Here is a 72089-nt window from a genome sequence, read left to right as displayed (position 1 = left end):
TGATTTTTGCACATTGATTTTGCATCTGAAGACTTTGTTGAAGTTGCTTATCAGCTTAAGGAGTATTTGGACTGAGACGATGGGGTTTTCTAAATATACAATCAAGTCGTCCACAAACAGAGACAATTTGATTTTCTCTCCTGCTATTTGAATACCCTTTATTTCTTTTTTTAAATTATACTTTATGTTCTAGGGTACATGTGCACAACGTGCAGGTTTGTTACATACGTATACATGTGCCATGTTGGTGTGCTGTACCTATTAACTTGTCATTTACATTAGGTATATCTCCTAATGCTATCCCTCCACACTTCCCCCACCCCATGACAGGCCCCAGTGTGTGATGTTCCCTTTCCTGGGTCCAAGTGTTCTCATTGTTCAATTGCCACCTATGAGTGAGAACATGTGGTGTTTGGTTTTCGGTTCTTGTGATAGTTTGCTGAGAATGATGGTTTCCAGCTGCATACATGTCCCTACAAAGGACACAAACTCGTCATTTTTTATGGCTGCATAGTATTCCATGGTGTATATGTGCCACATTTTCTTAATCCGGTCTGTCATTGATGGACATTTGGGTTGGTTCCAAGTCTTTGCTGTTGTGAGTAGTGCCACAATAAACATACGTGTGCATGTGTCTTTATAGCAGCATGATTTATAATCCTTTCAGTATATACTCAGTAACGGGATGGCTGGGTCAAATGGTATTTCTAGTTCTAGATCCCTGAGGAATCACCACATTGTCTTCCACAATGGCTGAACTAGTTTACAGTCCCACCAACAGTGTAAAAGTGTTCCTATTTCTCCACATCCTTTCCAGCCCTGTTGTTTCCTGACTTTTTAATGATCACCATTCTAACTGGTGTGAGATGGTATCTCATTGTGGTTTTGATTTGCATTTCTCTGATGGCTAGTGATGTCTGTTCATATCCTTTGCCCACTTTTTGATGGGGTTGTTTGTTTTTTTCTTGTAAATTTGAGTTCTTTGTAGGTTCTGGATATTAGCCCTTTGTCAGATGAGTAGATTGCAAAAATTTTCTCCCATTCTGTAGGTTGCCTGTTCACTCTGATGGTAGTTTCTTTTGCTGTGCAGAAGCTCTTTAGTTTAATGAGATCCCATTTGTCAATTTTGGCTTTTGTTGCCGTTGCTTTTGGTGTTTTAGACGTGAAGTCCTTGCCCATGCCTATGTCCTGCCTGAATGGTATTACCTAGGTTTTCTTCTAGGGTTTTTATGGTCTCAGGTCTAAGATTTAAGTCTCTAATCCATTTTGAATTAATTTTCGTATAAGGAGTAAGGAAAGGATCCAGTTTCAGCTTTCTACTTATGGCTAGCCAATTTTCCTAGCACCATTTATTAAATAGGGAATCCTTTCCCCATTTCTTGTTTCTCTCAGGTTTGTCAAAGATCAGATGGCTGTAGATGTGTGGTATTATTTCTGAGGACTCGGTTCTGTTCCATTGGTCTATATCTCTGTTTTGGTACCAGTACCATGCTGTTTTGGTTACTGTAGCCTTGTAGTATAGTTTGAAGTCAGGTAGCGTGATGCCTCCAGCTTTGTTCTTTTGACTTAGGATTGTCTTGGAGATGCGGGCTCTTTTTTGGTTCCATATGAACTTTAAAGCAGTTTTTTCCAATTCTGTGAAGAAACTCATTGGTAGCTTCATGGGGATGGCATTGAATCTATAAATAACCTTGGGCAGTATGGCCATTTTCACGATATTGATTCTTCCTATCCATGAGCATGGTATGTTCTTCCATTTGTTTGTGTCCTCTTTTATTTCACTGAGCAGTGGTTTGTAGTTCTCCTTGAAGAGGTCCTTTACATCCCTTGTAAGTTGGATTCCTAGGTATTTTATTCTCTTTGAAGCAATTGTGAATGGAAGTTCATTCATGATTTGGCTCTCTGTTTGTCTGTTACTGGTGTATAAGAATGCTTGTGATTTTTGCACATTGATTTTGTATCCTGAGACTTTGCTGAAGTTGCTTATCAGCTTAAGGAGATTTTGGGCTGAGACAATGGGGTTTTCTAAATATACAATCATGTCATCTGCAAACAGGGACAATTTGACTTCTTCTTTTCCTAACTGAATACCCCTGATTTCTTTCTCTTGCCTAATTGCCCTAGCCAGAACTTCCAACACTATGTTGAATAGGAGTGGTGAGAGAGGCCATCCCTGTCTTGTGCCAGTTTTCAAAGGGAATTTTTCCAGTTTTTGCCCATTCAGTATGATATTGGCTGTGGGTTTGTCATAAATAGCTCTTATTATTTTGAGGTACGTTCCATCAATACCGAATTTATTGAGCGTTTTTAGCATGAAGGGCTGTTGAATTTTGTCAAAAGCCTTTTCTGCATCTATTGAGATAATCATGTGGTTCTTGTCTTTGGTTCTGTTTATATGCTGGATTATGTTTATTGATTTGCGAATGTTGAACCAGCCTTGCATCTCAGGGATGAAGCCCACTTGATCATGGTGGATAAGCTTTTTGATGTGTTGCTGAATCCAGTTTGCCAGTATTTTATTGAGGATTTTTGCATCGATGTTCATCAGGGATATTGGTCTAAAATTCTCTTTTTTTGTTGTGTCTCTGCCAGGCTTTGGTATCAGGATGATGTTGGCCTCATAAAATGAGTTAGGGAGGACTCTCTCTTTTTCTATTGATTGGAATAGTTTCAGAAGGAATGGTACCAGCTCCTCCTTGTACCTCTGGTAGAATTCGGCTGTGAATCCGTCTGGTCCTGGACTTTTTTCCGTTGGTAGGCTATGAATTATTGCCTCAATTTCAGAGCCTGCTGTTGGTCTATTCAGGGATTCAACTTCTTCCTGGTTTAGTCTTGGGAGAGTGTATGTGTCCAGGAATTTATCAATATCTTCTAGGTTTTCTAGTTTATTTGTGTAGAGGTGTTTGTAGTATTCTCTGATGGTAGTTTGTATTTCTCTGGGGTCGGTGGTAGTATCCCATTTATCATTTTTTATTGCATCTATTTGATTCTTCTCTCTTTTCTTCTTCACTAGTTTTTCTAGTGGTCTACCAATTTTGTTGATCTTTTCAAAAAACAAGCTCCTGGATTCACTGATTTTTTTGAAGGTTTTTTGTGTCTGTATCTCCTTCAGTTCTGCTCTGATCTTAGTTATTTCTTGCCTTTTGCTAGCTTTTGAATGTGTTTGTTGTTGCTTCTGTAGTTCTTTTAATTGTGATGTTAGGGTATCAATTTTAGATATTTCCTGCTTTCTCTTGTGGGCATTTAGTGTTATACATTTCCCTCTACACACTGCTTTAAATGTGTCCCAGAGATTTTTGTATGTTGTGGCTTTGTTCTCATTGGTTTCAAAGAACATCTTTATTTCTACCTTCATTTCATTATCTACCCAGTAGTCATTCAGGAGCAGGTTGTTCAGTTTCCATGTAGTTGAGTGGTTTTGAATGAGTTTCTTAATCCTGAGTTCTAGCTTGATTGCACTGTGGTCTGAGAGACAGTTTGCTGTAAGTTCTGTTCTTTTACATTTGCTGAGGAGTGCTTTACTTCCAACTATGTGGTCAATTTTGGAATAAGTGCGATGTGGTGCTGAGAAGAATGTATATTCTGTTGACTTGGGGTGGAGAGTTCTGTAGATGTCTATTAGGTCTGCTTGGTGCAGAGTTGAGTTCAATTCCTGGATTTCCTTGTTAATTTTCGGTCTCATTGATCTGTCTAATGTTGACAATGGGGTGTTACAGTCTCCCATTATTACTGTGTGGGAGTCTAAGTCTCTTTGTAAGTCTCTAAGGACTTGCTTTATGAATCTGGGTCCTCCTGTATTGGGTGCATATATATTTAGGATAGTTAGCTCTTGTTGAATTGATCCCTTTACCATTATGTAAGGGCCTTCTTTGTCTCTTTTGATCTTTGATGGTTTAAAGTTTGTTTTATCAGAGACTAGGATTGCAACCCCTGCCTTTTTTTGTTTTCCATTTGCTTGGTAGATCTTCCTCCATCCCTTTATTTTGAGCCTATGTGTGTCTCTGCACATGAGATGGGTCTCCTGAATACAGCAAACTGATGGGTCTTGACTCTTTATCCAATTTGCCAGTTTGTGTCTTTTAATTGGAGCATTTAGCCCATTTACATTTAAGGTTAATATTGTTATGTGTGAACTTGGTCCTGTCATTAGGATGTTAGCTGGTTATTTTGTTCGTTAGCTGATGCAGTTTCTTCCTAGCATCGATGGTCTTTACATTTTGGCATGTTTTTGCAGTGGCTGGTAGTGGTTGTTCCTTTCCGTGTTTAGTGCTTCCTTCAGGAACTCCTGTAGGGCAGGCCTGGTGGTGACAGAATTTCTCAGCATTTGCTTGTCTGTAAAGCATTTTATTTCTCCTTCACTTATGAAACTTAGTTTGGGTGGATATGAAATTCTGGGTTGAAAATCCTTTTCTTTGAGAAGTTGAATATTGGCCCCCACTCTTTTCTGGCTTGTAGAGTTTCTGCCGAGAGATCTGCTGTTAGTCTGATGGGCTTCCCTTTGTGGGTAACCCGACCTTTCTCTCTGGCTTCCCTTAACAGTTTTTCCTTCATTTCAACTTTGGTGAATCTGACAATTATATGTCTTGGAGTTGCTCTTTTCGAGGAGTATCTTTGTGGCATTCTCTGTATTTCCTGAATTTGAATGTTGGCCTGCCTTCCTGGGTTGGGGAAGTTCTCCTGGATGATATCCTGCAGAGTGTTTTCCAACTTGATTCAATTCTCCCCATCACTTTCAGGTACATCAATCAGATGTAGATTTGGTCTTTTCACATAGTCGCATACTTCTTGAAGGCTTTGTTCATTTCTTTTTCCTCTTTTTTCTTTAGACTTCTCTTCTCACTTCATTTCATTCATTTGATCCTCAATCACTGATACTCTTTCTTCCAGTTGATCGAGTCAGTTACTGAAGCTTGTGCATTTGTCACATATTTCTCGTGTCATGGTTTTTATCTCTGTCAGTTCATTTATGGCCTTCTGTGCATTGATTATTCTAGTTATCCATTCTTCCATTCTTTTTTCAAGATTTTTAGTTTCTTTGCGCTGGGTATGTAATTCCTCCTTTAGCTCTGAGAAGTTTGATGGACTGAAGCCGTCTTCTCTCAACTCGTCAAAGTCATTCTCCGTCCAACTTTGGTCCGTTGCTGGTGATGAGCTGCATTTCTTTGGAGGGGGAGATGCACTCTTATTTTTTGAATTTCCAGCTTTTCTGCCCTGCTTTTCCCCCAACTTTGTGGTTTTATCTGCCTTTGGTCTTTGATGATGGTGATGTACTGATGGGGTTTTGTTGTGGGTGTCCTTTCTGTTTGTTAGTTTTCCTTCTAACAGTCAGGACCCTCAGCTGTAAGTCTGTTGGAGATTGCTCGAGGTCCACTCCAGACCCTGTTTGCCTGGGTATCAGTAGCGGAGGCTGCAGAAGATAGAATATTGCTGAACAGCGAGTGTTCCTGTCTGATTCTTGCTCTGGAAGCTTCGTCTCAGGGGTGTACCCTGCTGTGTGAGGTGTGAGATGTCATTCTGCACCTAGTGGGAGATGTCTCCCAGTTAGGCTACTCAGGAGTCAGGGACCCACTTGAGCAGGCAGTCTGTCCCTTCTCAGATCTCAACCTCCATGCTGGGAGATCCACTGCTCTCTTCAAAGCTGTCAGACAGGGACATTTTCCTCTGCCGAGGTTTCTGCTGCTTTTTGTTTAGCTATGCCCTGTCCCCAGAGGTGGAGTCTATGGAGACAGGCAGGCCTCCTTGAGCTGCTGGGGGCTCCACCCAGTTCGAGCTTCCCAGCGGCTTTGTTTACCTACTTAAGCCTCAGCAATGGTGGGTGCCCCTCCCCCAGCCTCGCTGCTGCCTTGCAGTTAGATCTCAGACTGCTGTGCTAGCAATGAGGGAGGCTCCGTGGGCGTGGGACCCTCCCAGCCAGGGTTGGGATATAATCTCCTGATGTGCCCTTTGCTAAGACCCTTGGTAAAGCACAGTATTGGGGTGGGAGTTACCCAATTTTCCAGGTGTTGTGTGTCTTAGTTCCCCTGGCTAGGAAAAGGGGTTCCCTTCCCCCTTGTGCTTCCCAGGTGAGGCAATGCCTCGCCCTGCTTCAGCTCTCGCTGGTCGGGCTGCACCAGCTGACCAGCACTGATTGTCTGGCACTCCCCAGTGAGGTGAACCCAGTACCTCAGTTGAAAATCCAGAAATCACCCATCTTCTGTGTTGCTCATGCTGGGAGCTAGAGACTGGAGCTGCTCCTATTCGGCCATCTTGCTCTGGGGACAAAATAATTTTTAAGACAAAAAGTACAAGGAGAGATGAAGAAGGTTACTATATAATGATAAAGGGGTCAATTCAGTAAGAAGACATAACAATTTTAAATATATATGCACCCAACACTAGAGCACCCAGATATATAAAGTAAATATTAGAGCTAAAGAAAAAGATAAGCTTCAATACAATAATAACTAAAGACTTCAACATTCCACTTTCAACATTGGATAGATCTTCCAGACAGAGAGTCAACAAAGAAAGAGCAGACTTAATATGCATTAGAGATAAAATGGACCTAAGAGATATTTACTGAACTTTTTATCCAATGGCTGCAGAATACAGAATGTTTTCCTCAGCACATGGATCATTCTTAAGGATAGACCATATGTTAGGTCACAAAAAAACTCTTAAAACTGAGAAAAATGAAATAATATCAAGAATCCTCTCTGACCACAATGGAATAAAACTAGAAATCAATAACAAGAGGAATTTTGGAAAGTATACAAATACATGGAAATTAAATAATATGCTCCAGAATAACCCGTAGTTCAATGAAGAAATTAAGAAGGATATTGAAAAATTTCTCAAAACAAATGATAATGCAAACAAAACATGCCAAAGCCTATGGAATACAGCAAAAGCAGTATTCAAGGGAAGTATATAGCTTCATCAAAAAAAGAGGAAATACTTCAAAAAAGAGGAAAAACCTCAAATAAACAATCTAGTGATACATCTTAAAGAGCTAGAAAAGAAAGAGCAAAGCAAACCCCAAATTAGTAGAACAAAAGAAAAATAAATATTAGAGAAGAAATAAATAAAATTGAAATAAAAAATAAAAATAAATGAGACAAAGTTGGTGTTTTGAAAAGTTAAACCAAAATGACACACCTTTAGCAAGACTAACAGAAAAAAGAGAGAATATCCAAATATATAAAATCAGGAATAAAAAAAGGAGACATTACAACTGATACTGCAGAAATTCAAAGGATCAGTAGTGGCTACTATGGGCAACTATATGCTAATAAATTGGAAAATCTAGAAGAAACTGACAAACTTCTAGACACATACAACCTACAAAGATTGAATCAGGAAGAAATAAAAAACCTGAACAGAACAATATTAATAAGTAATGAGATTGAGGACGTAATAATATGTCTCCCAAAAAAGAAAAGGCTGAGACCTGATGACTTTACTGCTGAGTTCTACCAAACGTTTAAAGAATGAATAACAATCCTACACAAGCTACTCTGAAAAATAAAGAAGGTAATACTTCCAAACACATTCTACAAGGCCATATCACCCTGATACCAAACTCAGACAAAGACACAACAAAAAAAGAAAACTATAGACCAATATCTCTGATGAATATTGATGCCAAAATCCTCAACGAAATACTAGCAAACTCAATTCAACGACACTTTAGAAGATCATTCATAATGACCAAGTGGGATTTATCCCTGGTATGCAAAGATATAGCATATGCAAATCAATCAATGTGATACATCATATTAACAGAATGAAGGATAAAAATCATGTAATTATTTCAATTGATGTTGAAAAGCCATTTTGATAAAATTCAGCATCCCTTTATGATAAAAATCTTCCAAATACTGGGTATAGAGGGAACGTACCTCAACATAATAAAAACCTTATATGACAGACCCACCACAAGTATCATACTGAAAGATCTTTCCTCTAAGATGTGGAACACAGCAAGGATTCCCAGCGTCAATGCTGTTATTCAACATAGTACCTGAAGTCCTAGCTAGAGCAACCAGACAATTATAAAGGGCATCCAAATTGGAAAGGAAGAAGTCAGATTATCTTTTTTTTGGGGGGGGGGGGTGGGGGCTATATTATTTATTTATTTATGTATTTGTTTATTTATTTTTTCTTCATTTCTTCTAAACACAAAAGGGATACATGTGCAGAGCGTGCAGGTTTGTTACATAGGTATACGTGTGCCATGGTGGTTTGCTGATGCTATTGACTTATCCTCTAACTTCCCTCCCCTCAACCCCCAACCCCAAAAAGGTCCTGGTGTGTATTGTTCTCCTGTCTGTGTCCACGTGTTCTCAACGTTCAACTCCCACTTATGATTGAGAACATTTGGTGTTTGGTTTTCTTTCCCTGTGTTAGTTTGCTGAGGATAATGGCTTCCAGCTTCATCCATGTCCCTGCAAAGGACATGATCTCCTTCCTTTTTATGGCTGGATAGAATTCCATAGTGTACATGTACCACATATTCTTTATTCAGTCTATCAGTGATGGGCATTTGGGTTGGTTCCATGTCTTTGCTATTGTAAATAGTGCTGCAATAAACATACATGTGCATGTGTCTTTACAGTTCCTTGGGTATATACCCAGTAATCGGATTTCTGGGTCAAATGGTATTTCTGGTTCTAGATCCTTGAGGAATCGCCACACTGTCTTCCACAATGGTTGAACCAGTTTATACTCCCACCAACAGTGTAAAAGCATTCCTATTTCTCTCCAGCCTCGCCAGCATCTATTGCTTCCTGACTTTAATAATCGCCATTCTGACTGGCATGAGATGGTATCTCATTGTGGTTTTGATTTGCATTACTCTGATGGTCAGTGATATTGAGCCCTTTTTCATATGTTTCTTGGCCGTGTAAATGTCTTCTTTTGAGAAGTGTCTGTTCATATACTTTACCCACTTTTTGACGTCTTTTTTTTTTCTTGTAAATTATGTATATTAGACTTTTGTCAGATGGGTAAATTGCAAAAATTTTCTCCGATTCTGTAGGTTGCCTGTTCACTCCGATGATAGTTTCTTTTGCTATGCAGAAGCTCTTTAGTTTAATTAGATTCCATTTGCCAATTTTGGCTTTTGTTGCAATTGCTTTTGGAGTTTTTGTCATGAAGTCTTTGCCCATGCCTATGGCCTGAATGGTACTGCGTAGGTTTTAGGAAGAAGTCAAATTATCTTTGTTTGCAGATGACATGGTCTTATATTTGGAAAAACTGAAAGATTCCACAACAAAACTATTAGAACTGATAAACAAATCTGGTAAAGTTTCAAGATACAAAATCAACATACAAAAATCAGTATCATGTCTATATGCCAACAGTGAATGATCTGAAAAAGAAATTTAAAAAGTAATCCATCCCATCAAGCTACCAATGACTTTCTTCACAGAATTGGAAAAACTACTTTAAAGTTCATATGGGACCAAAAAAGAGCCTGCATTGCCAAGACAATCCTAAGCCAAGACAACAAAGCTGGAGGCATCACGTTAGCTGACTTCAAACTATACCACAAGGCTACAAACCAAAACAGCATGGCACTGGTACCAAAACAGAGATACAGACCAATGGAACAGAACAGAGCCCTCAGAAATAATACCACACATCTACAACTATCTGATCTTTGACAAACCTGACAAAAACAAGATATGGGGAATTGATTCTCTATTTAATAAATGGTGCTGGGAAAAACGGCTAGCTGTATGTAGAAAGCTGAAACTGGATTCCTTCCTTACACCTTATACAAAAATTAATTCAAGATGGATTAAAGACTTAAATGTCAGACCTAAAACCATAAAAACCCTAGAAGAAAACCTAGGCAATGTCATTCAGGACATAGGCATGGGCAAAGACTTCATGTCTAAAACACCAAAAACAATGGCAGCAAAAGCCAAAATTGACAAATGTGATCTAATTAAACTAAAGAGCTTCTGCACAGCAAAAGAAACTACCAGCACAGTGAATAGGCAACCTACAGAATGGGAGAAAATTTTTGCAATCTACTAATCTGCAAAGGGCTAATATCCAGAATCTACAAAGAACTTAAACAAATTTACAAGAAAAAAATCAAACAACCCCATCAAAAAGTGGGCAAAAGATATGAACAGACACTTCTCAAAAGAAGACATTTATGCAGCCAACAGACACATGAAAAAATGCTTGCCATCACTGGCCACCAGAGAAATGCAAATCAAAACCACAATGAGATACCATCTCACACCAGTTAGAATAGTGATCATTAAAAAGTCAGGAAACATCAGGTGCTGGAGAGGATGTGGAAAAATAGGAACACTTTTACACTGTTGGTGGGACTGTAAACTAGTTCAACCATTGTGGAAGACAGTGTGGCAATTCCTCAAGGTTCTAGAACTAGAAATACCATTTGACCCAGCCATCCCATTACTGGGTATACACCCAAAGGATTATAAATCATGCTGCTATAAAGACACATACACACGTATGTTTATTGTGGCACTATTCACAATAGCAAAGACTTGGGACCAACCCAAATGTCCATCAATGATAGACTGGATTAAGAAAATGTGGCACATATGCACCATGGAATACTGTGCAACCATAAAAAAGGATGAGTTCATGTCCTTTGTAGGGACATGGATGCAGCTGGAAACCATCATTCTGAGCAAACTATCGCAAGGACAGAAAACCAAACACCTCATGTTCTCACTAATAGGTGGGAGTTGAACAATGAGAACACTTGGACACAGGATGGGGAACATCACACACTGGGGCCTGTCATGGGGTGGGGGAAGGGGGAAGGGATAGCATTAGGAGATATACCTAATGTAAATGACGAGTTAATGGGTGCAGCACACCAACATGGCACATGTATACATATGCAACAAACCTGCACATTGTGCACATGTACCCTAGAACTCAAAGTATAATAATAAAAAAAAGAAAAAAAGTAATCTCATTTACAACAGCCACACATAAAATTAAATACCTGGAAATTAACTTAACCAAAGAAGAAAAAGATCTCTATAATGAAAACTATAAAACACTGATGGAAGACATTGAAGAGGACACTACAAAATGAAACAAAATTTCCATGTTCATGAATTGGAGGAATCAATATTGTAAAAATGTCCATACCACCCAAAGCAATCTAGAGATTCAATGCAATCCCTATCAAAACACCGATGACATTCTTCACAGAAATAGAAATTCCTAAAATTCATGTGAACCCACGAAGTATATAGAGTATCTGAAACTATTCTAAGCAAAAGAATAAAACTGGAAGAATCACATTACCTAACTTCAAATTATCCGACAGAGCTGTAGTAACCCAAATAGCATGGTACCGGCATAAAACCAGACACACGGATCAATGGAACGGAATAGAGAACCCATAAATAAATCCACACACCTATGGTGAACTCATTTTTGACAAAGGTGACCAGGACATACTCTGAGGATAAGACTGTCTCTTCAATAAACAGTGCTGGGAAAACAGGATATCCATATACAGAAGAAAAAACTAGATCCCCATACACATATCTTTCCATATACAAAAATCAAATCAAAATGGATTAAACACATAAATGTAAGACCTCAAACTCTGAAACTACTACAAGAAAACATTGGGGAAAATCTCCAGGACATTGGTCTTGGCAAAAATTTCTTGAGTAATACCCCAAAAACATAGGCAACCAGAGCATAAATGGACAAATGGGATCAAATCAAGTTAAAAAGCTTCTATACAGCAAAGGAAATAGTCCACAAAGTGAGGAAACAATACACAGAATGGGAGAAAATATTTGCAAACTACCCATCTGACAAGGGATCAATCACCAGAAGATATAAGAAGCTCAAACAACTCTGTAGGAAAAAACTAATAATCCAATTAAAAATGGGCACAAGATTTGAATAGACATTTTTCTAAAGACATGTAAGTGGCAAACATGCATACGAAAAGGTGCTGAACAGCACTGATCATCAGATAATTCAAATAAAAACTGCAATGAGGTATCATCTTACCTCAGTTAAAATGGCTTATATCCAAAAGACAAGCAATAACAAATGCTGGTGAAGATGTGGAGAAAAGGAAACCCTGTACAATGCTTGTGGGAATTTAAATTAGTACAGCCACTATCGAGGACAATTTAGAGGTTCCTCAAAAAACTTAAAATTGAGTTTCCATATGACCCAGCAATCTCACTGCTGGGTATGTACCACAAAGAAAGGAAATCAGTATATCGAAGAGATATTCCTGTTTGTCCGCAGCACTGTTTACAACAGCTAAGATTTGGAAGCAACCTAACTGTCCATCAACAGATGAATAGATAAATAAAATGTAGTACATATACACAATGGAATACTATTAAGCCATAAAAAGTATGAAAATCCGTCATTTGCAACAACATAGGTGGAAGTGGACATTGTTATGTTAAGTGAAATAAGCCAAACATCACATGTTCTCACTGATCTAAAAGTTAACACAATTGAACTCATGAACATAGAAAGTAGAAGGATGGTTACCAGTGGCTGGGAAGGGCTATGGGGGGTGCTGAGGAGGGGCAGGAATTGTTAGTAAGTTAAAAAAAAAAGTAGTTAGAAAGAATGAATATAAGACCTAGTATTCGATAGCACAACAGGGTGACTACAGTAAATAATAACTTAATTGTACATTTGTAAATAACTTAAAGAGTATAATTTCACTGTCTGTAACTCAAAGGATAAATGCTTTCACTTTTGTGAAAGTTCCCTCCTAAATATTGCAAGTCTGTACCTAAGAATTGTATCAATATACTCATAAAAAATAGAGATTGAAATATAAATGGGCCAAACCTTTAGTGAGTCTGTGCTAATGATTTTGTTTATAGAATAGCAGATCTGTGGGGAATCATTTTTGACCTTTCCAGAGTATGATTAGTCATTCCTACTCCCAAACATGTTTTTCAAGTGCCTAACTTAAATTGAAGCTCAGAGTGAAACTTTATTGTCCCCAGGTTCTATAGGTCAATTATTAAATACTTACAGTTCTCTGATGGCCAGTGATGATGAGCATTTTTTCATGTGTCTGTTGGCTGTATGAATGTCTTCTTTTGAGAACTGTCTGTTCATATCCTTTGCCCACTTTTTGATGCGATTGTTTGTTTTTTTCTAGTAAATTTGTTTGAGTTCTTTGTAGGTTCTGGATATTAGCCCTTTGTCAGATGAGTAGATTGCAAAAATTTTCTCCCATTCTGTAGGTTGCCTGTTCACTCTGATGGTAGTTTCTTTTGCTGTGCAGAAGCTCTTTAGTTTAATTAGATCCCATTTGTCAATTTTGGCTTTTGTTGCCGTTGCTTTTGGTGTTTTAGACATGAAGTCCTTGCCCATGCCTATGTCCTGAATGGTATTACCTAGGTTTTCCTCTAGGGTTTTTATGGTATTAGGTCTAAAATTTAAGTCTCTAATCCATCTTGAATTAATTTTCGTATAAGGAGTAAGGAAAGGATCCAGTTTCAGCTTTCTACTTATGGCTAGCCAATTTTCCCAGCACCATTTATTAAATAGGGAATCCTTTCCCCATTTCTTGTTTTTCTGAGGTTTGTCAAAGATCAGATGGCTGTAGATGTGTGGTTATGATTTCTGAGGACTCTGTTCTGTTCCATTGGTCTATATCTCTGTTTTGGTACCAGTACCATGCTGTTTTGGTTACTGTAGCCTTGTAGTATAGTTTGAAGTCAGGTAGCATGATCAACAGAGAAATGCAAATCAAAACCACAATGAGATACCATCTCACACCAGTTAGAATGGCAATCATTAAAAAGTCAGGAAACAACAGATGCTGGAGAGGATGTGGAGAAATAGGAACACTTTTACACTGTTGGTGGGATTGTAAACTAGTTCAACCATTATGGGAAGCAGTATGGTGATTCCTCAAGGATCTAGAACTAGAAGTACCATATGACCCAGCCATCCCATTACTGGGTATATACCCAAAGGATTATAAATCATGCTGCTCTAAAGACACATGCACACGTATGTTTATTGCAGCACTATTCGCAATAGCAAAGACTTGGAGTCAACCCAAATGTCCATCAGTGACAGACTGGATTAAGAAAATGTGGCACATATACACCATGGAATACTATGAAGCCATAAAAAAGGATGAGTTTGTGTCCTTTGTAGGGACATGGATGCAGCTGGAAACCATCATTCTCAGCAAACTATCGCAAGAACAGAAAACCACACACCTCATGTTCTTACTCATAGGTGGGAACTGAACAATGAGACCACTTGGACTCGGGAAGGGGAACATCACACACCGGGGCCTATCACGGGGAGGGGGGAGGGGGGAAGGATTGCATTGGGAGTTATACCTGATGTAAATGACGAGTTGATGGGTGCTGATGAGTTGATGGGTGCAGCACGCCAACATGGCACAGGTATACATATGTAACAAACCTGCACGTTATCCACATGTACCCTAGAACTTAAAGTATAATAAAAAAATAAATAAGTAAATAAATACAGTTTTTTAAATCCTCTTTGGTCTCAATTAAAAGTAACAGGAAACTTGGGTTTGTAATGAAATTATTAGGTTTCTTTTCATCTGAAGACTATCTCTTTCCTTTAATGACAGCATGACCTTAGTTTGCCTTTCTTAATTTTGGACATTGTGGAAATGAAACAGGGCTTTGCTTTTCCCAGATCCTGCCTCTCAGTTTGAATTTTTCCAGGCATCCATGACCAAGCCTAGCATTTCAGAGTCTGGTCAAGAGAACTTCATAGTCTCTCCCATCTGTCTGTTACTTCCAGTTCTCTCTGACACCCTCTTAGTTCCTAGTGTCACATTTGGATTCCAATACGGATCTTGTGTCTGGTCTCCTTTTCTGCCCACCCTTCCATCTTCACACTAACTTTTTAAATGAACACATTACAGTCATTAAGACTACCAGAGACAATTCAGTTCAACTTTCTCTCATTTTTTTCTGCTCATAAATTCTCAGTGATTCCAGTCTTATCCTGGTTTGTGCTGCTATAGCAGAATACCTTAGATTGGGTAATTTATAAAGAGCAGAAATTTATTTCTTACAGTTATGGAGTCTAGGAAGTCCAAGATTAAGGCACTGGAAGATTTGGTGTTTGGTAAGGGCTCAATCTCTGCTTCCAAGAGGGTGCTTGAATGCTGCATCCTCCAAAGGAGATGAACAATACTCTTCTCATGGTAGAAGAGCAGAATAGAGCAAACCCATTCCCATAAGCCCTTTTTATTGTGAACATAATCCATTCCTGAGGGCAGAGCCCTCATAACCGAAACACCTCCTATTAGGCCCCACCTCCCAACTCTATTGCATTGGGGATTAAGTTTCAACATGAGTTTTGGAAGGGACAAAAATATTCAAACCATAGCAACCCCTGTTTCCAAACAGATCCAGACTATAATCCTCTTTGTCGGTCTTCCAGGTCTACCTTATCCTCCCTTTGCATATTCTGTTATACACTCAGATTGGCTGTTCCCTCTACAGAAAGTCCATTTTTGCTCCGTTTCCGCTCTCCCTCAACACACACACACACACACACACACACACACGCACACAAATGGAGCTCCTCCTGGAAAGTCTTACTGCCCTTAAGAGTTTGGCCACAAATTATCTAAGCTTTGAGGCCAATCGCACCAAGCCTCTTCCTACCTTTTTCCTTCCGTTAGAATGGACATAGTCCTTCCCTTTTCCCTTATGATACTAGTACTTCTCAGGTCAGGTTAAGTTGTGATTTGATCATAGTGGTTTAGTGGCCAGCAGGAGAGATGAGGACAGAAGCTAAGCGAGGAAACTTGTCTTGTAAGGCAGATGGCAAAATACTAGCCTCATGTAAGAAGTGGATGCTAGTCCTTAATTGGGAGAAATGGGTTGGGTTGCCAGTTTAGCAAAAAGAAAAAATAAATACAAAGATACTCAGTTAAATTTAATTTCAAATAATGAATTTTTAAAGTATAAGTTTGACTAAAGTATTACATGTAACATATTTATTACAATTAGCTCTTTATCTGAAATGCACGTTTAACTGGGCATTCTGTATCTTATTTGACAATCCTAGAGCTCAGAGGGTTCAGGTGAATGTGGGATGAAGATGAAGAGATAAGTCTCTTTATATGTCACCAAGGATGCCTTCTGACTTTCATGTTTTGCCCTAAATTGTCATTCATTTTCTCAGCTTTTTTCTACAATGCATCAGTGGCATCTAAAAAGTCAGCAAATTGTATATAATTGCCATTTCCCCTAATCATCTCAATTACTTGAGATATTACACTTGCATGTACATTCATTTCTACTAGTATTACTTGAAAGTTTTAACAACTGTACTGCCATAGCATGCCAGGGACGACCTACTATCAGTATTTTATTTATTACCAATGACAGAATCCTTATTGCCTGCTCTGAAAATCCCATTTTGGGGTCTGTTCCTTAGGATCACTTCTGTTATCCCGTTTTAGGTAAGGTTCTAGGGGAAAATGACTATGAGATAAAAATTCGATTGCAGACAATTTATAGGGGCATGCTCAAAAGAACCCTTGTGAATTGGTGAGGGAGGAAAGAACAGCAGAGAAAGAATTGAACTGATATAATCACAACGAGGGCCTCAGCTGATCCTATGGGGAGTTTGGGAACTGAGATGACCTTTCAAAGTTGCCCAAAATTGAACCAGGAGGTCTGGCTTTTGTCTATCTACATCATTCCATCAGTGGATGCGGGCTGCATAACCTTAGAAGAGGCAGTTACCTTCAGATAAGGGCAGTTCTCCAGAATTTGGATAAGAGAGTGCCCCTGACCCAAGAAGGTATGGCAAGGGGTGAGGAGTGGTTCTGGGCAGCATAACACAGCCTCCATTTCAACAAATTTAATTGTATCTCTGTTGGCTTTTTTATCTATTACTTTTATCAATCTTTAGTGTTTCTTTGTGTATGTGTGTTTATCTTCATTTTCCTCTTCATTTCTCTCATTACCAGTTTCTACTGTCATGTATTCCCTCCAAGTTAATCTTCACTTTTTTTTTGTTTTTATTATTATTTCCTTAGTCCTGTCGGTTTTTGTTTCATAGCCTTCTGTTCTTTATCTCTGGGTTCTTTTTCTGATTTATACTGTTTCAAAGGTTTAAATGTTTACTTTCTTTCAGCTCATTTAGAAATACTATGTCAGAGTTTTTATCTGCTTTGTGTGTGCATGTTTCTGTGTGTTCACATCCTATGGGTCTTGTCTCTTAAGGTGTTACACTCACCTTTTGATGTTTATTTTGCTGTCATCATACTTTCTGGGATTTGATTTCTCTGGATTCTTCCTCCATCTGCTACTATCTGAACTTTCCTTTTCCTTTACCCACAATCTCTCTTCTCTGTTCAATTTGATTTCTGAAATAAGCAGTTCTCTTTCTGTATGTGGATTTTTTTCTTCTGGAAGAAAACAAATGCTGGATAGTTGTGAAATCCTTAAGGGACTAGTTCACCACAGCTCTCTCTGATCTCTTGATGATTCTGTGCAGTTTTCTTATCTGTCATTCAGAACCTGTGATCACTTCTTCCAGTGTTTCAATTGCTCTCAAATCTATTTTCCCAGTTTGGTGAAGAAATATTTTGGTGATATAATCAAGGGGAATTGCTTATGGTCTAATGTAGGAGAGAAGAGATTCTCAAAAATGGTTTTTGGCTTAGGCAATTAGATGGTTTTATAGAAATAAGGGAAACTAGATGAACAATTGGGAATGACAGAAGGCGGCATTCTATTTGGCTATATTAAGTTTGCAGCGCCTGTTAGATAATCATGTAGATAAATCAAATAAATAAATCTTTGAACTGAGAGAAAATGGTTTGCTTAGATGTCCTTTGGGAAGCCTTTTCTGAATGCCCTCTTCCCATCACATTAGGCTCATTACCTTCGCTACCCACAGCATCATTCATCACTTTGATTGAAGCCTTTATAACTTATTTTGTAATTGCCTGTTTATTGGTCCATTTCCTCTGTTGGACTGTGAGCTTTTTGAAAAACAATCTGTGTTCATTCTTTTTTCAGGTTCCTTCCTGGCACAATGCTGACAGTCAGCTCTTATTTGTTCAATGCATGCACACAAGACAGTCAATTCTATTTTTTTCTACAGCTCCAATTTTTGAAAACTGTTTTCCAAATTTGCCCAGTACTTGCCTCCCTGTATCTTCTACCCAGTTCAGGATTTATCTCTGTAGTTACTTTTAACTTGTTCCACATATTCTCTTATATATTTGACTTAGACCATATGTGATTTTTATGTCTGGGTGAGCATATTAGTCTTTCAAATCAAACATGTAATAAAATCCTCAACATTGTTTTCACATGTATCTTAAATTATGTCTCCTCAAATATGTTTTTGTATTAAAATACCCAAATGTAGGATTTACTATTTATATCATTAAATTTCATCTTAGTGAATTCAACACTTAATTCCAGAAGTGGAGATCATTTGGGATCCTACACATAAACATCTTGACTTACATATACTCTCACCTCTAAGTGCTCAAAGGCAGAAAGAAGTTGGGAGCATAACAAATGTGCCAAAGTTGGGCTCCAGACCCTTTCCCCACCTTCAACCAGAAAATTGTGTATTTAGGTTAATGTAAAATTTGTTTTATAGTGAGGTTGTCACATTTATTTTTGGCAAAAAATTGTTTTAAAACTTTTGAAAACCACTTTTCTAGAGCAAGTCACTGGTGCATGTCCCTAGACTGTAATCAATACCACATCCTTTTCTGTCTACTCAACCCATCAACAATTTAAATGGTTTTGATTTTTAAAGTTTGCATGACTTATCTACTATAGATAACAAATGGGTGGATAATTTTTATGAATCATTGTATCTATTTTTAAAAAGATCAATTTTTTATCTTAGTGAATATTCTTATATAGTTTTGAGTCCTCTCCAACTTTAAACACAAACTTCTATGAAAGAATTCGTCAATTTAACAGATGTTGGCAATCCAATTTATCTTATCTTGCACTTTGTGAAAAGGTGCTGCAGTTCTTGGTGTGCTCAAAAATGGTAACTGGCCAATTTGTGCTTGGTGATTCGCAGTCTATGTATTCTACTCTAGTTCTTATTTCCCCTCTCCTTTCACCAATACAACAAATGTGTTTAAAATGGGGGATGATATTGTAGCATAAAATAATCTTACAAGTCTCATGGAAGAAAATTTGATTTGGGAACCATCTAATTCCACTTAGGACTATTTTTTCAACTAAGTATACACCCAATCAATCATATTATGCTTCAGCTCACACTTACTATTTTACTTAAATTGCGAAGAACAAAAACAATTAAATGCCTTGCCCAAATGCAGACATGTCACCTATTAAATGCCTTGCCTAAATGTAGATATGTCACCATTTAGATTTATTTTGTTATCTTTAAAAAATAGAGACAGGATCTCACTATGCTGCCCAGGCAGTTCTTGAACTCCTGGACTCAAGTGATTCTTCTGCCCCAGCCACCCAAAGTGCTGGGATTACAGGCATGAGTCACTGTGTGGAGCATAAATTTTTTGTTAGGATTAACACATAAAGAGAATACAAAGCCTATTTTTTCATATTCCTGGTGATTCCAAGTTGGATTCTGGAATCACAGTGCAACTGAGACCAGAATCCTGGAATTTGCATTCACAGGCCATTGCACTTTCTACTATCCCATTGTGATCCTCAAATACTTAGTGGTACTGCTCACGAATAAAGGGAGCACCAGTGTAAAAAATCTGTCAAAATCAAAAAATTCAAAGGTAACACCCTCTGGTCCTCTACCACTTACAAATTCTTCCTCCTTCGGTTTCAAGTATCTAATTGGTCACATTTTCCTAACCTTAAACTGAGTTTGAGACTCAATATCAGCTTCTATGAGATAAGATGTAGAAAATATAAAATTATTACAATTTCACAGTGTGATCTCCCCAGAGGTATTAAGTGCCAAGTGTTTAATTATTGCCCCTCCAACTCCCAAAATAATAATTTTGGATGGGAAATGATCATTTACATAAAACAATATGTAGAAATTAAAACACTTTAATATAAACATTTCCAGAATATAGACTGACTTTTTATATCAGTACTTTTTGAGAGCTTTTTAAAACTATATATCATCTAAGTTTATTATAGACTGTTTCATTTTTCCACTTTCAGAACTAGAAAATGCAAAAATACACTGCAAATTAGATTTAACAAAGAAAAAATCAGTTTAAGTTATTTCATACATATTCCTTGGAGAAAGCTGAGACACATAAACACAGAAAAACAACAATAAAATACCACCAACACTAACACAAAACCAAGCAAAGAATTGATTTTGTAATGCTTGGTAATTCTGTCCTTTAAAATAAATTATCTCTCATGAGTAAATAATTCACTATCACAGCAATTTGATGAGCAGAAGTAGAGACAACTTCATTTAGGGAAATTACATTATATGTGAGATATGTGAGAAACATTTAATAATGTTTTTTCTTTTTTAAGAAAATGAAGGAAAGTAACTTGAGGAAAAGGCATATTGAATACTTTTACTTCACTTGGCTTTTTTAGAGATTTAAAGTAGCCATCCACCTAGAAAAATTCCAATAACATGAATTTTATAAAACCAAACTTTTTTTTCTTCAACTTTGAAGGAACAAAACTAAAAAGTTGAAAATCCTACAGTAGATTCATCCCAAATCACTGTCTCTTCTGTCTTGAGTAGGTTTCTTTTTCTCTTAAGTTCTTGTGTTCTCATGTTAGTGTTGTTCAGAGGCTAGGTTTAGGCTTTTTGTCGTTGTTGTTGTTTCTTCAATTAAATTTCAAGTTTTCTTAAATAGCTTTCCTGAAGTGACACTGACGTGTCCACCTCTCCTTTTCTTCATCTGATCTTCTTGCTTTTGTCTAAGTCCAGTTTCTTAGCTGATTTCCTCAATTAATCCTTGGGCAAACAAAACTAAAAGTTCAATACCCAAGAGTAGACTCATTCCAAAACACAGATTCTTGTCTTTTCTTTAACAGGTTACCTTTTCTCTTATGTTCTCCTTGAGTTCTTATGTTCTTTCTCAGAGGTTAAGTTTAGGCTTTTTTTTCCTCCTTTTAATTCAATTTAAAATTTTATACAAAAACTAAGTGTCCTGAAGTGACACTGACTGTATCTACCTCTCCTTTCCTTCATCGGATGTTCCTGTCTTTTTCTAAATCCATATTGGTTTTTTTTTTTTTCAATTCAACCTTGGGTAAACAAAACTAAATATTCAAAATCCAAGAATAGACTCATCCCAAAGCATTTCCTCTTCTGTCCTTTCTTCAACAGATTTCTTTTTCTCTTTCCTGTGCTTACGTTCTTCTTTCTCAGAGGGTACATCATGGCTTTTTTTCTTTTTTCGATGCTTAAGCTTTCCTGAACTGACCCTGACTCTATCCCCCTCTCTTTTCCTTTGTCTGATGCTCTTGTCTTTGTCTAAATCTGTATCTTCATAACTCTTTTTCCTTTTATGTTTGGACAGCTCTTTCTCTGGCCTTTCTTTGCCTTCTTCCAGGTGTCGTTTTCTCTTCTGATGTTTCCGTTTATGACCTGCTTGATGGTCAGTAGTATTGTTTTCTGAGGAGAGGTGCTTGTAAACTTCAGATTCTACACTGTATGAGCCAGAGTTATTTTCTTGCTGATTAAGGCTCAAGGGTACTGGTTTTTCTGGGAAACAGTCTCTGGTGAGTTGCCAGTAGCTAACAGAATCTAGTCTCTGTTTGCTGTCATGAGCTGGTAAGCAATGAGGTAACTGGTTTTCCACTACTTGTGAAATACTGTATGGTCCTGAATAGGTCTGGAAAGTCTCACATGGGAGCTTTTGCTCCAACATTCTGTGTCTGGGTCTGACATCAACCATTTCTCTGTTCTTATGTATTTCTACAGAGCTATCTCCTATCTTTCTGAAACAAGTTTTTGGCTCTAGTCCTCTGGCTTTCTGCACTTTTATGTAATCTTCAAGTTCATCTTGGAAAGAATCATATGTCCTTTTTGAATGGGTTGGTAACCACTGAGGTAATTGGCTTTCCACTGGTGAAATATGGTATGGTCGTTGGTAGGTCTGGGAAGCCTCATGTGAAAATCTTTGCTCGCACATTCTGGATCTGGGTCCAGAATCAACCATTTCTCTGTACCCACGAGTATCCACAGAGTTCTCTCTCACCTTTCTGAAACAAGTCTTTGGATCTAGTCCTCTGGCTTTCTGTACTTTGATGTAATCTTCAAGTTCATCTTGGAAAGAGTCATATGTCTTCTTTGAATGAGGTAACTGCTTTTCCACTGCTTGTGAAATATTGTATGGTGCTGGGTATGTTTGGAAAGTCTCAAATGGGAGTCTTTGTTCAAATATTCTATGTCTGGGTCTGGAATCGACCACTTCTCTGTATCTGTGGGTTTCCAAAGAACTCTCTTCCATCTTTCTGAAACAAGTCTTGGGCTCTAGTCCTCTGGCTTTCTGCATATTGATGTAATCTGCACACTCATTTTGGTAAGAGTCTTGTGTCTTCCTTGAATTCTTCACTAGATTGATAACAATGGATTCTCTGTAAAGAAGACAGTAGAAAATTCTTATTAGATTGTTTTATTCTAAGTATTTTCTTTGCTCTTAAAAGTATTAGTCTGAAAAAAGAAAAACAACAAATACCCAAACAAATTTTAAAAACCTACTTCATTATAAAAGCTATAAATTGTGAATTTTTATGCCAAAAAAGCAGCATGGACAGTGAGAACCTACCTCATTATAAAGCCATAAATCATGACTTTTTATGCCCCCAAAAAGGAGCACGGACAATGATATATCTCCCAGGTACCTCACAATTTTTATGCAAAAAAAAAAAAAAAAAGGAAATTTCCTCAGGCCCAGGATGAAAGGGAAGAAGGGTATAAAGTAGCAGATATATCTGATGTTGTCGTAGCACTAAAAATATTAAGGCATGTTGCAATGTATGGGTAGGGAATAATAATATTTAATGTCCTGAGAGAGGCTCTGATTTGAATGTTACATCATTTTTAAAGTTTTCATTAATTCCTTATATATATCTTATAAATGTGATAGGTGTTTATTCTGTAATCTTGAGATTTTTAAAAATCTAAATTATAAATCTAGCCAGGTGGTGTGTGTGTGCCTGTATTCCCAGCTACTGAGGCTGAAGCAGGAGGATCTCTTGAGCCCAGGAGTTTGAGGCTGTACTGCACTATGATGGAACCTGTGAATAGCCACTGGACTCCATCCTGGGCAAGATAGCAGGAACCCATCTGTGAAAAAAAGGAATGTAAATTTAGGTTAATTGGGTAAGTCAGACAATTTAGCTTCTAAATATTCAGATACAAATAATAGAAATATTTTCTACTACAATAAAACAATGTAACAGAAAGAATATGTCTTGATTTTATTTTATTCCTTTTATTTATTTTCTTGAGACAGGGTCTCACTCTGTTGCCCAGGTTAGAGTGCAGTGGTGTGATCATGGTTCACTGCAGCCTCAACATCCTGGACTCAAGCAGTCCTCCTACCTTAGCTACCCAAGTAGCTGTGATGATGGGTACATGCCACGAAACCTGGCTAATTTTTCTTTTTTCTTGGGTACAGGTAAGGTCTCACTATGTTGCCCAGACTTGACCTCCAACTCCTTGGCTCTTCCTCCCACAGTGCTGGGATTATAGGCATGAGTCACCAGACCTGGCTCTATGTCTTGACTTTAAAAGCATCAATACAAAGATAAATAGTCAAATACCCTCTGCTACCTGAACTACCCAATCTCCAACTGTCCATTCAATTCTCCTCTCCTTGAAATAACAGAATAAAATGGACTAAATATTTATTGAACTCCTACTATGTGCCAGGGCAGGCACCTTACACATATTATATTTCCTCATAACAATCTTATATAAGAACTGACCAAAGTTACACACTTGGTAGAAAAATGGATCTGGTATTCTAATCCAGGTCCATCTGATAGCAAGACCTTTGTTCTTAACCACTATACAGCACTGGAAAAATGGTGACTGGATCACTGAATCCCTGGAACCAAGCTAACCTTCCAGAAATTCTCTGAATTTGTGTGATTAGTGTGAGAGTGATCCTTTAGCATCTCTCCAAAGAACACTGCTCTCTAGTCAGGAGGGTTGCCAGTTAGCCAGCTTTGCCAGTACACTATCATTACTAGAACTAAAACTAGAACTCCCTGAGGGACACTAGTATGCAACATGTTGCGAATATTACCAACCACATCCAGGTTTAACTCATAGGGACATGAATGCCTAAGAAGTTTGTAAAATACACTGAAGAGTGCTTGACTAGAAGCTCTGGTCTTTAGCATCATAGGAAAATTTTAGCAAAAATACTTACTTAATTTGATGTTCACTTCCTTGCATATGGGACCGGAACATATCTAAAGATGTAAAAGCAATACTACAAATATGGCAAACATAGGTTCTCATACTAAATGCTGAAAAAACAAAGAGTTCAAGTTAAGAAGGTCAGTATACATTTAAAATCACATAATGTTAGAACTGGACAAGAATTTATTAGAGACCATCTACTTGACATTTTCCAATAAAGATGGGGCCCAGAGAGGTCAAATGACTTTGTCAAAGTCACAGAGCAAGTTAGTAGTAGTGTTAGCCTCTCAGAGCCCACGCCTCTTAATTGAATGCCCAAAATTCTTTTCACTACACCACACTGCTTCTCTAGCTTAACTTCTTCCCTAAGAATCTGCTATCTGTCTACTGACTGTTGCTACATGGAGGTGCAACAGACACCTGAAATTTAGCATGGCCAACCAACCTTTGCCTCTGAATCTCTTAACCAACCTCTTTTTGTTTGCCCCAACTCTGTTTCCGCCCAACCAAAACCTGAAATGTCCCAAAACATTAAAAACAAATAAAGGCAAATTTTTTACTCTCTTACCTGAGATCACTGCAGTGCCTTAGTTACCAAAAGTAATTTCCACAGATTTTAGAAAGGAGAGAGGTTCAGTGAGCCCCACTCTCAGGATAAAAGCTGAAAGCAAAATTCTAAAACAAAACTACTAGTTACCACTTCAAAAGAGTCAAAAACTATACACTAGCAACTATATAGTAACTAGCACACTATTCTGCTTCATAGGTAGAATTAGAAGCAAGGGATACATTAATTTTTTAAAAATCTCATCATCTTCCACTTTATCTTTGATCAGAAAAAGCAAATTAATACATTTCATAAGCCAAATATAAAATCATTCTGACCCTAGGGAGGAGGAAATAAATTGGTACCTGCAAAGACTTTAGGGACAACAATGGTAATCTTCTTTTAAACCAAAAGGTCACCTAATCATTTAAAAGAAGCTAAATTAATTATTATCAAGTATATTGGCCTTGTCTGAGCAAAGACTATTCATAGAAACAGAAGACTGCTTGCAAGGGGAAAGAAAGATGCTGACTTTGAAGAACGTGAGGTTGCACACTACTGACTATTGCGGGCCTAGGAAAACTCAGCAGGTTATGTCAAAATCTGAATGAAATGATCCCTCAAAACTATCCTTTTCTATGCTCTAATTTCATGTGTACTAAGTCACTTTCTGATTATAACTGGTTTTTCATATTCTTTGATACCAACAAAAGGATACCCTGGATGACAGACATCAAGAAAAACTAGGAAATGGAAATATGTATCTCCTCTTACCATAAATCAATAACAGAATGACAATACAATAACTTAAAGTACAATGTTTCCCAGACTTCTGGGAAATCACCTAGGGTGTCAGTTAAAAATATAGATTCCCAGGCTCTCCCCTGGAGAACATGATTCAATGCTTCTGGGGCAGGGACAAGAAATTTCTATGATCACAAATATGGCAAATGATTATCACAGGCTTTGTGAGAAACATATTAAAGTAGTATCTTTCCAGTTAGTTTTTTATCAGCCACTTTCAAGTTTGTGGTTACTGAGTCCCTGATTTGAGGCTGATCAACTTGAAGATATTAGACTTCTTGCAAAGCTAAGGACTAAACCCAGGAGAGGACATATTCACAACAACCTCTTTCAGGAAATTCTTACCATCTTTTACAGGTGCTGGAACTTAGGCTCAGACTAACTTTGCCAATACCATATATTTTGAGGGCACCCAAGTTGTGCAAGATAAGCAGGAGTCCTGGTTTCCTCTGGATTAGTGTTTCTCAATGCTGGTTACACATTAGAATCATATGGAAAAATTTAAAAATATTGATGTTACAGCTCCATATCAGACCAATTAAATCAGAATCTCTAGGAGTGGAATCAGGCATCCTTACTTTTTGAAAGCTTTACTTATGATTTAACTGTGCAGCCACTGTTGAGCACTTGCCCTAGATCAAGCTTGTCCAACCTGTAGCCCACAGGCCACATGTGGCTCAGGGTGGCTTTGAATGTGACTCAACACAAATTCACAAACATTCTTAAAACATTATGAGATTTTTATGTGATTTTTAAAACTCATCAGTTATTGTTAGCGTTAGTGTATTTTATGTGTGGCCCAAGATAATTCTTCCAGTGTGGCCCATGGAAGCCAAAAGATTGGACAACTCTACCCTAGATTATTGGGCCAATAATCTTCATTATGACTATAAACTCAGATTATATTTCAGAGTTTTTACATATTTATTTAATGCTTATAAAGTATACTGTATATAGTGTTCTCCTCAGTTCCTGCTTTGTTTCTCTACAAATTACATCAGAAATAATATTCTAATAGAGGTAATACAGAGGTTTAGAAGAGCTGCCAGTCATGTATTAAAGATCCAGAGGGGCATTTCTAGAACTGTAGTCTGATTACCATTACCTTAGCCCTTGGCTTTTTCACATATTGACGTTCTTTATCTTTTTATAGGATTCAGATATCTCAGAAAATGATATATAAAAGTTGCGTAAACCCTTTCTGTGAAGATATGAAACCTATTCATGGCCCCAAGGTTAGAATTCCTGATTGAATCCTCCTGGGACCTGCCTCCATTCTGTTTCTTATACTCTTCACTCTTTTATTCCAGAGACTACTCTACAGTTGTGTTCTGTTCTTGGCTGTTCTGCTCTCAGCCCTTCTAGGATTCGTTGTTTCTGAGTTCACCCAGAAACTCAGGCTCCTTTACAGCTTGTACCTTTCAGAATCTTCACTAACCTAAAACTTGTGGGGTCTACTCTTCCCCTAATCATACCCCTATCTCGTAAGTCTCTGAACTAAGGTCTTTGTTTTCAAAGTATAAATTGGGAAAGTGCATGTCTAATACTATTTTCAATCTTGACTCCATATAAAAATCACTTAGGGAGTTAAAAAAGAGAAAACAAAACACGAATGTTAAATTCCCAGAGATGGTAATTTAATTGATTGGAGGGATGGCCTGAGCAATGGGAGGTCTAAAAGCTCCTCACATGATTCTAATTAGTCAAGGTTGAGAACCACTGGTCTAACATCTTAAATGGGGAAAAGCCAATTGAGAGCTGCACATAATCAAAACTGCAGCTATCAGAAAGAATAGCTAATGGATGCTGGGCTTCATATCTAGGTGATGGGATGATCTGTGCAGCAAAACCACCATGGCAAACATTTACTTATATAACAAACCTGCACATCTGCACATGTACCCATGAACTTAACATAAAAGTTGGAAAAAAACTGCATGTGAATATGGAATTTATGTTATAAAGAAAAATAGAAAACGTCCAATTTACCTATTTTAAAATTATGACAGGACAAAATATTTTTACAAACCTAACATTTGTTACAAACCTATTCTGTGATGGGTACTATATATACTCCTTCAGTTAATTATTATTCAATCCTGTAGAGTTACATTATTTTCATTTTATACCAGAGGAATCTGTGGTGCAACTTGGCAAGTGACTATATCTCCAAATCTATGTTTATCCCTCTATACAACACTGCCTCTCAATAAACAATTTGCAAATATGAATTGAGAAAAAATTATGTCCTCATTACCATATAAAGCACTAAGAAGGATACTGCAGAATAAAATATAATCCTTTGTCTCAGGGAAGCTAATTCCCTTGAGGGGCTATAACTGATGCAATTGTCAATGAACAGTAAAGCCTATGAGAAATCAGAGAAAGGAGAGAATACAAAGAACCAGAACAGTAAGGGAAGTTGTGATGGATCTTTGAGGACAGAAAGGATTTGAATTTGTAAGAAAGCAGGTAAGGGCATTTCTGGGGATGAAAATAATTTCCTGTATGGCAGAGATAGAAATGAGCACAATATGTTGAATCCAAATAATCGGTTTAACAAACACTGAATACCTTTGTGGCACCAAGCATCAGGTTAGATGCCAGGGATACAAGATAAATAAAACAGCCAAGTTGTTCACAAATCCAGTGTGAGAAAGATACATGAACAAAATATTTCAGTCTCACTTGGTAAAAGTAAGAGAGGTATGTTTAAGAGGTATGCAAGCACAAAGAAGCAGGAGCACTTAGCATACTATGGGGGTCTGAAAAAGGCTACTGGAAGAGATAATGTCTTAGCTAAACTTGGAGGGATGATGAATAGTTAACCTGAAAAGAGTTGAGAAGAGTGTTTTAGGGACAAAAATTCATGAAAATAGCATAGAAATGCTTACACGAACTTCTTAAACTTTGGAATTGTTGTAGAGTAAAACATAAGGGAAAGAGATGGGAAGAGGCAAAATGGGTCAAAGAAAGACTTATATGTTATGCTAAGGAGCCCGAATTTTTTATTCTGTGCTTTGGGAAACCTCAAAGTGTATTAAGTGACGTGGTTGGTCAATTGTGTGTTTTAGATGAGTCTCTTCTGTGGCTGCAATACAAAGGATTAATTTAAGAAGAGTAAGCCTAGAAGTAAGGAGATCAGGCAAGACATAATGAAAACATGGACTAGATAGGTCTCAGTAGGGGTAGAGAGAAGCAGGGAGATTGGCATAACATTTAACTTTAAAACTGGCAAAAGTTAGTGACGGAATGAATGTGAGGGATAGTGGAGAGGAGAGAATCTAGAGAAGTCTAAAATAATTCCCAGAAACCTAATTTGGTAAGTGGGTGGGTGGTGATCCCATTAACTAAAATTGGAACTTCAGATGTATGCGTTGTTTTAATGGGTGGGAGAGTAGGCAATGGTGAATAGTGTAAGTTTGAACACAGGGTCTAAGATATCTACAAAACTTTCATGTAAAGGTGTCCAACAGGTAGTTATATACAGGAGTATGAAAGGCAGAAGATAGGTCAGAGAGATTTTGGAGATGTCAGAACATGCGGGTGGATAGTCAAAATAATCAGAGTGGATGAAATCTCCTGAAGATAACGTATAGGTGGGCACAGGAATAGCAACATACTGATAAAACCCTGGAGAATGCCATTCTTTAAAGAAAGATGGTGGAAAAAGATGAGCCTATGAAAAGTTCACCAAAGCAAAGGACAGCAAATTATAAGAATGAACAGGAGATAGTGATGTCAAAGGAGCTAAATAAAGATGCTCATTGGACTTACAAATTTAGAAGTCACTTTGGCACTGTGAGCAATAGTCACAGTGAGGTGGTAGACTGGTGGTGTGAAGGCTGAGGGAAGAAGTGCCAACAAATGGCAGTGAGTTGAGTAAATAATAAGTGAAGACAGTAAGAGTGGACTACATTTAAAAAAAAAAAAAACTTGGTTAAGAAGGGAAGGGGAGAATGTAGTAGTTAAAAGAAAACTCAGGGTTACAGGAGGGTTTGGTTAAACCAAGATACTTGGTAGTAATCCACATCTGAGGGCCAAATTTTTCTCGATGAAATCACAAAGGAGCTTGTCTGAGAAGTGTGAGGAGAAGGAGTGTAGAGCAGGGGAAGAGAGTCTTGAAGAATGATACAGGTTTAAAATTGTCGCTAAGGGGAAAGTGAAGGAAAAAGAAACAGATTAAGTAGGACTAAAGGCCCAAAGAGGTTAGCTACCAAGACTCTGAAAACATACCCAATCTCTAGGTACCAAGACTCTGAAAACATACCCAATCTCTATACTTTATAATTTTCCATAGCATCACTCAGTAGGCTTTATGCAGAAGTAGAAAATGTAGAGGGTGGAACTGATCCAGGGATGAAATCCTGCTACTAGGGAGTGAGAGAATAACAATGAGGTACAAGTAAAGCTTTCCAGAAGGTTGTTACAGCATTAAGGTGTGAGGTGATGGTAGTAGAAATGTAATGAAGGGCTACAGAAAGGAGAAATAGTTCTAAGATTTGCTAATGGATAGAATATAGATAATCAGGTAGTCAAAGATACCCTCAAAGAGTCAAGTGTAGGTGAATAATAAACATTGGAACTACTAGCAAAGACAGAAAATTTGGGAAATTCAAGTTGATTGTAGAGATTATTAATTCTGTTTCAGGTATGTTGAGTTACAGGTGAAGGTGAGGCATCTAAGTGCAATAATGGGGCCAAAAATTAGTAAGATAAACAAAACGAATACAATAAATAAAAAATACATACATACTTTAGTTCCATATCGTTATGGTAGCCATTCCTGTGCTAATAAGATCTGAGCTGGATGAGGGATATGAAGAAAGCAGTGAGAATGATGAAGAAAAAGAGAAAGATTAGATATGGGAGAAACATATAAACAACAGCAGATGGAGAGGAAGGCAGACAGTAGAAAATGGGTGATGAGTGAAACAGTTAAGGTGGCATATGTTAAATTATTTCCACTTGCTCACTTGTAATGAGGGCATCTGCTGTTACTGTTCTTTGAAATTCTCATTAGCTAATTAAAATTCTCCAGGTATTTTTAAATGTTCAAATGTTTACTAGTCTCAAAATGAAAGAGCCAAGGCAGGGTTGAAAATATGCTGAGCTCTTGCTTCAGAGGCTAATGTAAAGTGATTCCAATGACTGGATAAAATTATGCTGATGATCATCCCCTCTCCTCCACCATCAGATGAGAATTTCACCAAAATCCTTCTTTCCTCATTCTAATAACATTAAAACTTCAGAGTGCCAAAACGGCCCTCCCCATTTAGAAGTGACAGGAGTGCACACACTTCTCATAGTTAAAACTCAGTTCAAATTTACCTAATGCTACAAAATTAGAAGCCACTTATTTCAGATACACTCAACCTAGCAACGGGAAAAATACCTTAACAAGTGAAAGTTGTCATTTCTCTGAACATATACTCCTATTTTCAGAAACCCTATCACTTGCATTTCTACACTTGCCTAAATCAACATTCTTCATAATACTAGATAAAAACACATATCTCTATGTAACTTGCTGGGATATGCTGAATCACACTAAGTAGAAACCTGAAAGAGTAGAAAACAGGATAAACACTCAACAAATAAAGAAAATTAATAGTTCTCTGATACATATATTAAGCTAATCTCTATTGAAGTGGGCCTATTTCTGTGCCAGTTTCTATCTATAGCACTGGAAATACAGATGAATTAGATGAAGTCCCTTGCCTCAAACACCATACATTCTAATTGGAGACAGACACAGGAAGAGATAATTAGAAATGCAGGTTAAGGAAGCACATAAGATTAACCTTGAAGTAAGTGAATGAGTGGGAGTTAGCCAGGAGAAGTGTTATGGGGATATTCCAGACAAAGTGGCAGCATGAAAGAGGACACAGACACAAAAAACAGGGTAATAGTTTCTGGAAACCATATGTGGTTTGCAGGTACTGACCCACATAGATCATGCCAGGAAGTAGCAGGGGATAAGCCTGGAGAAGGCAGGCAGAAACAAGATGGTGGAGAGCTATGAAGCTTAGATTTTATATTTAGAAGATGAAGGAACAATGAAGGGTTTTAAAGAAGGGGGATGACATGGAAATACTTACACTTTAAATGAAACACTCTAGTGGTTAAATTGGGGGTGGGTTTGGGGAAACAAAACTGGAGACAGAAAGAGTAGTTAGGAGGTTGTGGCAATCGCTTCTCAAAACTTATTCAGTACAAATCACCTACAGATCTTGTTACAATGCAGATTCTGATTCCGTAGGTCTGCAGTGGGGCCTGAGAGTCTTTGTTCTAACAAGTTCCCAGGTGATGCCAACGGTGTTGATCCACAACCCACACTCTTGAGTAGTAAACCTCTAGGAAAGATCTTGAGGATCTGAACTAATGTGGGAAGCGTAGGGCTGGAGAGAAGGGGAGAGTAGTATTCAGGAGGTAAAAGAGTCACAGCTTGGTGCTTCATTAGATACACGAAGTGAAGAAGGTGGTGTTTGGGGGTTCATAGTTACTTGCCGGTTTCTACTTTGAATGACTAGGTGGATGTGAAATGGCTATGAGGCATCCAAGTGAAGCAGTAGCTGCCTTTTGGATATGTGAATCTAATGCTTGACAGAAAGGTCATAAGTATACAGATGAGAAATGAAACCAGGGAAATAGAAATTGTGTTTTCAGAGTAAGGTCAAGAATGAAACCATGGGAATACCTACATCTAGGTAATGAATAAAACAAGAGTCCATAGAGAAAAAAGAAACAGCAATAGAGAAGAACCAGAGCATAAAGAGTTACATATGACAAAGAATAGAGTTTCAAGGAGGAGAGAAGAATGAACATTTTCACATGAAGGAGAAAGGCTGGGTAAAGAAAGAACTGAAAAATAATAGTAAGTGGAGGAAAAGAAGTGGGTGGAAGAGAGAATATGAAAGGGGAATAAAATACACTAGTAGTGAGAAGGTGCCTGTGGGGGGAAAAATGAAAAAAAAAATATGGTTAGAAGAGCAAGTGGATCACTCCAGTCAGGATCAGTCTCTTTACTGTGCCTGAATTCTTGCCACTCTTTCTTAGCTCCAAGCCCTTTGGTTCACCCTTTCTTCTTCCCACTTCTATCCACTGAAAACCATCTAAATATATGAAGATTTTTCTGGACCATTATGCTTCACTCATCTAGTTAACAAAAAAATGTACACAAAAAGGCTTCTGTCGGCTCTTTCAGTGAAGTATTATTAACCTAACTAGTTTACACGCTCGCTCCTTTAGGGAAATGTATTCCCAAGACTGACTAGCCTAGCACCAAAGAGACACTTAAAACATACTTAGTAAAAAATGATATAACCACATGATATTAATTTAAAATGCTTCCTTATGTATGTACCTAAGGATCCTTATTTACCTAAAATAACATGAAACCATGAGAATTCCTATATTTGATACTAAAATCGACAGGGGTCATCTAAACCATTCAGGTTCTCATTTCCTAGGAAATGAACAGATCAAGTTAGATGGACTTGAAAGTCCTTATAAAATGCTATGATTCCATGAATACTATCAACCTCTCACTCAATAAGAGTAAAACGGTATGCAAATAAGCTAGTATGCTTTATAAAATACAAACTTCCTATAAAAAAGTTTTGGGATAATTTTATGTTTACCATTTGCATTTGATTTTGCTGGAAGAGATTTCTCTCTTATTTTGTCTACAAATGTCTCCCTGGCTTCATTTTTTTTGTGTTTTTTTTTCCCCAACATAATGTTGTTAGGTCATTAATGGACTATTAAAGGAAGCAGGATAGAGCTTGCAAAATTTGTTTGGATTACTCAAACCCAAATCACTGCTGGGAGAGGAAGGCATAGTCTTGTCTTTAATCCCACCTGGAGGAGGCTTGACAGGAAGGGGCTTCAGGAAGGTTGACTCTGCAGAAGTAGTAAGAGGCACTCCTGCTGAAATAGTTGTAATAAGAAGGGATAAACACATTTTCAGATATTAGAACTGCATTTATTGTAAAGTACTAGGGAAATTTAGAATTCTCTAAAAACCCACTCCCTGGACTCTTTTTTTTTCAACAGACAGCTGCTGGATAAAGCTTCTAAAGTAAAAAAAAAACTTCCTTCTGTGAGAATGGAAATGTGAATATGAATTTGTCACCAAGTTTGATATGAGAAGGAAGAAGTATTCTGTATTAGGCATTGCCTAATTATATTCATATAAAAAATCAGTGAAAGTATGATAGCCATCTTACGATTCTTTGAAAATAGTGAGGATAAAACATATACTAACTTCTAAGTTAGTCTTTCTTGAGTAACAAAGTAAGGCATCTATTCATTCTACATTTGTGATGTTTGCATCAGAATAAAATCTATGCAGTTGTTTAAGGCTATAAAACTATACATGTTCCTACAATTCCAGTATTTCATAGCTCTTTTATTTATCCTCCTCTCTGAGCCCAAGTTGATAAATCTTGGGACTGAAGATAAAAGTTTTATAAGATGTTTTTTCTTTTAGGGCACACTGATGCTATCTTATCTTTTGAATGACAGGCCGAAAAAATGTATAAAAATTAGAGACTAAATTAAAAAAAACAATTCTGGCTTCATTTATTAAGAAAATAAAAGTTTTAATAACATATCTCGTGGCATTGACTTTGCTGGGTGACTATGAGTTCAAAATTGATGTATCATGGTGAATTTTCCATGCCAGGCATGCCTTAGTCCTAAAGTGCTGAAGCTACAAAGAATGTGGTAAATTATTTATTACAGAGGGTTAATCATCATTTTTTGTTCTAGCACATGCATTTATAAAAATACAGGTTGGGTTTTCCAGGGTATACTCTGACATCTTGGGCAACTTTGAGTCAGTTTTCTCATATGTGCTGGTGACCCAACATCACTGGAAGAAGGAAAGACGCAATGTTTTATAATTCCCTGTTTCTTTACGATTTAACATAAAATAAGTACTCAGTAACTAACTGATGATGCTAGTAGTACTTTATATTCATAGGAAGAAAGAAATAGGCTGTCATAACAGAAAGAGTCAGTAACTTTTTTTGCCTACTGTTAGTAGGAAACACATAATTATATTATGGTGAAGACATTGATTTGAACACTCATATGAGATGTTTTGGAAAATACTAACGCAAAAAAGATACCAAGGGGAAGAAGTAAAAAGTGAAGATTTTATTATTTGATTAGAAATGGACAGAGCTCCAGCTGCTTACTGTTGTTTCTTTATAGCAGTATAGCAAATCACTTGCTTTTGTTTCAATTTGGTGAACTGAAAAGGAGAGGTCATAACATTTCTTAAAAATCAACTAGCAATTAAAATCTCCATACTAAATAACAAAGACAGAAACAGAGATTAACTGGGAAGAAGAATAATAATCAAGTTATTTCAACTGGGGTGAAAGTCTCCCCCAATAAAAAGGATATGGCAGAGTTAGACAAAACATGATAGGTAGATCCTTCATTGAAGATCAGGAGGTGAATGGAACCTTACCCATCTCTGGTTGAAATCCTGATGAAGATGTCTGATCATGTTCCTCCATTAATTGCTTCAGTTTTTTAGCATGGACCTTTCCCACATAGTGAGACTGAGCAATAAATGGAGAGCTAAACATCATGTTGCAGAGATCACAAAATTTATTTTTGTCGACTCCTTCATACCCATGCACCTGAAATAGGCACAATCTTGTTAGAAAGATTCAATAACTCAAAGTTTAGAATTACACAATACCGACACACATCACTCACCTGAAAATTCTCAACATGCATCTTCATTTTCTTACCAGGCACTTCATTTTGTTCCCCATGCATTTGAAAATAAAAACTAACATTTTGAGCATGTTTTTCACCCTGAAAAAAGATATAATATGACTTTGTTTATTCAATAAAAGAGTCATTCAAAATTTACACCTTTCTGAATTTGAGGATGGCACTCATGTGTGTTAATATATTTAGTCAAACTTGGAGCAGACTCACATGATTTCAAATCTCTGTCAGTTAAAATGAAAATAATGCTAAATTTAGAAGCTAACAACTTTTAGATTCTTGTTTTTGAAATGGATTCCTAGTTGCTGCCCAATATCAAATACCTTCTTTTTACTTAGTTACAGATCTTGAGCAATGTACCCAGCTAAAAGACTATGTTTTTCAGCCTTCCTTTCAGCAAGATGTATCCACGTAACTAGATTCTGGTCAATAAGATATAATTTGAAGTGTTATGTGGAACTTCTGGGAAGCATCCTTAAATGACTGGGCCATAATCCCTTATTCTACCCTTCTTCCTTGCTGCTTTTGGAATTAAGATACAAAGGATGGAGTTCCAATAGTCATCTTTGGACCATGGTGGACATTGAGGAGGAAAACCAGTTCATCAGAGCAGAAAGACAGAAAATGCCTGCTGAGCGTGGTGGCTCATGCCTGTAATCCCAGCACTTTGGGAGGCCGAGGTGGGTGGATCACAAGGTCAGGAGTTCAAGACCAGCCTGACCAACATGGTGAAACTCCGTCTCTACTAAAAATACAAAAATTAGCCGGGCATGGTGGTATGCATCTGTAATCCCAGCTACTCAGGAAGCTGAGGCAGGAGAATCACTTGAACCCAGGAGGCGGAGGTTGCAGCGAGTCGAGATTGCACCACTGCACTCCAGTCTAGGCAACAGAGTGAGACTTTGTCTCAAAAAAAAAAGCCTAGGTCCCTGATAATGTTATAAAGCTGTCATATCAGCCCTCTACTACCTACCTTACAAATTCTTTTATGTGAGAAAAGAAATCCTCCTGGGTTTAAGAGACATTAGAAATAATCTCTAACAAATATATAACCAAATATGTAAGAATAACTAAGATGTTGGTGTAGGGGGAAGGGAAACTAACATTTCTTGAGCACATAATGTGAGATAATCACTCTCTCTACATAATTTTATTTATTTTTAAAATTGTATTTTTCCATAAGTTATTAGGGTACAGGTGGCATTTGGTTACATGAGTGAGTTCTTTAGTGGTGATTTGTGAGATTTTAGTGCACCCAGCACCCAAGCAGTATACACTGCACCATATTTGTAGTCTTTTACCCCTCTTCCCCCCAAGTCCCCAAAGTCCATTGTATCATTCTTATGCCTTGCATCCTCGTAGCTTAGCTCCCACATATCAGAGAGAACATACGATATTTGATTTTCCATTCCTGAGTTACTTCACTTAGAATAATAGTCTCCAATCTCATTCAGATAACTGCAAATGCTGTTCATTTATTCATTTTTATGGCTGAGTAGTATTCCAGTGTATATATACCACAGTTTCTTTATCCACTCATTGATTGATCGGCATTTGGGTTGGTTCCACGCTTTTGCAATTGTGAATTGTGCTGCTATAAACATGTGTATGCAAGTATCTTTTTCAAATACTGACTTATTTCCCTCTGGGTAGACAGCCAGTAGTGGGATTGCTGGATGAAATGATAGTTCTACTTTTAGTTCTTTAAGGAATCTCCACAATGTTTTCCATAGTGGCCGTACTTGTTTACATTCCCCCCAGCAGCGTTACAAGTATTCCCTGTTCACCACATCCACACCAACACTACTGTTTTTTGATTTTTTGATTATGGCCATTCTTGCAGGAGTAAGGTGGTATCGCATTGTGGTTTTGATTTGCATTTCCCTGATCATCAGTGATGCTGAGCATTTTTTCTTGTGTTTGTTGGCTATTTGTATATCTTCTTTTGAGAATTGTCTATTCATGTCCTTAGCCCACTTTTTGATGGGATTGTTTGTTTGCTTCTTACTGATTTGAGTTTGTTGTAGATTCTGAATATTAGTCCTTTGTCAGATGTACAGATTGTGAAGATCTTCTCCAACTCTGTAGGTTGTCTGTTTACTCTGCTGACTGTTCCTTTTGGTGTGCAAAAGCTCTTTAGTTTAATTAGGTCCCAGCTATTTATCTTTGTTTTTATTGCATTTGCTTTTGGGTTCTTGGTCATGAAATCCTTGCCTAAGCCATTACGTAGAAGGGTTTTTTCAATGTTATCGTCCAGAATTTTTACAATTTCAGGTCTTAGGTTTAAGTCTTTAATCCATCTTGAGTTGATTTTTGTATAAGGTAAGAGATGAGAATCCGGTTTCATTCTCCTACATGTGGCTAGCCAATTATCCCAGCACCCTTTGAATAGGGTGTCCTTTCCCCACTTGATGTTTTTGTTTGCTTTGTTGAAGATCAGCTGGCTTTAAGTATTAGGGTTTATTTCTGAGTTCTCTATTATGTTCCACTGGTCTATGTGCCTATTTTTATACCAGTACCATGCTGTTTTGGTGACTATGGCCTTATAGCATAGTTAGAAATCAGGTAGTGTGATGCCTCTAGATTTGTTCTTTTTGCTTAGTCTTGCTTTGGCTATGTGGGCTCTTTTTTGATTCCATACGAATTTTAGAATTGTTTTTTATAATTCTGTGAAGAATGATGGTGGTATTTTGATGGGGATTGCACTGAATTTGTAGATTGCTTTTGGCACAGAATTTACTGTAGACTGCATTTACACAATATTGATTCTAGCCATCCATGAGCATGGGATGTGTTTCCATTTGTTTGTGTCATCTATAATTTCTTTCAGCAGTGTTTTGTAGTTTTCCTTATAGAGATCTTTCGACTCCTTGGTTAGGTATATTCCTAAATTATTTTTTCTTTGCAGCTATTGTAAAAGGGGTTGAGCTCTCTTGATTTGATTCTCTGCTTAGTTGCTGTTGGTGTATAGAAGAGCTACTGATTTGTGTACATTAATCTTGTATCTGGAAACTTTGCTGAATTCTTTTATTAGTTCTAGGGGCTTTCTGGAGGAGTCTTTAGGGTTTTCAACGTGAACGATCATATCATCAGCAAACAGTGACAGTTTGACTTCCTCTTTACTGATTTGGATGCCCTTTATTTCTCTCTTTGTCTGATTGCTCTGGCTAGGACTTCCAATACTATGTTGAAGAGGAGTGGTGAGAGTGGGCATTCTTGTCTTGTTCCATTCCTCAGAGGGAATGCCTTTCAGCTTTTCCCCATTCAGTGTTATATTAGCTGTGGGTTTGTCACAGATGGTCTACATAATTTTAAAATGTGAAATATACCCATTGTATGGGAAATAACAGGAAACAATATAATCAAAACCCATACCCACTACTCAGTTTTAACACTTTGTTGCATTTCTCTCAAATTTCCTTTTTAAAAGAGGTAAAATTTTACAGATACAATCCTATACCCTCATGCTCACAATCCTTTCTTCCTCTCTCTCTCTCTTAAAGTTGGTGTACCTGATTTCCTTTCATGCTTTTATTCTTTTACTACACACACGTATCCATAGTTTTATTTATTACTATCTTGTAAAATTTTTTTATAAAAATGGAATCATTTGATACATATCCTTTTCAAATTGCTTTTTAAAACTCAGCATTTTATTTATAAGATCTATTGATATTGATACATACAACTCTAGTTCATTCATGCTATAATATTCTACTCCATATGCTACCTATCCAGTTCCCTGTTTAGGACAATTATCTTTCAGTTTATTTTGCTAATACAAGCATTGCTATAATTAACATATATAAATAGATCTCCCAATATACATGTTCAAAAGCTCCTTTAGAATAAATACCTAGAAGTGGAATTCTTGGCCTATAAGGAGTGTGGATTTTCAACTTTACCAGGTATTATAAAATTTTGAAGCAGTTTACATCTCCAAATGCAGCGATGAGAGTGTCTGTTTCCCCATATTATCTGGAAGTGTTAAGTGTTATTAGATTTTAATTTTTCTCAGTATTATGGTTCTTATATGATAGTTTATTATCATTTTAACTTGCATGTCCTGGATGATCACTAGTGAAGTTGAGTATCTATTCCATGGACTGTTGACATCACTTTCCCATTTTTCTATTTGCTTCTTGTTCTAATTGATTTGTAGTCCTTTCTATATTCTAGACACTAATCCTTTGTTAGTTATACAGGTTATAAATATCAACTAATGTGAGGCATATATTTTTAACTTAGTTTATGATTCAAAATTTTTTAATGTCATATAAATTTCTTCTACAGATATTGTGACTTATTTGAAAGCTGTGACTTATTTTAAAGGTGAAATTGTTGTAGATATAGGAAACCAGGCCAATACAATAAAACAGGATAAAAGCCTCAAAAGAAACCAATATGTATGTGGAAATTAGCATACAATAGAGGTGCCACTACAAATCAGTAAAGTAAGGATCGACTATACAATAAATAGTGCTGGAACAACTGGCTATCCATATGAAAAACCTGTTGTCACCCTCTATACACAAAAATCAATACCAGATGGATTATAACATAAGAGGTAAATCTTCAAAGTTTTAGAAGAAAATAGAGGGAAGTATATGACAAAAGTGTATAGAACGGTTTATTAAACACATAAGCACAGATACAAAAGAAATATTAATATTAAAATTAAAATTCAAAACTTCTGCAATACTGTTATATTTTACAGTACTATACTGAGAGAGTCTGTGCATCTTTTTTTGCAAAACTGCATGTGTATATGTGTGTGTGTGTGTTCAAAAATCATATTGGAATCACAGAAGCAAAAGAGAAATTCAATAATGGTTAACTACAAGTGATAGAATTATAATTTATATTTATTTTCCTGTATTTTTGCCTATTTTCTAAACTGAATAGTACTTTATGATTCCATAAAAAGCTGTTTTTCCAATGTAAATTAAAATGGTTCAAATGGATAAACTGTAGTTATCACAGAGCCCCCTGACTGTCTGTCTCTGTTACTAATTCTAAATCTTTGATCTATGGAGTCTAAAGATGTGCTAGGCACTCTCATACATTTGATTTCACTTAATTCTCACAAGTATAGTAAGAGATTTTTACCACTCTCATTTTACAGGTCCAAGAAACATGCTCAGAAAGGTAAAGTGACTTGCCAAAGCTTATGTAACTAGTCAATGGTGGAGTTAAGACTTAACCCTACCTCCTCTCAATGCACAGTCAACACAATTTCCCTATCTGTAATTATAGGAAATTAATTTCAACCAACATTAGGACTAAAACATAATTACCAATAAGATTAGCAATAGGAAGAACAAGATGAGGTGTTTAAAAAAGTAGAACTGGCATTACATTAGTTTTAATTGAATGCGTCTAGTATTTTTGGTAACCTAGATACCAGATATGAAAGAAATCCAACAGCTCATCAGATGATGTAGAAACATGAAGCAACACCAAATGAAGGGAAAGAACACTGGATATGAAATCAGAAGAAATCATGTTTAGGCTTAGTCATACCAGTGACTAGCCATGGAGAAGTGTTAACCCTCTGGGTCTCAGTGTTCTAATCTATAAACTAAGAGAGTAAGGACATTAAACACTGTCTCTTTTAGCTCTAGGATTCTACATTACTGTGTCTAAAAACATGTGGCTCAATCAAGTGCAAGACTGGTTTGTTTTGTTTTTATAGTCTTCATTTGCTATAAAGGAAGACTCTGGGAGTTCTACATAATATCCCTTGATTCACATTAATAGTTTCCTATGCAAGCTTCATAATGCCTCCCTTATATTTAATACAAGGGTGGATGGTTTGATGGATACAAAGTGAGGCAGAGTGGTGTGAAGAAAAGAAAACAAGCTTTGGAGTAAAAAGACTGAGTTTAAGTCTGAATTCCCCAAACTTAAAGTAGTATATTACCATCCCTGTCTGAGCCAGTCTCCTCATCCATCAAAGGAAAATAACACTACCTTTTTCACAGGATTCTCAAGCAATCAAGTAAGATGACTTATGGGAAGTTTACTTGCTACATTTAAAAATCTGCTTTAGACCCTATTCCCATTATTTTTAACCTACCTCATAATGTGAAATTCTTTGTGATTCAAACTGTAGCATCACTCCACATACTTGACAAAACTTATCTGTAAAAAGTTCAGCCTTTTCCTCCTGTTCATTCCACATGGCATCTGTGAATAAAAAAGGGAAGACAAATATATCACGTTAATAAATATTTAGAGGTATCATTTTTCATTCCTTAACTATGTATGATTTCATATGCCACTTCAAATTTGAGTGCTTGTGAGGCTAGAGTAACAGCTCTTTGTTTGAGTATGCAATTTAACACACACATACTAAGTATCCCTCTAATGACAGATATGGCAAGAGTTATTTATTTAGTATGATAAGTCTAGGCAATGGCATTCTAAAAGAATCATTATGGGGGTACCAGTAACTTCATGAGCTTCATGGAATGACTTGGGACACCAGTAATTAAAGGCTGGGTTTAAAAACCCAGCCTTGGCCAGGTGCAGTGGCTCATGCCTGTAATCCCAGCACGTTGGGAGGTTGAGGTAGGAGGACCGCTTGAGGTGAGGAGTTTGAGACCAGCCTGGGCAACAGAGCAAGACACAATCTCTAAAAAAATAGAAATAAAAATTAGCTGGGCATGGTGGTAAGCGCCTGCGGTCCTAGCTACTCCAGAGGCTGAGATGATCACTTGAGCCCAGGAGGTCGAGGCTGCAGTGAGCTATGGCTGTGCCTTCCAGCCTGGGCGACAGCAAGACACTGTTTCAAACAAACAAACAAAAAACCTGAAAACCAACCAAACAAACAAAAAACAGCATTGATATTTTGCGTTTAACAGCAGACAATCCTAAGAAACACTTTGTTTTAGGACTGTCACTTGTCACAGGATTCTCATTAAGAATCAAGAGATTTTTACCACTGTCATTTTACAGGTCCAAGAAACATGAAGCTATGCCTTCAATGTTATCTAGAAATCACAAGGAACCACAAAGTATCTTTGCCCATAGTGGGCAAACATCCTTCATCATTGTACAAACACTAGCATACTAATGTGGCCAAACAAGTCTCACACAAGCCCCTCAAAGCTATAATGTAATGTTCGTATACATATCTAGAAATGTATACTATAGTGTTTCTCACTGTAATAAATAACACATGCCAAAACTTTCTGCATTTACACTTGAGGTCTATACTGTCATCTAAACTTCTTAAGAACTACTCTGTATTCTGCCAAAGTTTATCCATTTTTCTATACAGTATGAGTCACAAACATCAAAATTCTCATTGTTATTTGGCTATCAAAGTGAATAAGTTGATACCACATGCTTTCAGAGACGCCAATTGCTTATTAAATGAATAAAAAGTTGTAGAACAAATACAATACATCAAATTCCCAATACTAACAAAAATTAAATGTATACACAGAAGAATCTGGAATAAAATAAACCAAATTTAAAAATGGTTAACTCTGGTAAGTGGGCATAGAAAAGGAACAAGGAGAGACAACTTAATGTTTAACTCTCTGTACAACTGTCTTAATTTTTGCAGAAAAGCAAGCATGCAGGACTTTCTAATTAAAAGACCATTAGGACAGACATCATCAAGATGGTGGAATAAGACTCTTCAGCACTCATCTCTCTACAGAAATATCAATTAAAATAACTATCCACAAATGAAAATACCTTCACAAGAGCCAAAAAACTAAAACACAAAACAAATATGCAGGAGATTATAGCAGCACCTGGGTGTAGCACAGAAATAAGGTGCAAGAAGGTAGGAAAGAAAGTTTTACACTATCAGCATCAGCCCTCTACCAACCCCAGCATACAGTGGAAACAGATACCCTCTGTGTGAGAGAAGGAGAGGGAAGTGAGCACTGAACTTTGATTCCAATTCCAAAACTGGACCCACCCCAGTAATATCCAGTGCTAGGAAGACCCCCACAGCCCTAGACTCCAGGACAGTACCAGTGGACTCAGCCTCCAGGCTTGCTCCAGTGCCAAGCTGAATCATTCAACCCCAAGCTCCAGGACTGCACAGTGGACTTGGTCTCCAGGTTACCCCAACATCAGGCCAACCTCAGCAGCACCATGCCCTCGACCATCTCCAGCATTGGACTAGCTCCCAAGGCTCCTGGCTTCAGGCCAGGGCCAGCCCCAGCACCCGGCCAACTCCCACAGCCCTAGTCATAAGGCTGGCACCTGCAGACTCAGCCTCCAGGCCAGCCCCTGGAGGGAGCTAATATAGGCCCCAACAGGCTGGTACCCACAGACTGAGCCTCCAGGCCCACCCCAGAACCAGGCAGGATCCCACAGTCCTACCCTCCAGGCTGGCTCCTGTAGCCCTTGCTGGAGCTCCTGTATCTCAGTGTTCCAGCAGACCCAGAGCCCAGGCCAGTTCCAGTAGACCACAGTGCTGGACTTGCCCCCATGAACACAGGTGCCAGGACCATCCCCGTGTGCCCAGGTCCCAGGCTGGCCTGGTGGCTCCAAGATCCACATTAGCCCCCAGGGACCTAGCCTCTAAGCTAGCCCTTGCACACGCAGCCTTCAGGCTTGCTTCTGCAGACTCAGGCTCCAGGCCAGCCACTGGAGCTGAGTCTGCTTCAGGTTCCACACTGGTCCCAGCACCAGGCCCCAGGCTCCAGGCTCCAGAGGACCCAGGCTCCAGGCTTATTCTAGAAGACCCAGGGTCCATGCCCACTCCTGTAGACCCCAGTACCAGGCAGGACCCCTTGGACTGAGGCTCCAAGACCACCCCTGCAGACTCAGGCTCCAGGTCTATCTCAGTGATCCCAGGAACCAGGCACCTCAGTGATCATTTCAATAATCCAAGATACCCCAGTACTAGGCTAGCCTCCATGGACTCAGGCTCCAGGCCCATGCTAGCGGACCTAGGTGTCAGACCCATCCAGTGTTCAGCCATCCCCTATAGACTCAGGTTCAAGGCTTACCTCAGCACCAGGTAAGCCCCTGTGGACCAGGCTTCAGGCTGGCTCCTGTGGATACAGGCTCCAGGCCTGCCCTTGTGGACACAGGCTCCAGGCCCATTCCCCAAGACCCAATCAACAGATCCACCCCAGTGGATTCAGGCTTCAGGGCCAACCCTGAAGACCCAGATACCAGGCCCACTCATCTGCTGACCCACTTAGCAGGCCAGGCTGCCCAAGGACTCCAGCAACAAGCCCATCAGGGATCATACCAGATGGCCTGCCTGGGAATCTCTGGATGGGCTAACTGGTAAAGGGCTTTGCCAGAAAAATTAAGTCTGAAAAAATTGGAATAAGTCCTTACATTTCTTTAAATGTGCAGACATTAATGTAAGACAATGAAAAACATGAAAAACCAAGAGACATAACACGACCACAAGAACACTATTTCTTAGTAGCTGACCTCTATACAAACTGTCTGACAAAGATTCAAAATAACTGTTTTCAGGAATCTCAAGAAACTTCAAAAATAAAAAAAATAGAGAAACAATTTAATGAAATCAAGAAAACAATAAATGACCAAAATTAGACATTTAACAGAGGGACCGAAATTATATTTTAAAAATATCAAATAAATTCTGGAGCTTAAAAATGCAATGAATGAAATGAAAAATGTAATAGCCTCAACCTCAGAATTGACCAGGTAAAAGAAATAATCTATGAACTCAAAGATAAGCTATTTGAAAATATACAGTAAGAGAAGAAAAAAAAGAAAAGAATGAAAAGGAAAAACTAAACTAGAGCAGGAGTACTTATATTAAATAGAAACCATTGATGATACTTATTTTTAAAGTTATGTTAGATATCTTCACCAAAGCTTAATTTTCAATACCATTACATGGACTAAAAAGGCTTACTTTTAGAAATGCATACTCAAGATAAGAATAAATGTAATTAGAAACATGTAAAACATAACATAATTAATAGTTGCAAATTTATCTCTATTACATATAGTATCACCTCTGAATTATTTTTGAGATTGTTTTAGAATATAGGATTTATCTAACTCCGACTCTAACATCAGCACTGTAAAGAAGTTAATTAAAATGCATTTCAGGACTTCCCTTTTTCAGGATTAACTACTATGTGCAAATTGAGCTTAGTGGTATAATCTTGAACTTCCCATCCATTAAAATCTTTAATAAGAATAAGTAAATATAGGAGGCAGAGCAAGATGGCACAACAGAAAGCTCTACCGATTGTCCCCCCACCCCACAAGGACACCAAGTTAACAACTATCTACACAGAAAAAAACACCTTCACAAGAACCAAAAATCAGGTGAAAGCTCAAAGTACCCAATTTTAACTTCAGATCACTGATAGATGCACATAAGAGATAGAAAAAAAAAAAAGGTCCTGAATAGCTGATGCCACCCCTCCCCCATCCTGCAGCTGCAGCCTGGTGCAGAGAGCATTTCTGGATGCTGGAAGGGAGAACACAGCAATTGTTAGGCAGTGAACTTGGTGCTGTCATGTTAGAGCAGAAAGGAAAACCAGACCAAACTCAGCTGGTACCCAACCAGGGAAGGAGCACTTAAACCAGCCCTAGCCAGAGAGAAGTTGCTGATCCCAGTGGTTCAAAGTTGAGTGCCCGCAAACCTTACCTCTGAGGGCCAAAGTGCTCTCAGTCTCTAAGTAAACTTGAAAGGCAGTCTAGGCTATAAGTACTGCAACTCGTAGGCAAGTCCTAGGACTGAACTAGGCCCAGAGACAGTGGACTGGGGTGAGTGGGGGGCACATAACATACTGAGACACCAGCTGGGGCAGCCAAGGAAGGACTGAAATCACCCCTCCCTTAATTCCAGGCTGCATGGTTTGAGGCTCCAAAAGAGACCTCTTCCTTCTGCTTGAGGAGAGGAGAGGGAAGAGAAGAGAGGACTTTGCCTTGCATCTTGGTTACCAGCTCAGTCACACAAGGATAGGGCACCAGTCAGAGCTGTGAGGACCCTGTTCCAGGCCATATCTCCCAGATGACATTTCAAGACACACCCTGAGCCAGAAGGGTATTCCCTGACTTGAAGGAAAGGACTCAATCCTTACAGCGTTCATCATCTGCTAACTGAAGAGCCCTTGGGACCTGAATAAACCAGCAGTGATACCCAGGAACTACCTTGAGGGTCTTGTTGAGCCTCTGAGACTTGCTGGCTTCAGGTGAGGCTCAGGAAATTACCAGCTGTGGTGCTATGGGGCAAAACTCCTTCTGCTTTAGAAAAGCAGAGGGAAAAGTAAAGAGGACTTTGTCTTGCCCCTTAGGTACCAATACCACCACAGTGGGATAGAGCGTCAAGCAGGCTCCTGGGGTCCCTGATTCTAGAGTTGACTGTTGCACAGCATTTCTGGGACCGCCCTGGGCCAGAGGGGAGCTCACAGAGCTGAAACGAGAGTCCCAAGCCAGGCAGAATTCACCCCAAGTGCACTTAAGAGCCCCTGTGCCTTAAGGGAACACCAGTGGTAATCTGGCAGTACACCTTGCCTTGTGGCCAGGGGTGGCTGTGGCTGTGGGGTGAGGCTACTCTGCCTTTGGAAAGTGAAGGAAGGATAAGAAAGATGGAGTGTAGTAGTTTGAGTACCAGCTGAGCTGCAATACAATAGAATACCAGGTAGACTTCTAAGGTTTTTTAACTCTAGTCTCTGACTCCCAGACAACACTTCTAGACTCACCCAGAGATTAGGGGGCCTCACTGCCCTGAAAGGAAGGACACAGGCCTGGCTGGCTTTGCTACCTGTGGATTGTAGAGCCCCAGGGCCTTGAGAAAACATAGGCATTAGTGAGGGGGTGGTTACAATGGGCCTTAGGCAAGACCCAGCTCTGTGCTTCAGTTGTGACCCAGCATAGTCACAGTGGTGGTGGCCACAGGGACGCTTGTGTCAATCCATCCCGATTTAAGTGGCTCAGAACAGACAGAGACTCTGTAAGTTTGGAAGAAAGTAAAGGAAGAGAAAAAGAGTCTCTGCCTGGTCATATAGAGAATTCTCCCAGATCAGGTTCAAGACCATCAGGGCAGCACCTCTACAAGTCTGCGAAACCCCACAGTGTTACAGGGTCTGGGGTGCCCCAGAAAGAAGACACAGCTTAGATCACAATACTCACATCCTTTCAAATATCTGGTCTTTCCAAGAAGGACAGCTACAAATAAGCCCAGACAGTGAAGACTACATTAAATGCCTAACTCTTTGATGCCCAGACACCGAAGAACATCTACTAGCATCAACGTCATTCTGAAAAACATGACCTCACCAAATACACTTAAAAAGGCACCAGGGACCAATCCTTGAGAAATAGAGACATGTGGACTTTCATAGAGAGAATTCAAAGTAGCTGTGTTGAGGAAACTCAAAGAAATTCAAGATAACAGAGAGAACGAATTCAGAATTGTATCAGATAAATTTAACAAAGAGATTGAAATAATTGAAAAGAATCAGGCAGAAATACTGGAGCTGAAAAATGTAACTGGCATACTGAAGAATGAATTAGAGTCCTTTAACAGCAGAATGGATAAAGCAGAAGAAAGAATTAGTGAGCTTGAAGATAGTCTACTTGAAAATACACAGAGGAGACAAAAGAAAAAAGAATAAAATACAATGACACACACCTACAGGATCTAGAAAATATATTGAAAAAGGCAAATCTATGAGTTGTTGGCCTGAAAGAGGAGGTAGAGAAAGAAATAAGGTAGAAAGTTTATTCAAAGGGATAATAATGACAACTTCTGAAACCTAGATAAAGATATCAACATCTAAGTACAAGAACATTGTAGAACACCAAGCAGATTTAATTCAAAGAAGACTATCCCAAGGCATTTAATAATCAAGTACCCAAAGGTCAAGAATAAAGAAAGGATCCTAAAACCAGCAAGAGAACAGAAACAAATAACATAGAATGGAGCTCCAATATGTCAGGCAGCAGACTTTTCAATGGAAACCTTACAGGATAGAAGAGAGTGGCATCATATATTTAAATGCTAAAGAAAAAAGAAACCCCTTTTACCCTAGAATAGTATATTCAGTGAAAATATCCCTTAAACATGAAGGAGAAGTACTTTCCAAGACAAACAAAAACTGAGGGATTTCATCAATACCAGACCTGTGCTAAAAGAAATGCTAAAGGGAGTACTTCAACCAGAAAGAAAGGGACATTAATGAGCAATAAATAATCACCTGAAGGTACAAAACTCACTAGTAAGTACACAGAAAACCACAGAATATTATAACACTGTAACAGAGGTGTATAAACTACTCTTACCCTAAGTAGAAAGACTGAAAAATGAACCAATCAAAAAGAATAACTACAACTTTTCAAGACATAGTACAGTAAGATGTAAGTAAAAACAACAAAAAGTTAAAAAGTGGAGGAATAAAGTTAGGGTGAGTTTGTATTAGTTTTCTTTTTGCTTGTTTGTTTATGTAAATAGTGTATTAAGTTGTTATCAGGTTAAAATAATGGGTTATAAGTTACAAGAAGGGATCTGCAAGCCTCATGGGAACCTCAAACCAAAAAACATACAATAGATACACTAAAAATAAAAAGCAAGAAATTAAATCATATTATCAGAGAAAATCATCTTCACTAGGGGAAGACAGAAATGAAAGAAAGAAGGAAGAGAAGACCACAAACAACCAGGAAACAAAAATTAAAAGGGAAGAACTAAGTCCTTACTTATCAATAATAATACTGAAGGTAAATGGACTAAACTTCCCAATCAAAAGACACTAACTAACTGAATGGATGAAAAAACAAGACCCACCGATCTGTTGCGTAGAGGAAACATACTTCATCTATACAGACACACAGACTGAAAATGAAAGGATAGAAATAGACATTCCATGCCAATGAAACTAAAACAGAACAGGAGTCACTATACTTAGATCAGACAAAATAGATTTCAAGACCAAAACTGTAAGAAGAGACGAAGAAGGACACTATATGATGATAAAGGGGTCAGTTCAGCCAGAGGGAGGACATAACGATTTTAAATAGATATGCACCCAACACTGCAGCACCCAGATATATAAAGGAATTATTACTCAAGTGAAAGAGAGAGATAGGCCCCAATACAATGATAGCTGGAGACTTCAACACCCCACTTTCAGCATTAGAAAGATCTATCAGACAGAAAGTCAACAAAGAAAGAGCAGATGTAATCTGCACCACAGATGAATGGATCTAACAGATATTTACAGAACATGTCATGCAACAACTGCAGAATACACATTCTTTTCCTCAGGACATAGGTATTTCTCAAGAATAGACCATATGTTAGGTCACAAAACAACTCTTGAAACATTCAAAAAAACTGAAATAATATCAAGCATCTTCTTGAACCACAATGGAATAAAACTAGAAATCAATAATAATAGGAATTTTGAAAACTATGCAAACACATGGAAATTAAACAATATGCTCCTGAATAACCAGTGGTTCAATGAAGAAATTAAGAAGGATATTGAAAAATTTCTTGAAACAAGTAACAATAGAAACACAACATGCCAAAACCTATGGAATACAGCAAAAGCAGTACTCAGAGGGAAGTTTATAGCTGTAAGTCTTTACATTAAAAGAGAGTTTAGAAAAACTTCAAATAATCAAATGATGCATCTTAAAGAACTAGAGAAAAAACAGCAAACCAAACCCCAAATTAGTAGAACAAAAGACATAATAAATATCAAGCAGAAATAAATGAAATTGAAATAAAAAGTACAATACGAAAGATCAATGAAACAAAAAGTTTTTTTTGAAAAGTTAAACAAAATTGACAAACCATTAGCCAGACTACTAAGAAAAAAAGCAAGAAGATCCAAATATATCAAATCAGAAATGAAAAAGGAGACATTACAACCGATACTGCAGAAATTCAAAGGATCATTAGTGACTACTATGAGCAACTATATGCCAGTAATTTGGAAAATCTAGAAGAAATGGTCAAATTCCTAGATAGAAACAGTTTACTGACATTGAACCAGGAAGAAATCCAAAACCGTTTAGGCAAATAACAAGTAATGAGATGGAAGCCATAATAATAATAATAATAATAATAATAAATCTCAGTAAAGAAAAGCCCGGGACCTAATTGCTGAATTCCAGCAAACATTTAAAGAACTAAGACCAATCATACTAAAACTATTCTGAAAAATACAGGAGGAAGCAATACTTCCAAACTCATTCTATGATGCCAGTATTACCCTGATATGAAAATCAGACAAAGACACATCCAAAAAAGAAAACTACAGGCCAAGATCTCTGATGAATATTGATGCAAAAATCCTCAACAAAATACTAGCAAACAGAATTCAACACTATATTAGAATGATCATTCATCATGAGCTAGTAGGATGTTTTTCCTGGGATGCAAGGATGATTCAACATATACAAATCAATCAATGAGATATTAATAGATCATATTAATAGAATAAAGGATTAAAAACTATATGATCATTTCAATTGATGCTGACAAAGCATTTGATATAATTCAACATTCTTTCGTGATAAAAACCCTCACAAAACTGGGGATAGGAGGAACACACTTCAACATAATAAAAGTCATATACAACAGACCCACAGTTAGTATCACAATGAATGGGGAAAAACTGAAAGCTTTTCCTCTAAGATCTGGAACTTGACAAGGATACCCAGTGTCAAAACTGTTATTCAACACAGTACTAGAAGTCCTAGCTAGAGCAATCAGACAAAAAATATATATATAAAGGGCATCCAAATGGGTAAGGAAGAAGTCAAATTATCCTTGTTTGCCAATGATGATATGATCTTATATTTGGAAAACCTATAGACTCCACAAGAAAACTATTAGAACTGATTAACAAAATCAGTAAAGTTTCGCTTATTATTATTTTTTTTTTTCTCTTTTTTTTTTTTTTTTTTTTCCTTTTTGTGGAGAACGGGGTCTCGCTATATTACCCAGGCAGGTCTCGAACTCCTGGGCTCAAGCTATCCTCCCGCCTCTGCCTCCCTGAGAGCTGGGATTACAGGCGTGAGCCACCGCGCCTGGCCAAAATCAGTAAAGTTTCAGGAAACAAAATCAACACACAAAAAGGACTAGCATTTCTATATGCCAACAGTGAACAATCCGAAAAAGAAATTAAAAAATAATTCAAATGCTTGCTTTGGCAGCACATATACTAAAACTGGAATGATACAGAGAAGATTAGCATGGCCCCTGCACATGGATGACATGCAAATTCATGAAGCATTCCGTAGTTTTCATCTCATGCCAGTCATAATGGTGATTATTAAAAAGTCAAGAAACAATAGATGGCGGCGAGACTGTGGAGAAATAGGAACACTATTAAATTGTTGGTGGGAATGCAAGTTATTCCAACCATTGTGGAAGACAGTGTAGTGATTCCTCAAGGATCTAGAATGAGAAATACCATTTGACCCAGAAATCCCATTACTGGGTATATACCCAAAGGATTATAAATCATTTTACTATAAAGACACATGCACATGAATGTTTATCACAGCACTATTTACAATATCAAAGACATGGAACCAACCCAAATGCCCATCAATGATAGACTGGAAAAAGAAAATGTGGTACATATACACCATGGAATACTATGCAGCCATAAAAAGGAATGAGATCATGTTCTTTGCAGGGACATGGATGAAGCTGGAAGCCATCATCCTCAGCAAACTAACACATGATCAGAAAACCAAACACCGCATGTTCTCACTCATAAGTGGGAGTTGAATAATGAGAACACATGGACATAGGGAGGGGAAAAACACATACCGGGACCAGTTGGAGGGTGGGGGCAAAAGGAGGGAGAGCATTAGGGCAAATAGCTAATACATGCAGGGCTTAAAACCTAGATGATGGGTTGATAGGTCCAGCAAACCATGGCACATATATACCTATGTAACAAACCAACATGTTCTGCACTTATATTCTGGAATTTAAAGTAAAATTCAAAAAATTTAAAAAAGTAATCCAATTTACAATAGTCACACATAAAATTAAATACCTAGTCATTAACTTAAGCAAAGAAATGCAAGACCTCTATAATGAAAACAGTAAAACACTGGTGAACGATATTGAAGAGGGCACCAAAAAATAGAAAAATATTCCATGTTCATGGATTGGAAGAATCAATATTGTTAAAATCTCCATAGGACCCAAAGCAATCTACAGATTCAAAGCAATCCCTATCAAAACACCAATGACATTCTTCACAGAAATAGAAAAAAATTCTCAAAATTTATAGGGAACCACAAAAGACCCAGAATAGCCAAAGTTATCCTAAGTAAAAAGAACAAAACTGGAGAAATTGTTCTTCTGTTACCTGACTTCAAATTATACTACAGAGCTAAAGTAACCAAAACAGCATGGTACTGACATAAAAGCAGACACATAGACCAATGGAACAGAATACAGAACCCAGAAACAAATCCACAGACCTATAGTGACCTCATTTTTGAGAAAGGTGCCAAGAACATAATCTGGGGAAAAGACAGTTTCATCAGTAAATGGTGCTGGGAAAACTGGATATCCATATGCAGAAAAATGCAGCTAGACCCCTGTCTCCTCTATATATAAAACTCAAATCAAAATGCATTAAAGACTTAAATGTAAGACCTCAAACCATAAAATTACTGCAAGAAAACATTGAGGAAAATCTCCAGGATGCTGGTCTTGGCAAAAATTTCTTGAGCAATACCCCACAAGCACAGGCAACAACATAAAAACGGACAAATGGGATCATATCAAGTTAAAAAGTTTCTGCACAGCAAAGGATATAATCAACAAAGTGAAGAGACAATTCACAGAATGGGAGAAAATATTTTCAAACCACCCATCTGACAAAAGGTTAATAGCCAGAATATATAAAGAACTCAAAGAACTCCAATGGAAAAAGTATCTAATAATCCAATCAAAACATGGGCAAATGATGTGCATGGACAGTACTCAAAACAAGACATACAAATGGCAAACATGCATATGAAAAGGTGTTCAACATAACTGATCATCAGCAAAATGTAAATCAAAGCTACAATGAAATAACATCTCACCCCTGTTAAAATGGCTTATATCTAAGACAGGCAATAGCAAGTGCTGGCGAGGATGCAGAGAGAAGGGAATCCTCATACATTGTTGGTGGGAATGTAAATTAGTACAACCACTAAGGAGACCAGTTTGGAGGTTCCTCAAAAAACTAAAAATTGAGCTACCATATGATTCAGCAATCCCACCGCTGGATATTTACCCCAAAGAAAGGAAATCAGTATATCAAAGAGATATCTGCACTGCTATATTTGTTGCAGCACTGTTTACAATAACAAAGATGTGCAAGCAACCGAAGTGTCCACCAAAAGATGAATGGATAAAGAAAATGTGGTATATATACACAATGGAGTACTATTCAGCCATAAAATGAATGAGATTCAGTCATTTGCAACATCATGAATGGAACTGGAGGTTATGTTAAGTGAAATAAACCAGGCACAGAAAGACAAACATTGCATATTCTCACTTATTTGTGGGATCTAAAAATCAAAACAACTGAATTCATGGACATAGGGATTAGAAGGATGGTTACCGGAGGCTGGGAAGGGTAGTGGGGGGGTTGGCGGCGGGGAGGTAGAGATGGTTAATGGGCACAAAATAAACAGAATGAATAAGCCTAGTATTTGATAGCACAACAAAGTGTCTACTGTCAGTAATAACCATATAGTTTTAAATAACGTAAACAGTAATTGGGTTGTTTGAAACTCAATAGATAAATGAGGGGATGGATACCCCATTCTTCATGTGCTTATTTCACACTGCATGCCTATATCAAAACATCTCATGTATTCTACAAACATACACCTATATGTATCCATGAAAAGTAAAGGCTGGGTTTGTTTATTCAGCATCTTTGGGAAGTTAGTGGTGGATCACAAGCTCAAGAGATCGAGAGTCATCTTGGCCAACATGGTGAAACCCCATCTCTACTACAAATATAAAAAAGGTGTTAAAATTAGTTGGGCGAGGCTTCAGAAGTCTGAGATAGAGGCTTAGGAGAGACTTGACCCAGGGAGAGGCTGCGTGAGCTTAGATTGCACCATGCAGCCTGGTGACAGAGTACACTGGCTCAAAAAGCAAAAAGAAAAGTAAAATTAAAAAAGAGTAAGAACATATTCTTGATTAAGCAATATATAACTTATTACAGAAGAACCATTTTTTAAAACAAAGGAAACTATTAAAGGTTCAAGAATTCCTAACACTTACCTCCTAGATCAACTCTTAATTCCAGATTCCCTCTCCACTATTAATAACAGTCAAAGTTTGAAACTGACATCTCGTCTATAAATATCAATGTGCAGTTTTTGTTTAAACACACTCTTTCAGGCGCGGATCAGTCTCTCCTAGATTTCCATGAAGCCTATGAAAATACTAGTGCCCTATAACTTTTCCTTTAGAATGGCATTGCCTACACTTACTCTCCCTTTGATCATTTCTCAAAATGTTCCTTGGTCTCTCTCTCTCTCTCTTTTTTGAGACAGAGTCTGTTTCTGTCGCTTCAGGCTGAGGCAGTGGCCGGACCTATTCACTGCAAGCTCCACCTCCTGGGCCTCACGCCATTCCCCTGCCCTCAGCCTCCAAGTGGCTGGGACTACAGGCTCACCCCACCATGCCCAGCTAATTTCTCTTTCTATTTTTAGAGACGGGTTTTTCAATTGTTAGCCAGGATGTATTCCACCTCCTGACCTCCTGATCCACTCCTCTCAGCCTCCCCAAAGTGCTGGGATGGGTGGAGCCACTTGACGCCCCTCTTTTTTTAATCGAATGGCATAATATTCCCAGGATTAAAATCTCAGTCATTTTTCTCCCCAGAAAATTATTGACTCATATCAATTCTAGCTTATAACATTTTTCAACATCTACCTTTTCCTTTTAATTCATAACACTACCTAGTTCAGGCCCTCAGTGTCTTAGATATCATATAGCTTTATTGTTATGTATTGAGCTTAGTTTCAAAGTATTACGGTAGATATTTTTGAGAGATAAGAACGAACGAATATTTAATGAGAGCCTCTGTATGTCAAAAATGATAGATTATCCCTTTAGACCTTAAGACAAACACGCAAGGTACGTGGCACATTTGCCTGAATGTTCAAAAATTTTGAAGAATAGAAAATTAGGATTCAGTGAAATCAAAATAACCTATCACATGTCATTTGGTTTAGCTGGAACTTAACTTTGCATTATCTTGACTCTTTTCATTATGCATACATAACTGTTCCACATGTTGGAAATGACAAACTACGTGATGTAATTCCTAATTTCATGAAATTGACAATTTAGTAAGGAAGATGAGATGTGTATTGAAACAACTATGATCCCAAGACCAACATGGTCTAAGTGTTATAAGACACAGGAAGGTAGAGTGTGCTACTGCTGAGGAATTTGGGGGGGGAAGGTTTCTGGAGTGGAACAGATTTTGAGCTAAACTTTAAAAGATGTGTAAAATTCAAATAAAAAGAGTGGAATAAAAGTTATTTCAGGGGAGGCAAGGGTATGAAGGACAATAATGGAAAGCTTAGAATAAGGCCAAGTCATGATGGGCATCACAAGGGCATATGGACTTAATTCTGCATTCAACAGGAGCAAAGGAGTGACTTAAAATAGGTATATCAGGGGTCAGTTTCAGGCTTCAGGCTTGAACCAGAAGGGCAGTGGGCACAGAATGGAAGGAAAAAATAGAAAAGGTATATCAAAACTAGAGAGTACTGAAGCTTGAGTTTAGAACTTGCTATGAATACAATAATCCTTTAGACCTATTACTTTTTTTTTTTTTTTTTTTTTTTTTTTTTGAGACAAGGTCTTACTCTTTACTTGGGCTGGAGTGTAGTGGCGCAATCATGGCTCATTGCAGCCTCCACCTCCTGGGTTAAGCGTTTCTCCCACCTCAGCCTCCCAAGTAGCTGGACTACAGGCACACACCACCATGCTCAGCTAATTTTTGTCTTTTTTGTAGAGACGGGGTTTCAATATGTTGCCTAGGCTGGTCTCAAATTCCTGGGCTGAAGTGATCTGCTCGCCTCTGCCTCTGCCTCCCAATGTACTGGGACTACAGGTGTGAGCCCCTGTGCCCGGCCTAGATCTATTACATTTAAGCTTAGTAATGTTGTTCCTGATGCAAGAGATGGAGCTTTGACTTTACATCCAATAAATTCATCCACAATTGTCAGTAACAAATTCCCTTTGTGGGTGTAATAAAATGTGTTGATGCTCTGATTTCAGTAATTGAAAATTAAAATACATGAAAATATGAAATTATAAAAGATACTGGAGTGATGATTGGCATTTACAATGTACTTTAAAGGTAGACTGTGAGTTCCACAAGGAGAAAATAAAGGAAAAACAAAAGAAAAATTAAAATGTACTTAAAAGGATTTATCCAATTTTTTTCTAAGTCGCATGCTTTCCTCATTCAGTCAAACAGTTTATATCTACTTAAATATTCAGGAACAAATCCTAATGTAAAAATAATTATTAATCAGGGTTTTCTATCACATTCACACACATAGCTTTTCAAAATCATACATACTGAATTAAAATAAAAGTATCTGTGGGTGGTTCAATTCATCCATAAATGATTCTTATGATCAGTTGCCCTACAGGACAGGCTTAGAATCTTACACATAATAGCTGTCCAATATCTATTTGGTGATAAGTTGATTGATATAAAAGTCTTGTCATCTAGAATGGTACTTATCAAGCTAAATTACGCTTTAGTCTAACTTGAAGAGATTTTTGGAAAAAAAAAGATACATAAACGTGCATCTTTTTTGCACTACTTCAAATCTACTTAATTCTCCGAAGTTGAGGCTAAATAATCTCTGCTTTTAGCCTATATTCAGACGTAATCTCTTAGCCAAACTAGTCATTTTGTTCAACCTTCTACCATGGTTGTTTTCAAGCCTAGTTACACACCAGAATCACCAATTAAAACATAACAGTGCCCAGGATCCACTCCAGACTAATGAATCAGAATCTCTGAGAGTGGTTCCCAGTCATATTTTACTATTTGTTTTGTTTCTTAAAGCTTCCCAGGTGATACAACAAGGGTAAGTGTAAACCTTCTTCTAAAATGACAATCCTTGAATATTTTAAGACACCTTTATTTATTTAGGACATATTTATTCTTCCTTCTCGCTCCACCTTATTTTTGAATTAATCCTAGTATGTCATAATTTCTAATCCTTTTATTAGTTTGCTTAAATCCCTGCCACTCACAAGGTATAACCTAAACACAATCACTTTAATACTGTAATAACAACAAATAAGTACAATGGGACCACCTTTTTCACCCTGCTGTTAACTAGCTGTGTGACTAAGAACATATCACAGCCTTTCAGATTTCTGTTTCTACCTGACTTTATACGGGTTGATAGCGATCAATGACAAAATATATTTTAGATGGGAATGCCTACGTAAGCAAAATTTTGGTGGGGTACTTTTTTTTTAAATTGTGGTAAAATCCATGTAAAATTTACTATCTCAACCATTTTAAGTGTAGAGTTCAGTAGTATTAAGTATATTTAACTCCTTATTTTGAATATTTATCTTCTATTAATGTAGTCTACAATAGTGTCACCATTTTTTGGTGGTCATATACTGCTGACTCACGCTCAGCTAACTTTAAATACATGGTTCTTTTTGATCTGGAACTGGTTAAACTATGTCCCTCTAGGACATAGTTATATAGATAGAAATTCTTCCGGATCCCAAAACAGATCCAATATATACTTATATTTTTGAATTTAAGTTTTACCGTGTTAGAGTCAACCAATCATTTCCAGCCTTTCAAGATATTTTTGGATCTTCTAGAATCTGCCACCAGGAGGCTCATGGAAGGGAGGTTTCCACTGAGAACAAATTCATAAAATGGTTGTTGTTTATCAGAGGCTACTGTATACTGCCAAATTCTCCTCAGGTTGCATTTCCCCTAAATTTGACATGAACTTGATGATGTCTACTTTCTGAAAGTCATGCCTAAGGCTTGGAGAGGTTAAGCAGTTTGCCCAAAGTCACACAGTTGATAAGTGTCAAAGCCAGGATTCAAATCTAAGTCTGCCCAAGATTTCCCTGAGAACTCGCTCTTAAAAAGGCTAGTCTCTGTTGTCCAGGCTGGAGTGCAGTGGTGTGATCTTGGCTCACTGCAACCTCTGCCTCCCGGGTTCAAGTGATTCTGCTGCCTCAGCCTCCCTAGTAGCTGGGACTACAGGCATGCACCACCATGCCCGACTAATTTTTGTATTTTTAGTAGAGACACGGTTTCATTATGTTGGCCAGGCTGGTCTTAAACTCCTGACCTCAGGTGATCCGCTTGCCTTGGCCTCCCGACGTGCTGGGATTACAGGCAAGGCTAATCTTAAAAAGAGACTTCATCTCCAGGCTTGACATATGTAAGAAACTTATGTCTGATTCACAAGAGATGCTAAATATTTCTTTTGATCCACCTGACCCCCAACCCCCACTATTTGAGACATGATTGTTGGACTCCCAGAAAAAAAATGACCAATAGCCAATTCTGGAAGTCAAGAGGAAACTGGTGACAATACAGATGTTTTTCAGCCTGTTTCAGGGTGACAGCTTAGAGGAAAGGTCAGCCTCAGGGAACAGATGTTAAATTAGAGGACAGGTGAGCAGATAATGTTGACTGTGAGGAAGATGACTGGGACAGGAACTAATGTTTACTGAGAACTCACTACCTGTCAGGAATAAAGGTGTTCTGGCGAAGAACTGGGACTTAGGAGCTGACTATAGTAGACATGGGAACCAAGGGATAGCTGAAAAAACTTGGGGGCATCTTCCTCTCTTTTTGTTTCTTTTTTATACTCTCACCATGTCTTTTCTCTTCCTTAACTGATTAGAATATGAAATAAATCTATTTTTATTGGTTGGTTGTTGTGTGGGTTTATACTGATTAATTCCAAAAGTAGCAAGAGTTGTAAAAAGCATTAGGATGAGAGAGACTGCATTAGTTTTCACCCTGCTATTAACTAGCTGTGTGACTAAGAACATATCACGGCCTTTCAGATTTCTGTTTCTACCTGCCTTTATATGGGTTGATGGTGATCAATTAAAAAATGTATTTTAGATAGGAATATATACGGAAGGAAAATTTTGGCGGGGTACTTACAGAGGACCCAAATACCTTAGCTGCTTCCAAATACGAAGCACAGAAGATGATTTAAAGTTTTAAGCAGGTATACAGTTAATACAAACCTTTAAGGGCCTAAAAAATCAAAGGGTCCCAATATTTCTTCTCCTATTCCTCCATTATCTTTATTTTCTTGTCTATGTCCTAACCCTAAAGCTGGTTCTCTCCAAAATATCTCTTTGTAAAAATCCATGAGGCATTTCTACTACCAAGTGTAATATTTTAATAATTGCAACTAGAGTTTAAAAGAAATTTTTTTGCAAAATTAGTATTTTGGTTATGATTTAGGTATAATAGTGAGTTTTCCCCAATGATAAATGTACAAACTTCATGGCAGATGGTCTTTTATCTTTCAGTCTAATTAAGTAAGAAATTAGGAGAGCTAGGGTTAAAAATATAAACAGATTACACATTAGAATATCAAATGACAATATACTGAATGTTGTGAAGTATGACTTCAAGTCACATCTGGAAAAAATACACTTCGTTGAACATGGTACAGTAAATACTTTCTGGTTAATTTTAGGCGTATTTTTTCAATATTTCTAGCCTAGAACTTTTCAACTGTTCTTCATTTCCTGGTACATTTGAATTTTTTTATGCTACTATAAACTTGGAAAAGAGATATGGATAGAGGAGCAAGTTTTTTTTTGTTTGTGTTTTGAGACAAAGTCTCACTTTGCCACCTAGGCTGGAGTGCAGTGGTGCAATCTTGGCTCACTGCAACCTCTGCCTCCCAAGTTCAAGTGATTCTCCTGCCTCAGCCTCCTGAGTAGCCGGGATCAAGGCACGCGCCACTGTGCCCGGCTAATTTTTGTAATCTTAGTAGAGATGGGGTTTCACCATGTTGGCCACGCTGGTCTCAAACTCCTGACCTCAGGTGATCCGCTCACCTCGACCTCCCAAAGTGCTGGGATTACAGGCGTGAGCCACTGTGCCCAGCAGAGGAGCAAGATTTTATAATCAGAATCAAAGCCTACTTATTGAAACTTGGCATTGAGATCTTAATGACACAAAGGCATGCTCTCAAATATGGACTGGAATATACCATCTTTAAAATATACAAGAATTTCTGATGCTGATATGATTTATTTCTATTTTAACATGAAACAAAAGCAATGGGGAATAAGGAAATACTATCAGAAACTAGGTTCAAAATGGGAAGATAACCTATATCTGATAATGAAGTAAGGGTTTAAAAATAATAGGATGTGGAAAAGATAAGATAAAACCAATGTTTACTAGATGGTCCCATTTATACTCAGGGTATAAGAGGGTAAAATTGCTTTGCAATGCTGTGCTTTGTGGTAATAAGAAACTATTCAAGTTGCCAACCGTTAACAAATTAAGCATAACTTTTAAATATATATTACTTTCCAGAAACTAAATACATCAGGAAGTTCTTCAGAGTGGAGAAATACGGTCATATAACAAAACTATGACCTATATGTACAGAGTTTCAATTTGGGATGATGAAAAAGTTCTGGAGATGGACAGTGGTGAAGCTTGCTTGACAATGTAAATGTACTTAATGCCACTGAATTTCACACTTAAAATGGCAAAGTTTATGGTGTGCATATTTTACCACAATAAAACATGAAATAAAATATTGAAAAAAATAAAAGATAAAAGCATCTGAATCGCTGCATGAAGGACAGCTACCCTGTAGAGTCAACCTGCTGCTCAGAGGAAACTGCATGAGCAAGTGACGGTTGTTTTGCTACCATGACATAAGCAATCCACTTCTGAATAACATTTATGATGGTTATTTGAAATGAAATGGTAGTTTTGTGACAAATTATAAATGGGATCTGATCAGAGAGCTCATATATTCCATGTAATGTATTTGATTACATTTAAGTGTGCCTTCAGCAATTGGTGGGAGAATGAGTAAACTCCAATTTTCTATAAATAAGAGTGTTTTTCCTCTTCATTTCCCTCTTACAAGAAATGTTTTCATGACCTAAGAAAATAAATATTTCATAATAATTTATAATGGGGAGACAAACTATGACCTACAGCACTGGGATGTAGGAAAAAATAAGTAAGATTCTGAGCTGGTCAAATAGATTCAAATCCCATCTTTACCCACAACTATATAGCCTTGAGCAAATTATGTAACCACTATGCACCGTTTTTTATTTCACCCAAAAAGTACAGAAATACAATGTGTAATTTTTAATTCTAGGATTTGGTGAATGTTAAATGAAATTTTTAAAATGTTCAACACATGTAGGCACTTGATAAAGTATGCTTGTTCACTAATCCAGAAGCTTTGAACATTTTACTTAATATTATACATAATCATTTTATTTAGACCCGAGTTATTTTAGAGGTCATCTAGTTTATGGTTTTTCAAACTCGGCACTATTGTCACTTTGGGCCGGATAATTCATTGTTGTGAGGAGCCTGTCCTATACATCGTAGGATATTTGGCAGCATCTTTGGCCTCTGCCAATCAGATGCCAGTAGCATTCCATAGTTGTGACAACCAAAAATATCTCCAGACAATGTCAAATATCCCCTGTGAGGCAAAACTGCCTCCAGTTTAGAACCAATCTAGTCTAATGTCCTCATTTCATAAACAAGGAAGCTAAGGCCCAGAGAGGTAACAGGAATTAAAGAACTGAGGGAGGTAAAATGTAAAACATATGATTCGAGACTCAGGTGGATTTGGTCTATTAAAAAAAATTCTAGTAGTCTGGGAAGAGACAATAGCAATAGCAGAGGGATGTTCTTAAGTCAGTAAAATGCAATTAGGAGTACTAACAGCTCACGTTCTACGGACTTGGGCATTACTAAAATCCCTTATGTTGATATAAAATACTCAATTCACTTTGTACCAGCCTATCTGCCTTCAATGATATAAAAAGCAAAGAGGTTGACTTGACAGAAACTTACTTTTTGGCTACTTTTGTTGGGTTGGGCCTACTCCAAATAACAGCACTATTATGTGAAAGTAAAGTAACATTAACTTCTGCATTCAAAAGTGCAGCTGAGTGTGAAATCCAAATGATCATATGTGAAACTTTCTCCTAATTAATGCTACTACATAACAACAGGCAATTTAAGATGAAATGCATTTTTATGACAAAAATAAAACATTTATGGCTTGAGTCAGAATAATGAATTTGGTCCACCCGTGCTTACGGAATTATAAACCATGTAGAATCTCTGAGGAAAGGAACCAGAAAATTACCATATTTCTTCAGTTCCGGGTAACAGAACTCTCTGTTCATTCCAATTAAATGTTCTTTGTTAACCCCCAAGTTTAAGCTATTCAAATTAGGTGACTCTATTTTAGATATAACTGGCTATATTTAATAAAATGAATCTCACTTGCATTTGTTAAATGACAATTAGGTTGAGTTGCATAAAATCCCAAATTTCCTCTTCAGGATAACCTGTCAGATGTTTATGGGAAAAACTTGCTATTAGATGTTTTAATGCTTTGCTGAAGTGGGAAGTTCACAGACCAATTGATCTTGATACAAAAACATCTAGCATTGTAAAGGATTCGTTGTATATCCTATTTTAATAAAGTAACAAAAATGGAGCAAACTTCTGGACTGGCTGCAATATCATAAACAAATCTCATTCTCAGTCACAGATTTAAAGTCAGGCATTAAAAAATCTGATAAATAATCATTTTAATTGTGCAAAGAGCACATGTGCTATATTCTCCATGATTACACTTTTAGAGATAAACTCCCTCAAGCATTCTTGATTAAATATAATTTTTTTAAAAAACTGACTTGCCCTTTGCAATCTTTTAATACCATCAGAATCTTAGAAAAGAATGAGCAGAGCACAGCACTAAGTTATAGGAGACTGGGGGAACTGAGTTAACCTACACAAAATGTTTTAACTCTTTTTCCCCTAAAGGTCACACTGTTTAAGGAGTTTTCAAGAATAATAGCTGTGGTAGAAATGCAGATCTGTACCTATCAGCATGATGGCCACTCACAGCTATAATGCTATCTAGTGTCCTTAGTTTTTCAGTTTGTAAGATTAACACCTGACTTATGAGTTTGCCAAGTTTTAGCTACTTTACACAGTTATCACAATCAAACAAATAATGAAGGGTTTCCCATGGCATCTTAACAATTACAAATTACAACAGAAGTAACAAAATAATTGGGAGTACTAGTTATATGTTTAACATTTACATTGTCTTTATTTAAACCAAGTCCTCTGCCTTCATAATCATAAGCACTTTGTGGCTAGCCAGCTCAGGGTTCATGCTTGTGAAGTCAGAAACTGAATTAAGGTACTGTGTAAATCCATTAATACACTTGATCACATGACAGCTACTTTGCATCAGAAAGCCACCAAATACATGGCATTCATTCCAACAGGTTAGTAAATGTGAATGAATCTGCAAGGTTGCTTTCAGATGGGAAAGAATCAAAGTTTTTATCCTAACCGATATGTAATAAATATAGTAGGGGGTATGCTTAGGTTAGTCTTTAAAACAAGCTTAGTTAGTATTTTCACACACTGAAATCTAACAAGAGGGCCAGAAACAAACAAATAATAATTTACCTCTCCCCAGACATCTCAACCTGCCAAATGCAGAGAATTAAAAACTAATTCTGTAACAGTTTACTATTCTTCCCTCACATCAACATTAGATTTACAGTATAATTTGCTTTACTGTGCCTGTAGTACATATTATGAGCTACAGAGTACAGATTTATAATAAACAATGGAATGGTCTTGTGGCTCAGGATTCTGACTAGTAACATTTAATACTGCATTCCTTTGCTTATTTAAATATCTTATAATTTTACTATCAAGCACTATTACTGAGTTGTTTAGTATAGCTGTGTTTGTCCGTATATCCTTAACACTAAGCATAGTGACTGGCACACACACATAGACGTGTTCAATAAATGATTCCTGAATACATGAAAGGTTACCCACTAGATTTTCTTTTTCTTTCTTTCTTTTTTTTTTTTTTGAGATGGAGCCTCGCTCTGTTGCCCAGGCTGGAGTTCAGCGGCGCGATCGCGGCTCACTGCAACCTCCGCCTCCCGGCTTCAAGTGATTCTTCTGCCTCAGTCTCCCGAGTAGCTGTGACTATACGCATGTGCCACCATGCCCGGCTAATTTTTTGTATTTTTAGTAGAGACGGGGTTCCACCGTGTTAGCCAGGATGGCCTCCATCTCCTGATCTCGTGATCTGCCCGCCTCGGCCTCCCAAAGTGCTGGGATTACAGGTGTGAGCCTCCGCGCCCAGCCTACCCACTGGATTTTCTTATGGTGGACTTAACTATCATTCGACTTGAAACTTTACTGAATAGTATGGAGACAAATGATAAGTCTTGTTAGGTAACTGCTACACAAACGGATTAATAGCTACATAAAAGGCCAGAAGGTCTTCCAATCTAAAACAGGATGCATTTGATATATTTTTTCTTAAAAGGAAGAGGTAAATAAGCAAGAATTTTTTTTTTACTATGAATATACCAGAATGTTATTGTTGTGTGAAAATTCATTTTTGAGCCATTAAACATTTTTGAAAAATGAAAGATGAAGTGTCCCACAAAATCTCATAATTCCCTTTACTGTGAATTCTGAGTGTATATGTGTCTTTTCATATGGCATTTCTTTTCTTTCTTTGTTCTATTTCTAGTTTTACTGCTCAATGTCCCATTTGTAATCTTTGAAAGCTTCTAATATTCCGTTTGCTAGTTTCTAATGTCCACTGACATTTGTTCATTATTCACCCCAAGACAGATGAAATCCTCAAGAATAACAGCTACAGTTCAAAATGGATCAGCAAATGCTTTTCCAAACCACTTTTAATCATCCTATAAGGAGTGGACTTGCAATAATTGAATCTTGACAATTCTTTGACATCTTTTAGAGCAATCTCTTAACTAGGATTTAAGCAAAAGATACTGGTACACCATCAAGTAACATTCTCCTTTCTTCTCCTTTATCCACCATCATAATTGACAACCATTTATGGCCTTTATATACATATAAACAAAAATATTTTGAGGCCTAATAGTGTTTGGAACAGTGCAATATATGAAATGTTTGCCATTTGTTAAGTGAAAAGGTGAGAGAATTGTAGTTTGGACTGAATAGTGAATGAAGGACATTTAGCTAAAATGAAATGGTAAGAGATAATTTTTAGGTTAACAATTATATTTGGTTTTTCATATGCCAGTAAATTTTCTCAACACTAACTCAACATAGATCTCATTATTCACTGAATGTCAGGTGGTAACTATCAGAACAGGTTTCTTACGATTTATGAGTTATTGTTCTAGTGCACAGCCATGGAAATGTCATTGAAAGAATATCAATTCAGAAATGCAAAATCATGGTTGATACTTTCAGATCTGAAACCAACCCTCGGAGTGTGGGTAGTTTTATTCCCTTATTTCAAAAATGTCAAAACCCAAATCGAGGGGGCATGGGGCCTATTCAGGGTCACAAAGTCCAGTGAATTAATTAGCAGCTGAACCTACATCAACTGCATCACACTCCTATGCCAGGGTGCTCCTCATTTTACTGCCTCGCAATAATATAGGTAAGGTATTGCTCATACTTTATGAAATTAGCTCTCTGGAAGCCTTTACTATTTGCATATATTCAAAGATACTGCAAACAAACCAGTTACACCACCAGGCAAAAAGCCATTTTTTTTTCCCATGAGATACTGGTCTTAAACCTTACTGTGAGCAGACGATGAGAGCCAAATTGAATTGTGATCTTGAGGCCTATAAAACTGCTCTTGCCTACTAGCTGGTTATGGACATAAAGGTTGATATAAAAATTTAAAATCCAGATTTCGTGTTTCCATCCACTGAGGATGAATGAAGACACTAAATGGAGTCTTTCAAAGGCTGACTTTAGTAAGAGAGTTGATAAATAAAACATTACAGTGTACTTCTAACTTCCATATTTAATAAGTGGCATTTATGTAATGTGCCTATACAAATATTGTAAGGGATTTTTTTTTCCTACTTTGCCATTCCTCCAAAGCGAAAGGTGTAAAAGGTTATGGAATAGCACACAGGGACATATCATTGAAGAATGTGAAGAAGAGATTTTTATGGGATAATTTTAATGGGGTATCTTCCTAAGAAAAAGGAATTTATTTTCCTCTATTTTGGTGTCCACAATCTTTCACTTTGGAGGCAAGTCAGCAACATAAGGTAACACAGCAAATTCTGGAAATTACGAAATTTACGATGGCAAAATGCTTTACTGGGGTGCTCTGCAGTGGAATGGTCTCCATCAGCTAAGAACATTTCCCAAACTGCTTTAAAACACATTTCAATGGCAAATTTTACAGTTTGCTATTAGTAGGCTGTTTACAAGTATACAGAATTTTGTGTGAATACCGCTTATACTGATACAGTCAAGAAATATCTTTTTATGTTAGGAGTAATATGTGTTGGTAGGTACAACAGAACTTACTAAAAGTCAAACCACCTTAAAGATGGACCTGTAAACCTTGCTTTACCAGGTCACATTCTCAAATAGCCAAAGAAAACTCTCCAAAGTGATTCCTGAAATCTGTACTTCTGTCACACTCTTCCTCTTTCCCTAGTAGAGTCCCCTCCACCAGACCTTACCTTCCTAAAATCCGACAGATCTTTTAAACCTATACACTTCTAACCTGCCCAAATTTCTAACGCCATCTCTCTGTAAATATTCTGCCTCAAGTTTCTACACTACAGGACGTTGAACACCAAAAGGGGGTTTACTCCCCCTTATTTCTTTGGCATTTCCTCTTTTATCTCCGCCCGTTTCTCCATCGGTCCCCCTTCCCTTATCCTTGACCCTCTTGGCCCACAGCACTTCTACCTTGCCTTCTCTTCCAAATCACACCTCAGCTTCCTACAGCACACTAAGGTGTCCTGGCTGGGAGATAAATTATGTGGTATTTTTTTTCCCTTCAAACTCCTGCTTCGTGAGTACCTGCAATTCTTTTGCCTGGGGTCCCCCATCCTTTACAGGTGGGAGAGGTAGGGAAGGCCCTCTCTGCTTCAGTCCATCTTGCACACTCGGGGCTAATACGGCAGGGCGGGGCGGGGCGAGCTTGGCCTTTACTGCGCCACGGCAGGTGGGGGGTGGGGCAGTGGCGAACCGCGCCCAGCCCGATCTCGCACGGGCTGAAGAGAGGCAGCGAAGGAGATGGGGCCGCCCCCGCACCCCGGGACGGGAACTCACCTTCTCTGAGGCAAGGGCGGGTGTCTACTTTAAAACTACTGCCCCCCCTCCCCGCCGCCGCCATAGTGGAGCAGCCAAAGCCGCCGCCGCCGCCGTCGCCACAGCCACCGGCAGGCGGGCAGGCAGGGGCGGAGGTGGCGGAGGAGGCAGGAACAATTACTGCCGCCGCCGCCGCCGCCGCCGCCTCGCAGGCGGTGTAGGAGGAGGAGGAGGCGGCAGAGACGGTAGCTTCCTGAGGGGAAGACTCCGCCGCCAGCGGGGTGACTGTGCTCGGCACCGCGGCCATCGCAGCGAGGCGCGCGGACAATTGCACTTGCGTCTCGATTCCGTTAAGCTCCTTTAGCCCCGCCTTCCGTTAGCCCCACCCCCTTTGTCCCTCTTTTCAACGGTTCAGCTGGAGCCTCGTTCTCGCTCCTCAGTCCACCAATCGGAGAGCTTTAGAGCCGCCGGTTGTTTTGCCCTTCACTGTCTTTGCGGCTTCACCCCACCTCCCTTTGAGGAAGCAATGACGGCTAAGGCAAAGGCTGGATAAAGCATCGTGGGTTTGCATAGTGAGGTTTCGGAGTTTAATAAACTAATTTGGTGAAAATTGTCTGAAACCGATGATCTCTATTGCCGTTCAAATATCTCTGTAATTATATCTTCATCTGGTTTTTTCTTTTAGTCTTGTTTGTAGCCCAGGGCTAGGTGTGTTTTAATTCTCACTCACTGCTACCTCCTCGGCCTCCCCGGTCCCGTTCAAGCAATTTGGCCTCAGTCTCCTTAGGATTATGGGCATGTGCCACCATGCCCAGCTTAATTTTTGTATTTAGTAGAGATAAGCCATCATAAGGCTGGGTTAGTTTTGAATTCCTCCTGACCTCGTGATCCACCGCCTTTGGCCTCCCAGCATGGGATTACAGGTGCATGAACCTAGCCCCTGGCTTCTTAAATGCACAGAGAACAGAATCTTTCGTCCTGACATTGTTTTCGTGGACTCTAAAAGGACTGCTTATCTATCGATCTGCCCATCTTAATTACAATAAATTCCTGTGAATTCAGCACCTACAGCAATCCGAATATTACTGATATTTTAAATTACATCTTGTCCCCCAACCTCCCCTCTCAAAGAAACCAATATCCTGATTTATATTTCTTATTTCTTTGCATTTTAATATGTATTCTTGTCACATAGATATGTGCCTAAATAGTGTTGTTTAGTTTTGATTATTTCCACAAACATTTATATGTTTTTCTAGGTAGCATTCAGGGACTTGTTTCTGCTTTTTTTCCCCTCAACCAATACTCCCACCTCAGCCTCTGGAGTAGCTGGGATTACAGGAAGGAGCCACCATGCTTGGCCTGGAACTTGTTTCTTTCACGCGCAACATTCTGTTTCTAAGATTTGTCTGTGTTGTTGCTTGTAGCTGTAGTTATTCACTGTCGATGCTGTAGAATGTTTCACCCTTTTCCTTATTGATGGGCACACCTCCTGGTGCATTTGTGCAAGTCTCCCTTAAGTATTTTCTCCTTTCCAGTCTTAATCCATTGCTGCATTTCAAGTCTCATGATGTATGGTCAGCAGTATGGCATCTACCCCACTGGTCGTCTTTCCTCTGATCTCAATCCCTCCAATCTATTACCATATTCTCAGTCATCACTGGCTGTCCAGTGCTTATTGAACAAAGTCAAAAGACACAATTTTGCACTATTAGTATCCCCATTCACCTCTTTGACCTCATCTCTTTCCACTGTCCCCATCTCTCCCCTCTGCTTTTACTCTGATTTAGCAATCCCTAAGTCTTCTTAGATTCCTGAGAAGACCATGTTATTTCATGATGTAATGTTATTGTATATGTTCTCTCTTCCTGAAACACCTTTTTCCCCACATTAAGCACTTGCGTAATGAAATCCTATACACCCTTAGAAACCCAGACAACACCTCACCTCACCAGGTAACCTGTTCTGTCCCTCCTTAGAGTTAATTTCACCTTCTGTGCTACACCTATATCTGGTGCATTTTTTTATTGTAATGAATTATATACTTTGTACTTCTCAATAACCTGGGACCATTTGAGACAAAAGACAGTGTCTTGTTTTCGGTGACTCATGCTCCAGGCCAGTAAAGTCCTAGGACAGAAGTTGAAAGGTAGGGATCCCTAGGTCCAGGTCTCTAAGTCCCTACATCTGGCTTATGATATGTTTTCTTCTACATACACAATTGTTTATTCATGTCATCATCAACATTTGAAAGGGATATTTCATGCAAAATAAAAGTCTCTTAACAACATGAAGATTTGGCAGTACTGGTTGTGCATTCCTGAATGGCTACAGTTGGCTAGAACTGAGTAACCAATTAGAGAGACTTGGAGTGCTGGGCTCTTAAGCACTTATCTTTATGTTGTTTTTTGTGGTTCAATAATTTACCCAAGATTACCTGAGTCAATGGGTAGCTTCTCTAGTCTTCTATCTTGTCCTTATGTAAGTTAGATCAAATTTTACTTGTCAAGGAAATTACTGGATAGGCTAGACACAAGAAATAATCTGCTCAAATAGCTAGTAGGACAAGGCAAGCATACAAATGGGGTGTGATTTTATTCCTTCTGATATGGAGGGATCTCTCAAAAACATTGTTTTTTGAAATATGAATCACAGTCCACTTATGTAAGAAATATTCAATCAGAATCTCTGGAGGAGTGGGCATCACTCAAGATTCAGTCAGCAAAAAAGAAACTACACTAGGTATTTCAAACAGAAAATATTTAATGTAGAATATCAGGTACTTGAAAGAATCAGAAAGGTTAAAGAAGTAAAATCCAGAAGACTTACGCAGATAAGGTTATCTGGCAGTTGGAAGCTTTTTCATCCTCGTCTGTATTCTCTCTTTTGTTGCAGAGCTTTTTCATCCTCTTCTATGTTCTCTCCTTTGTTGCAGAAGCTGGATTCCTGTGAATTACATTTCCTAAACTTCTTGCCAGCAGGATATGGTTTAGATATCACCAATACTATGTATTTGTATGATATTTTTTAAATAGAAAGGAAATAAAAACCGTTCTTTATGTGGAATCTGGCAGATATAAAACAAAATTTTTTCATGGTCCTAGCATTCTTCTGTAAGTCTGTACTCAAAGACTTTGGAGGATCTGTGTGATTAGCAGGGGTTTTCTGCAGTTCCCTGACCTCTGTCTGACAGTAACAACTATATCAGTCAACAAATATATATTAAATTATGGAATTATTTTGTTCTTAGGATCCATGGAAAATTCTGTCTCTGCCATTTTAACAGTAAAAAGAAGTGGTAGGACAATACACAAAATAAAATAAAATAATTAATTTTCTCCCCATCCTTCAACTGCATTTGGTGACATGCCATAACATGAAAATGCCACCAAACCTCAGTCATGCACTGTGACAATAAGCACACACTTCCTTTTCCTCCTCTCATACTTATCATTGCTCTCTATGACAGTAATGTTGTTAAGTGAATGCCAACGTAATTTATCTCACAGGAAAGAGGAGGTGGAATATAGCAGAGAGTAGCAATTGAGGAAAGCCTGCTATGGGCCAGACATTTCCTAGAATTACCCAGTCTTCTCACAACAGTGATGTTATATTGGGCTCATTAATTCCATTTAAAAGTGCAAAACTCAGTCTCATGAGTGTAAATAACTTCTCCATGATTCTTTACTTATTGATTAAAATGGTCTGTTTATATCATCGACCCACAGGGAGGAGACTGTATTAATTGAAATGAATTTCAACTGCCAATCCCCCGAATCATAGAAAGGAAACAAGGGCGGGATTAGGGGAGGGAAGTTGGGTGTAAGGTAGGGGTAGAGGTGCTAAAAAAAAATAAAAGAGAATATTTTTGCATATGTGAGAAATCAGCAAAAAACAAAAGTATACCAGTGGTCATTTCACTATATTTATAGTGAAATATACCTCATTTGGAATAATATGGGGAAATTGAAAAGCCATTATCAACAAACACAATGCATTTAAAGGCATCAGAAAATGGGAGAAATAATCCAAACAGAATTTAATAGCATATAAGTAATGTGACTGACATAGGAATGAATCTGACCAGGTATAATAGTAATGTTTAATTTTATTAACAAATGATTCAAAAGAGAGAAGCAATGGCAAACATCCACAGTTGTTCAACAATACTAAAATTAAAGACAAATAAAAAGATACATTGAGATATACAAATAATCACCTCCCAAAGGCACTACCACTTAATACTATTACATTAACACTTAAGT

The 72089-nt window shown here is 37.9% G+C and overlaps 1 protein-coding gene and 1 non-coding gene across 9 annotated transcripts; one reads left to right on the top strand and one right to left on the bottom strand.

Annotated features, from left to right (window-relative positions):
* Positions 1-20027: 20027 nt before the first annotated feature.
* On the bottom strand, positions 20028-68258 carry ZMAT1 (zinc finger matrin-type 1). 8 transcript variants are annotated; one of them, XM_031660687.1, is made up of 7 exons: positions 67846-68258; positions 41541-41650; positions 35444-35545; positions 35190-35364; positions 33569-33637; positions 24362-24461; positions 20028-22556 (listed from the first exon to the last, which is right to left on the bottom strand). In XM_031660687.1, exons 1-7 carry the CDS (start codon positions 68129-68131, stop codon positions 21245-21247), a joined length of 2154 nt encoding a protein of 717 aa, XP_031516547.1. In that variant the 5' UTR covers positions 68132-68258; the 3' UTR covers positions 20028-21244. The 8 variants fall into 8 exon arrangements, with proteins under 8 accessions (XP_031516547.1, XP_031516548.1, XP_031516549.1 ...); XM_031660688.1 differs by having other exon boundaries at positions 33569-33634; XM_031660689.1 differs by lacking the exon at positions 67846-68258 and adding an exon at positions 67594-67763.
* On the top strand, positions 51593-51695 carry LOC116272178. Its single transcript, XR_004180907.1, has one exon. It is a non-coding gene; the product is annotated as a U6 spliceosomal RNA (small nuclear RNA).
* Positions 68259-72089: the final 3831 nt, after the last annotated feature.

The sequence above is a fragment of the Papio anubis genome, chromosome X (assembly GCF_008728515.1).
Source record: "Papio anubis isolate 15944 chromosome X, Panubis1.0, whole genome shotgun sequence".
NCBI lineage: Eukaryota > Metazoa > Chordata > Mammalia > Primates > Cercopithecidae > Papio > Papio anubis.
Note: the sequence above shows the minus strand (reverse complement) of the source record. Positions and strands in the feature narration are given on the sequence as shown.

What these genes read in the sequence shown, in the direction of transcription:
- ZMAT1 (XM_031660687.1), bottom strand. Translation starts at nt 68,131, where the DNA reads ATGGCCGCGGTGCCGAGCACAGTCACCCCGCTGGCGGCGGAGTCTTCC. An exon ending in AAAGAATTTCACATTATGAG is followed by an intron (nt 35,546 to 41,540) that starts GTAGGTTAAAAA and finishes ATCTTTTTTCAG; the next exon opens with GGTGAAAAACATGCTCAAAA. An exon ending in AGGATTTCAACCAGAGATGG is followed by an intron (nt 33,638 to 35,189) that starts GTAAGGTTCCAT and finishes CAACTATTTCAG; the next exon opens with CAGGAGTGCCTCTTACTACT.